Genomic DNA, 60,514 nt, shown 5'->3' on the forward strand with positions numbered 1-60,514 from the left:
CAATTCACGACATAGCCGACCGAGCCACCGCGCGCTCATTTATACAGCTTAAAATGTTTAAATATTAATCATGTGTGCCTATATTTACCAACTTATTTGTATAAATTGAACTTTATACAAAAACTCATGATACAATCATTGATTGTCTCAATCATTGTTCCGCATGTCAACAAACTTTGATATTTTTTACTGTTTTCGCTCTCATGCCATCTGATATTTCGGAGTTTGTTGACATGCGGAACCCACCGACAGTTAGTACAGGTTGACGCTAGCGCTACCCGACCATGCGGCGTTACCACGACCTACGTAACTTAACTGCTGGCAGCATTTGCGGAATACACCCTAAAAGCATCACGTAGTGTCGAATTGTGTCGTGGGTGTCAATGTGCACATTGTTGGCCAAACCCATTCGAAGGACGACGATGTCGCTGTCACTGAAGAAGCTGCAAAAACGGGCTCACGCCAAGTCGCCCGAGGACCCGGATAACAACAAGCCGACCAAAAAGAAGTTCAGTCGCTTCGAAGGCCTCACCGAGCAGGAGATCATGGAGAAGGAGAGCACGCTCAGCGACATCCTGGACCACGAGCTGGATCTCGTGTTCGTGGGCATCAACCCGAGCCTGATGGCAGCCTACACCGGCAGGTACTACGCCGGTCCGGGCAATCACTTTTACAAGTTGCTGTGTGAGTCGGGGCTGGTGTCCAAGCCGGTGAGTTACGAGAACGACAAGGACCTGCTGGAGTACGGGATCGGCCTGACGAACATCGTGGCTCGGGCGACGAGGTCCTCGGCGGACCTCACGAGATTGGAACTGAAGAAGGGCGCCGCGGCTGTGCACGACAAGCTCAAGAAGTTCAAGCCTAAGGTGGCTGTCTTCAATGGCAAGTGCATCTACGAGGAGTTCGCGGACAAGTACGACAAGTCGAGCTTTCGCTTTGGCCTTCAGCCCCACCGGGTGGGAGACACTGTGCTCTGGGTCGTGCCCTCCAGTAGCGCCAGGTGCGCCAACTTTCCGAGGATGCAGGACAAATTGCACTTTTATACGTCCCTGAAGAGGTATCTGGCCCACTTGAAAGGCGAGCTGCCGGAGGTAGTGGATCCCGAGGAGTTTCGCTTCGATGGGAAGTGTAAGCAAGCCATTCCTAGTACCTCCAAGATGTGGAGGCGCAAAGGTATATCCGCCTTTGCCAATGGTGGTAGGGTCGTGAATAAAGAGACCTTTTCTATGGACACTTCAGATGAAAGTCTGTGCATTCCACGGACGAATGAATTCATAGTGAAGAATGTCAAAAAAGAGAGCGAAGATTCTGGTGTTTCTGTGTCTCAGAGCAGCGAAGAAGTGTCACAGGATAGCGAGAGCGACATTGTCAGGCAAGAACCATCACTGGGCAGTGACATTAGCCAAGAGCTGTTTCAAGAGAATGGAGCTGAAAGCAGCATTAGCAATAGTAAGGAACAGAGTGATTCCAAACTAAAGAAGAAGCAACAAAGTAGCAGGAAATTGAGCAGGAGTGTATTGCCCGGTAGAACAGCTGCTAGTGTATTGGGCAAAGAGAGAAACGAGACCATTGACTTTATGTCTTTGATAAAACAGCGATTGAGCAACAAAGAAGAAGTGATGAAGAACAACGAAGATGATTGCGATAATGAATCCTCTTCGAAGCCTGGAGCTGGTGTCAAGGGATTGAAGTATCAGAATCTTTGTTCGGATAAATTGAAACGTGGGTTCAAAGTGAAATATAAGTGATCAATTAGAGAGTTTCATTGTTATTTAAGTGTTGTTGCAAGATTTTATTTTTTTACAAAAGAAAAAACAAACATTAACGTTATATAACTTGTTGCGTATTGAAAGTTTTGCAGTGTTTTGTTAATTAGCATGAACATATTTTTGTACAAAAAAAAGCATATTACAAATCACAATTTAATGTATATTTTTAACAAGTAATAGAATATTAAGAAATATAACAATATCTATATTTGAGCTTTCAATTCCATAATTTTCCCTGTGATTACCGTTACGTCTGTCACTTATTGAAGATCTAATAATAAACAAAAACTCATAACACGCAGTACAGAAGTGGGAAAACGGCGTGACCAATAGTAAAGCGAGCACGTGTGTTGGTATACATATATACACGCGGCGGCTTATCCTTTCTCCCCCTCTCTCTTATATATACACAATTAACACAATGGGTGGTGTTATACACACACACTGCAGTTTCAGCATTGAGCGCAACTGAGCAACTATCCAGTCACTCTCTGTTAATTTTCGGGCTCGTACGATACGATTCGGATCGTTGGATTGGATGGGAAGATTGGCAAGTTAGTGAGTCAGTACGAAACGAACGTGGGACGGTCAGACGCGGTCTTTGTATCAGGTAGTTGATGAATTGTTTTGCCGCTTTTTATTGACGCAACGCTTTTAGTGTACTGTGTAAAAAGTGCATTTGTTCATTATTTTGTGTCTTTGGTGTTGGTGTGTTACAGACTCGAGAAAAAAGGGAAACCGGCAAGAATAAATTTAAAAAGTAGTGACAAAAATCTACAGGTGGCCAAGTGAGTATATCATGTGTATAATATGTATACAAAAGTGTTGGTTAGTGGTGGGCGGCCGTTTTCCTCCGTGCGCGTTAAATGTACGTTTAAAATTGTAATTGTTGTATGGGCGTAGTGCGTAATTATCTTTTTTTTTTTTTTTTCTTTAACAAATGTGAGTAGCGTAAGAAAAAGAGATCTTTTTGAAGCTCCAGTCTTCTCTCGACGTGAGTGGGTGAGTCACAGATAGACAGGGAGCGTCATTGTACAGATTAATAAATCTGTTGCGTGAGCGTACGTAACTGTGTAATGTATGCATATGTGTGTACGTCATTTTTTTATTATGTAGGAGGAGTTAACACATCAACAGTTATGCAGAGCAGACTGCACTGCTGCATCATTAAACCTATATATACATTACGTCTGTCAAATATAATTCTGATGTCGCCGGTATAGTCGTTCTCTATAGAGATTTACTTTACCCAACAAATTAGTCGTTTAATATGGTTTTTAAACGTATAAGTACATAATGCAAGTATAATTTGTAGGTGTATCAAACTAACACTGATTTAAATTGGCGATATATAGGTATACAGTCTGCGGACACGTGCTATTTTTAATTCGATTGGTTGGTACGAGTGTGAGTGACAAATAACATTGTTTTATGTATAAAATAGAACTATCGATGATTTTTTTTTTAATAATACGCGATTAGCTTCAATCGTTTTTTTTTTTTTGGTTTGTCACTCGTAAAAAAGTTGTGAAAACAAATTTTAAAAATTCCAATGTTCATTTGTATAAGGCGATAAATTATAAAAGAAAAAGACAAGAATAAAATTTATGCTGTACAAAACGTTTTAAGGTAAGTCGGGAAAAATATGTATTGTTCGATTAAAATACCTGTAGTAACTATACACACTTTTTTTTTTTTTAATATTCAAAATATAACTTGTGATTTATGTTAAAAATGTGTAAAAATTTTTAAAATGTGATAAGACCTACCACGTACTAATTATGTATACTATAATTTTAAAAAAATCGTTTAAAAACGTTACCAAAGAAAAATTTCCAATGCATGGTAATTATAAATTTTGAAAGAGTTGTTAGGTTCCAATTAAATCAATAATTATCGTTTAATTATTATTGTTAAGGTATATGTCTCGCTGTCCAGGAAAAACATTCATTTTCTAACATAGTTTTAAGGCAACGTGTATGTTAATCTTAGAGCACAAAATTAGCGGCAGCATAACCTATGGTTATTCTCAAATAAATAATTAAAGCATTGCTAAAAATCTCACGACTATCCCTCTTATATAATAGGTACACTTCCTGTGGAAAAGGTTCACGTTAGTTGTAAAAAAAAAAAAAAAAAACATCGCAGATTTCACTTTCACTTTGCGCCACGAATGTCTGAGAAGAAACATAACTTACTTTCCTTTACGTAAGAACTAGGGAGAAACTAAGACTTGTAACAAGTACAAGCGCATGAGTAAGTAATTCAGGGTACGGCTTAAATCATGTATGTATGTACATCATCGCTAAAAATAGGTTGTTTTTTTTTTTTTAAGTTTATATCACACCATCATTATAGAAACATTTCGAACTTTACTGTAATTCATTAATGTTACTTTATATACAACTTGGGTATTTTGTGTTGTATAAATAGCTATGACGAGTAAAGTAAACGATGATTTTAACGTTTTCAACTGAAAAAATATCCGGGACAAATGTAAGAAAAACATAAATACAATAACGTCATCCGCAAAGTCTCATTGTTGTGTTGTATAATACATCGAACTTTATTTCTCTTCCACTCGTATGGTTCTTCAATAAAATAGCGTAGAATTTCAAAAACTTTTTTTTTCTCCACTTGACCGCGATTTAAAGTCTATCCTCTCGGTGCGTACATATATATATATATTTTTTTTTTTTTCGTAAGACAGCTACATTATTGCGGTCACTTGACTTGCAGATTTTTCGGACAGTCGCTTGCCAAAATAGGCTCATTTTCTTGTTTGGCGTGTGAAAAAAGATTTCGAATAATCGAACGAACAAAATAAGAAATTGACAGACTCGGTAGCTTGAGGTTCAAAAATCACGACTTATTGGGAGTTTTGTGGTGCGTTACTTTCTTTTTGCGTTCGTTTTTAATTTTCAACTTGTATTGGAATAATGCATGTTTTTAATGTTTATTCCATTGAGTCGTAAAATGTTACGGAGTATTATTAAAGTGACTGGCTTTGTATGCGTTGTTTTCGATAAAATTTGTAATTTTAATGAATAAAATAATTTTCACACGAAACAAATCAATCATTCGGAGTATGGATTAAAAAAAAAATTTACTCTGTGAATTCATGCCAACCGTATTCTTAAAACTGTAACGTGCCAGTGCTTGCTGCGCACACCAGGTCAATCGTAAAAAGCGAGTTAGATGTAAAAATTAATTAGTCCATGGCAAGAGTCTTCGTAATTTTTGAGTCCACAATCAAAAGACGAGTAGTTTTAATGTCCGCGTTGCGTTTTCTTCGAAGTAATCGCTGTCGTCGTCTGATAAATTTCGTAATCCTATCCTACATAAGGCGGTAAAAATAAACACAATTGGGTATACAAATCAATTTTTAAATAAAATCTGAAGTAAACACAATTGGGCAAACAAATCAATTTTTAAGTAAAATTACACACCAAGTGCAAAAATCTTTTTCCCTGAATAGGTGTAAAAAAAAAAAAAGAGAAAAAAAAACCACTCGATGCATTTGAAATTCTAATTGCACAATTTTCGTATTCACCTCGTACAGCTAATACCGATTACATAATTAGTTAGTCTTCTTTGTACATAGCGCGTCTCGAATGTAAAAATAGTTAATTCAGTTCTTTATGGACTGCAGTACTTTTTGAAAAAAGAAATAAAATTAAAAAATTAGTAAGAAAAACATAAACTTAAGTGCCAATCAGTGTACTGACACACTTTAAAATACTTTATGACCCTTAGCTAAATTTCAAGGATGAAAGATAGTTATAAGCGCATGGAGGAAGATTATTGTCAGTCTTGCGTATAATATTATGTGCACTTTTATAATTTCTCTCTGATCACGAGTAATATGTTACGCACCAAGTGTGCAGAGACAGCGATATCACTAGCACGTGTTGATAAAAATACACCCTAATACTTTTTGACTTTCGGCTATTGCTGCATTTCCTTGTAAGAAAATAATAAAAAAATCAATCGAAACGAGTACCTATTTTTTAACCAAACCAATAATAATCCGATTAGAAATCAATGACAAATGGTATATACATCACCACTAAACTTTTGTTATCCTATTATCATCTCACCTCTTTTGTGCCAGTATATACAGCGGACAGTTATGCAGTGACCGTCATAAGGTCAACATTGGACTCTTGCGATCTGCGGTCAAGAATTGAAACGTAGTAGTATTGCATTGCAGGTGCAAGAGTATTACAAATTTTGCAAAGAAAAGCAGTTGTAAGAGCGCGTATATCGTATTGGTGACATATTTTATAACAATGAGCTTCGTACTTAAAAAAATCGAAAGTTCGAGTCTGTGGAAACGCGAATCGGGATATAGAATGATTGCTATAAGTGCTGTAAGTAAGTGTACATGTAGTAACGATGGTGGTGGTATAGTTTTTCTTGTAGTGAATATTGAACGGGTAAATCATGATAATAGTAATTATTAAAGTCTGGCGCAGAAAGGCTTTATGATGGTGTGTCGGTATATAATATATAGAGTCTGATCATTAAATTGCTTATATATGATGTATACTCGGGAAAGGCTATAACAAATTTATGTTTAACGGCTAGGTATGCATTTTTTATATCAAAAACCGCGACGATTCGTGATTTTTTTCTACATCTATATATTATATTGCGTGTGCGTACTATAATTGATGGTTATTATGTTTAAAAATGTACGAAGAAAATTATAAAAAATGATTGCCCTGGTAATACGATTTGAATCGTTGATAAACAAAAAGTTAAGGACTTGATTGACTATCATTTACTTACGTCTACGCTTATTAAAAAAAAAAAAAAGTTTAGAATTAAAAGAAAATGAACTACTATGAAACTGTGTATTAGAAAAAGCAATTAAGGCTTTGTATACTTGTTTGTTAAATTGAATGGATTTACATGGCTTGTCTGGCTGTATGTGCAATCACAACTAAGATAAAAGCTTGGCAACTTAAAAAAAAAAAAAATGACGAAAAGCACTTTGGGTGTTTTTTAAAAATAATATATGGACAACAACGAATATACCACTGAAGATTATCCTGTCACGGTATTTCTGTGCTTAATGTAGATCACACGTTCTTCTGCTATTAACATAATTTAATAGTAATCTTAAAAGTGCAAAGTGCGACCAAGTGAGAAATGGTTTATAATTTTATTGTACAGATTTTTTTTTTACATAAAAATAAATCATGGAGGAAGGTTACCCGTTCATTTCCTTGATAAAAAATAGTAATTTTGAGACATTGGTGTGTACATAAATAACTTGTTATAGTTTTTTGTAAGTAAGTGTATTCTTCAATAGTTTTTTTATGAGAATTCAACGAAAACAGAAAACAAAGATATTGATTTATTTAAATAACAGTTGAGAGTATATATTTTTATAAATATTTTAAGGAAAAACTAGTTCTTCAGTTGAATCGATCAATTGCTTCATCATAGCTTACCTATAGTGATGCAGCGCTTAAAAATCCTTCAACGACCGACCGTACCAACGTCGAGATTTTTTTTTTTTTTTTTTTTTCAATCCTGAATAATTGTGTATAGAATTTACATTATGTAAATTCAATACGTAAATACGGAAAAAGTGCGATATATTATCCCGATGGCACAAATACATTTATTTTTACACAATATATTTTCTTGTATATACATTATGTACATATAAGAAAGATCCACGTTTTAACACGCAACACGTATTTTAATTGACTATTAGGAATTAAATAGTAATTGAGCACGAGCATTAAATTTGTTGAATCTTGTAATTGCTTAAAATAATGTTTTTGCACTTAATTTATCTTTATTATTAAGAGTATGTTTTTTTTATTTTTTTTATTTTTGTTTTTTTTTTGTTTAATGATGCATTTTAATTGAAAAAATGAAAATTTCAAATGAAGTTTTTTTTTTCCCCATTTCAATTTTTTTGTTCGAGAGCAGAAAATATCCGTCACAAATTACCGGTCTACCTTACGTAAACAAAATAAATTGGTCAAATGGCAGTATAGTTCTCTCCTAGTGACCATCAAGTGCATTTCAATTTCTTGCAAATGCAGTCAAGGTTAATAGTTTGGCCATTTGTTTGGTGAGCCAATGGTGATGCTGACATGGCGACTTTTATTGTGTTAGTGGAGCGCCTACTTATGGAGACAATCTAAAAGTCGCTATGTCATAACGCGCAATTTTCTCCACGTATTTTACTCCATTTGATTTCTGGATCGATTGAAATTCCTTGGTTAAGTTCCTTTTGATATGTCATTGGAGCCGATCTAATATTACTTTGTTGGGATATTCTGTTAAACCGTAACTGGAAAGAAGCAGATGTATGTGCTCGTGAGTAGTGTCGCATTGAGCATTGCCACTTTCTTTTGATGTGCATGTGTAAATAGTCACTCTTACTGTGAGATACAATTTTTCGAGTTACGTTTCTCGCCGAATCAATTGGTTAAGTGGATAATAGTGACCAATTGTGGGAAAGATTTGGCAGAGAAACTTTGCAAGCTCAATAATTGTCACATACATTATGAGCTTATCATTTCGCTCGAAAGTTATTACTATTGTAGGGAAGTCTTTGGTCTCACAACACAACAGTAGGAAAGGAAATCAGTAAGCATTTTAAATTATTTTACCAAAGACTGAATACAAGTCGTTTGGAGTATAATTATTAGGTAAATGGTGGGTTACTCCAGTTTAACTGCAGGATAGACATTACTTACTTGCAGAAAATTGGCTTTACGCAATATTATATGCTTGAAAAATACAAGTTTACTTCAAAAATAGCCAATGCACTTTTGTGTTAAACTACTACTATGTTTGCATTATGATTTGATGATTATGAACCGTGAAAACGTTTAATCTTAGGCAAAAAGAGAGTGCCCATTACTGTCTTCGTGAACGAGTTTACTGTGCAATCAACTGTATTGCTACGTCTTTTTGCCACACCTCTCGTATATGTACACACTTTATGCATATAGGTGGGACCAGCGATTCGCGTATCGCGGCATCAGACACTGATAACGCCTAACGATGCTTTACGTATAGTTGAATAGTTGAAGTTTTTATTTACGAATTGTCTGAATAGTTTGGTGTATTCATTGCTCGTCCCGTGGCGTATAGTCTCGTAAAAGTCACGATTTTTCTCTCTCCGTATAAGCAAAAAATGATGATGAATTCGGTGTTTTCAGGATGCTCGGGATATCGTGCAATAGCCTGGGCGTAGCCTTGTTCCTGCTCGCAATGATGATCTGCGCGGTGAGCGAAGTCGCGAGGTATTACACGAAGCACTTCGTCTTTGTCGTTATGAGCGCTATATGGGCAACGTGGCCAATTCCACTGATGTTCTTCAGGATACGAGACTGGCGTAACGCACTGTACGTTTTCAATATGATATGACATTTACATTCATGTATAGGTATGTGACAGATTTTTTTTTTTTCGTATCTCACAGGATACCCGCTTGGGGGGCTAGATTCGTCGCGAAATTGATTGGCATCAATTACCAAATACGTGGCAAGGAAAACATTGTGCAGAACAGCGGTGCCGTCGTCATGATCAATCATCAGAGCAATCTTGACCTCTGTGGTGAGTTCGTACCCTTTTATTGTTTGATCAAAAAAAAATTACGACTTTTTGTGCATCTTTGATTAAACATATAGTAATTATATTTTAAAGTGGATATAAGTAATGTTTTGTTGCAAGCTGCACCAAATTTTACAAAAAGAATACTTATGCTTATAAGATAATAAAAAAATTTGTAAACCTATATGAGAAAAAAAAAACTTTAGAGATAATTTAGTGGCACATGCGGGTTTCTTGCCCCTTTTTTCACCCCCAATTTTCTATCGATGCAATAAAATATAACACGAGCCTATGTACCCGGTGATTCAGTATTGGCAGAATTGTGGCCGGTTCTCGAGAATTGCACCGTGATATCGAAAAAGCAGGTGCTCTACTTCGGCACCTTCGGCCTGGCGAGCTGGCTCTGGGGCACGATATTCATCGATCGCGTCAAAAAGGAAGAGGCTCAGAACACGGTCAACTCAACGGCGGACATTATTCGCGCGCGAAAGGTCAGTCCATCCAACGATCGGTCTGTGGTGAAAATTTTCCAAAATATCTCTTTCGGCTCCTTTCCACAATTAAATCGTGTGCCTACAGGCGAAAGTGTTGCTCTACTCGGAAGGCAAAAGGCACGGCGGCTCGGCTCTGCTGCCCTTTAAAAAGGGTGGCTTTCACGTGGCCATCGACTCGCAGACGCCCATCCAGCCGGTCGTTGTTTCGAGGTACTACTTCATCAACGCCAAGTCGAAAAAGTTCGACTCAGGTGAGTTTTCGGGCCATTACAGCCCACCCACAGCTACATGTGTCCGATTAACGTATTTCCCCACGAGTCCATATGTTTATACGGGCTCTTCGTTATCTCTTATCCGTCACTTTTCCGCTCAAAAGTGCGACGTAACTTTGAATTGATTGCGCAGGCACGAGCTTCATCACGATACTCCCGGCAATACCGACCGAAGGCCTGACAAAGGCCGATTTGCCGAGATTGGTCGAGGAGACGTACGCGGTCATGAACAAGGTGTACCAGGAGTCGACCCAGGAAGCGTTGTCTCGGCACATGGACAGTCTCAAGCTCGATTGACTTTTCCCCTCCCAAGTGCACATCATCGAGACAACGGCTGGTCTCTCTCTCTCTGTTATTAAAAGATGCATAGGAGTCAATGTTTGGCCAATAAGCTCAGTGGTGCCTTGTAACAGTTGTAACGCATGACTCGTGTGACGTGCGAGTGATCGGTGAGACTACATGACTGTGTGCATGTAGTATGCGCGTGTCTGTGTTTGGATGAATTTTAAGTATAGGTTTTTTTCCGATCGAACATCACTTGAGTACGACGAGGTTGAAGCACCACAATTTTGCAAAAATAATTTTTTTTTTTCGGGATGACAAGAAGGTGATTTTGAGTACGGTAGAGTCGCGTTGCGAGTGTTTTGATTGGTTTGTTGGGTAACTGTTTTGAATGTCACTGAGTGATGGTTGTTGCAGTTGGAAGAAACGATGTTGGTTTAATGATTGGGAAAAAAATAAAAATACAGAGTACGTGTGTAAGTGATGTCTTTTTAAAATTTTACCAAGGTTTTTTTAAAAAATAAATTAAATGATTAGTTTTATATTTTGCAAGCGAGACAAAATAATTTTATTGATACATGCCGATAGAATATATTTTATAAAATAAGCATCAACATTGAAATTTAAAAAATGGTTTTCAAGTTTTACTGCTTTGCGAATATAAATAATTCATCCCGTATAAAAAATGAAGTATTGTTTGATAGTAAAGATACGCAAATCTGCACTAGTTTATAGGATTGATATGCCTTAAGAGAAGGTGGTATTGGTTGTGCTTATTACTGTTAAGGTATAAATACTTTTCAAGCTCTGAAAAACTGCTTTGAAACTATCATTAAAACACTACTTTTTAAAGGGTTAAAAAAAAAAAAAAAGAAGAAGAAGAGTAGAAACATAAGACCTTTACTTAAATGTGATATTAGGGACAGATAAATGTGCATTTCATACATACTACGTTAATTCTTTAACAAATGGTTAAACATTGTAGTCGATCCAAGGTCGGGTATACTTTTTTCAACGTTATATTAATTTTAAAAGGTAGTGATGAGTAAGACCAAACTACTACAAATTTTTATAAACTGACGAATGTTACGAGTAATACACTTGTAGATAAATAAACGAAGTATGGCTCATTATAATATTTATAGAATGTGTACTACATACACTTGTTGTTTCATTTATTATTTATAACCACATTAATAATGTGCCACGATTAAGTGACAACAACTCAGAGCTGTAGTTTTTACAAATGTTTTTCCTGGATCTATTAATAATTTACGTTTTTTACAAACTTTTAATAATTTTTACAAATTGATTTGTCTGAAAATTTTATCGAAATTTTTTGGCAAAGAAAATTATAGTGTAATGTAATATAAACCTGTGTCGTACTTTCCAAGTGTCCTTATATCACTTGCTGGTTTACGTGTAGCAAAATCTTTAAATTTTTACGTAATTCAGAAGACTTGCGTTACTTTTATAACAAAAGAACTGTACCAAAATTATACTTTCGTACTTTACAGCTTTAAAATATACTCAAGTGCTTCATTATTTAATAGAAAAATTCGACTTGAATTTAAAAATGTTTGATATCGAAAGAAAATTATTTGTACTGTTAAACTGTAATTATAATGTAAGTAAAAATTCTGCTTGTAAAAAATTATTTTAATAATAAATTTTCTTTGAAAAAATACGAATCTATACCAAGAGCTACTTTAAGTGATGGTTGAAAATTGTACTACTTTGAAAATACATAAGTTTTTCGGCAAAATCTAAACCAGAAGTCCATAGTATAACTTTTTAAGACCATCATTTAAATAGTCTCAGTTATTAAAAATAATTACTTGTATATTCACAAACAATCCAATTTTATTTATTTTACAATTTTTTATTTTTTTTTTATTTTTTTTTTCAGACTCAACAATTTTCTTTTTTACGTAACACAAAAATCATCGGAGGCTCTTTGGTGACGATTGCTTTTTTAATTTTGAAAATACTTTTGGATCCGATTTTTTTGCAACAATTCTGGCACTTTTTCTCAATTTTCATTTTGTCATTCTTTGAATTTTTCTTGCAATCAACATTTTCAAAGGTTCCACTGGTCGACGGAAAACCTCCGCGTTTTTGGCATTTACTCGAAACCTCCCCGCATTCATCCATCGTATTAAAATTTACCATACATTGTTTATCTTTGCAACTTTTGTCGTTTCTCCTGTCGATTTTCTCATCCTTGCGATCCAAACTTTTCATCGTCGTCGTTCTCCTCGTATCATTGAGCGCATCGCAATTGTCTTTTCTCAGGTAAGGACAGTTTTTGGCGCACTTGCTTTTCGACTTGGTTAATTTTCCATCATTGCCATCTGTGAGATTTTTGGCACATTTGCTTTTCGATGGTTTCGCATCGGCCACTTTGCCGTCGACACCAACCGATTCGATCTCGTTTGCGCTGCGCGTACACCGGTGTTTCGCGTTAAACCTATCGTCAGTCTGCACGGCGCGGGTTTTCACACGGCAAATCAATTCGAGCGAATCAACAATCCCATTCGCGCGAATTTCCGGGTGACGCGAGGGTTTTTCGATTTTTTTCTAAAGTAAAAACATTATCGTCATGGCGTTTGTCGAGTTACGTATAAGGTAATATCTCTTGTTATACCTGTTTATCGATGAACGCGTCATTAGTACCGGTTTTCACTTGAAAATGATCGGACCACCGGTGCTTGCGTCGCTCCTTTTTATTACTTAGATCGGTTCTCGAGTCGCGATCTACCGCATCGCGTTTAGGAGCCGATTCTGGTCGCGGATTGCTCTTATTGTTACTTTTCACTTTGGGCTTGTCGATCGTCGACGTTACTTTTTCGCTCGTTTCATCATTTTTGTGGAATAACTTGAGTTTCTTGAAAGTATCCGATTTCGAATCACCATCCGGTTCTCTAATGTATTTATCGCTGTGATTTTTCGATTTCAAAGATTCGATCTCCTTTTGCAGTTGCTGAACTTTTTTCGCAAGGGCTTCGACTTGATCGATGACTTTGGTAAACGCCTGGTTATCTTGACGATTTTGCGAGGTTGACATTGCAGAGTAAAAATTTTCCTTGTTTTCATCACATGCTTTTTTGTTGCAAGTATTATTAATTTTTGACGGTGATTTTTTTTTAGTTCAAAGAAAAAACATGTAGTGGCTACGGTGTCATGTTAATTGAATTTTGATTCGGCACAAACGTCATTCGAGGTTAATATAATTGTTGTTACACACACATGTGTTAAACACCATCGTTTGGGGATGGAAGGACAAGGGGTAAAACCGCATAAGAACAAAGTTTTTATTAAATAAAGCTTTATTGAGCTCATCGCAGCTCCATAATAGGTAAAATACACAAGTCATTTCGCAGTCGGAATCGTCTAGCGTAACATTGAGACTGGCAAACGAACGTTGTACTTACAAAAGAGACAAAAAAATCAGGGGGATGATGAGGGCGCACAAGTAGAGAGATAGTGGATCGGAAAACATGGGAAACTTGTCCATTTGTTCCTATACAGCACGCGTACCATTATTCATAATACTTATATTGATATATGTACAAAATTTAGAGTTTTCTCGGCCTTTGCGTTTCATCAGCAGCGAAAATTAATGCCATCTCATTGAGTTTGCTGGCCAAAACTTCCACTTTCGCTCGAATTCCTTTTCTTTTGGCACAAGAAACTTGCATACACTCCTACAAGCTTAAGTTATTCATCTTTCTCTTGTGAAATAAAAGAAAATGAAAACACAAACGGAGAGAAACGTGCGTTTTTTTTCTTACACACTATTAACAGTGTAAAAATATCACACGTGCAGCATGAACAGCGTTAAAGAGAACAAAAAAAATAATAATAATAAATTTCAACTTTGCACGCTGGCTCGATCGATTTTTTGTATCTATACATAGATCGTTTGTTTGGGGCCAAACTTCACATTTAGTAGGTGTTTTATTATCAGTAGATTGAATATTCTATTTATCGAAGATTTCGTGAATGAGATGGTTAATAAAAAAAAGAAGTGATTAAAATGTGACGTTTTCAACAGAAATATTCAATTTACATTCGATTGGGTGTTATTAGACAATGGTAGAGATTGAATCTCAAACAAGAGATATTTTTTCTTCAAGATCTAAAATACTACCACTTGTGCTGTTGATCAAATCTTTGATCGTTTGCTTTGTTGGTGATTTATTTTATTATTACAACGTGGATTGTCATGTAGTAACAATATCAAGTATAATAATAGTAATATTAATAATAATAGTAGAGTAAAAATGAGTAAAAACTGAGTAAAAATATGGTACAATAGCGATAAAAAATAACTATAAATTATTTACATGTATGGCTGCGTGAATCGTTGAAGTGTGATTTTTTTTTTTTTTTTTTAATATTGCAATTAAATCAAACCGTGAATGGCAACGAACCAATGTAGCCGTGGGAAAAAATCATTTAATAATTTTTATTTGTATTTCGTGAGCAACATTTTTTTACTTGGTCCAGTTACAACTGTCTTACCTATAATACTGTCGCTGTCAAAAGTCCCAGTTTGTATTTGTTAACATTACACAAAAATAGTTTAATAACAATTATATACATTGATAGTCAGACACATACAATATCAACAACTACATGCAAAATTCTTTTACGATAGGAATGTGACACTGGACTCGTAGTATACACGTATAATGCAAATATTTTTTCCATCAAGTGAAAATGATTGCACCACAAATAATCAAAGACGAACAAATTTTCAGTAAATGATTTAATTTTAAACAACCACACTGTTCGCCATTTCATGTATTTTTCTCCTTTTACTATCAAGTATAACTTATTTTTTTACTCGTACGTAACAGGACATTGATCAAAAATCAATTTTTTACAAAATAGTTCATGAAATTATATGGATTTATACAATTTTTTTCACTGCAATACCACAAATTATACTGCATTGACTGTTTTTATTCGTTGAAATGTTTTATAACAAAAATCGCCTTTTTTTTGCATACAATTTACACAACAATCATAATATCATTAGAAATTAAGAATATCAGCTTAATCGTAAAAAAGACAATATCTCTGAAAATAAATCAATACATTTGATCATGTAAATTAATTTTCACGTACCACATTGTCACCTTTACGATCAATAAAGTATTTTCAACTTCTTACTCGAAATAAAAGTCACTACGTTTTCGTGTAGCACACAAGAGATGAGTCCTTAACGCTTCTCTCAAAAGCGTATAGCCTAAATCTGTGAATAATTGGTAAGTATGCAATGAAACCATACGCGACGAAAGGATTATTTCATCCTTCTTGCTGTTGAGTTGACGAGTCGTCGAGAAAAAAAAAAAAAGTGTAGCAACAACGACAGATATTATTACACCAAACGGAAAAATAAGCACATTTGGTTCTGTGATTGTTATCGATACGATTGTTCCTCTCGTATTTAATTAGTCCGTGCGACGGACACAGCCTTTACATCACCGTCTCGGTTTGGTAGCTGACAGACATTGTATCTTCGTTGCTGGTCATTTGGATCCTATTTTATTTTATTTATTTTTTTTTTTTTTCTAAACTCCACGGCACCTTTTAAAGATAAATGGCTCTAGTCGAATGATCAACGATAATACGCTCAATTCAGTCGTCCGGATGCTGGTCTGTCTGGTATTCGTGGCGGAACATTTGGGACGACACGTCTGTAAACAGATGGACGTTTTAAAGAAATTTATTTGCGACGAATCTAGATGAATTGGCTTAATTACTGGTGGCCAATTTATGTATTTTCTACAATAAGGATTAGCTGAGTAATTGAAGCATACGTATGAAGAAAAAAATTATTGCAAGAGCATCACTGAATGCAGAATTGGACATTCAACTACGAAATGTAACAAAAAAAGAAACGAATAACGTAAGAATCATCGATACATCAAAATTAAATGATAAAAAAATTATACTTCTACTCAATTCTGAACGAAAGATTTCTATGAATAAAAATCAAGTGACTTTAGGTATTATTTAGCTAAAAAGAAATTATACATCTACAATATTAACTAAAAGTAAACATCAATAAATGTATTTTATCTTACTCACTTTCCAACTCTGCAGAATAGTAATTCAATGCAATCGATCTCGTGATTAAATATATTATAGCATGTGAAAAGTTATGATTAGTTTCAAGCGAAGTTAATTAAATTAAAATTATTGTAACACAAAAGGCATGCTGGATTTAATACAGAAAAATGTTCACACACCGCCTGTTGTCCCGTGGACTTAAATAAAAATAAAAAACATTTCGCAGTTTTAATATAATAATAAATTGGTTGTGAAGCAGTAGGTCAAAGGCAAAATATGGTAATTCCAAAAAAAAATCAGCAAACGGAGAGCATGTTAATATACAAACAAATAATAGTATTAACGAAACAGGGATATTAACAAAATTAACAGAGCTACATTTTTGAGCAGTACATAAACAAATTTCAGAGAGGATCGTCGGGATACGATATTTGAGGTAAAGAAGAAAATACAGAACGCGAGCACACATTTCGCAAATATTCGCAGGATATTATACCACGAATTTCATAGTTCAAAATTACAATTAAAAATAATCATCAAGTATTGATCAAAGATGAAGTATCACCAAGTGCGGAAATGCGTACCCGCCCGTTCTAGTCGGTCTTTGTCGTTAATCATAATCATTCATATAATCTATGATAACATGTTATTTCCTATATACACATTTATATTGCAATAAAACAGTGTGTTTGCATGTCGTGTAGGAGTGTCTTGATGTACCTGATATATCTCTCATTTCTCGCATATACACATCGTTGCTACAATTACTTATATGATTACAACGTGAAAGTCGTTGATTTGCTCGTGAATGAATTCATTTGCTGTTTTTTTTTTTTTTTTTTTTTTTTTTTTTTTTTTTTATTTATAATCAACTAGGTATCTCTGGTTATTACGAATTTTTTGAAGCCTTCCTGAATGTTACTCTGGATAATGAAAAAAAAAAAAAAAAAAAAAAAATTTATTGCACAATTTATATAATATAAGTGTCGAATTATTGTATTTAATCATTTCTTTTCTGTTTAAAAATAACCGGGATAAAAGTCAACAACGAACCGACAGTATAAATTTAATAACAAGTTTAATGTTACGAGCGTCAGTAACACTTCGATTGATTTTAACGATGAATTCGGGTCGAAACATGATTAGTTAAATGATGTGCAACTAAAATTTCCATTTTTATTTTATTCATATGTATATTTTTTTAACAACCATAATTATTGGATTTTTCAGATGAATTCAAGTCTTGGATATTTTGTTGTTTTCGAGCTTAAAATTATCGCAAACATACACAATCGAGTACCACAACTTGTGGTACTCGATTACACTTAAGTCAACGTGTGTTATGCATTAAATGTTAGCATAATTTTCAACTAGGGTTCTCTTACAATAACGTTTTTTGGTTTAGATGGAAGCATTGTAATGTTTAAATTTTTTTTTCTCGCGAGCCCTTTTTTATTTAATGTAGATGAAATCTCTTTACCTTCAAATATAATATATAATATGTATCTTCTCTTTTATTTTTTTCATCCAATAATTGTAATGATTTTGCTTATCTCATCAGGTTATTTATTGGTGCACTTTTTCCCCCACTTTTTTTTTAATATCTTATTTTCACACGCAATATTAATATCATTAAATTTCTGATATATGCATATATGAATAAACACATACAAAAACGTTATCGTCGATAAAACGACGAACAATAATGTATACCGAACTAAACGATTTTAATACTCAAACATTTCAAGAGTGATTCAATGGAAAAAAATACATCATCAATTAAAAAATATAAGGGCGAAAAATGAAAAATCTACATTAAAATGTGAAATAAGTTATTCAATGCAAATGAGAACTATCACGAACTTGACGAACAATATTTATACGTACATGCATGCATATATTAACTGTGAATCAATCAAATTCGAAAACCGTATCGCTACAAAGAAAAAATCCACACTAATACGTGAAGAAACGCAATCATACGTAATATACTTTTTATTAAACATGGTTAACACATTTTTTTTTTTTCTTAATTTGTAAATTTTTTCTCAGCGACTGCGGTGGCAAATGCGCAAGACTATATTTTAGACATAACGACTACTTGCTTCGTTTTTTGTTTAATTAACTCTGGTGTGACATGTCATTATTGACATTATTTAACCCTATCTACGCTATATCACATCCTATATCTGAGCACGGCTTATTTTATTACATTTTTGTTTCGTAGTGTCTTCATGGATTATCTGTTTTTGTAAGTGTGTAAGTGTGTAAGATTGTTTTTTGAAAACGGAAAAAATCTCCCATAACAATGATCATCTTATCATATATATGTATATTTGTTTATGTATAATATGTATATTATATATAGCATCAAAACGGGGTTTTGTTTATTTAATCTCTCTTACGAGTATGCATAATCATAAATGCAAATATTTACGGGGCAGACAATTGAATGAATGAGTGAGAGGTAAGGGAGAAAAGGGGGAAACACGCTTACCATAACAATATATTATTTATACGGGACACTTTACAGCTATACACGTCTCTTGAGCTTTCAACAACACCGAACGCGCAGTCTCTCTCTTTTCTTTGTTTTTCCACGTATCCTACTTACTCGGCTTTCAAATGTGCCATTTTCCGAGCAGCATGACAATTCTTTGAGTTACAATTCTGTCTGTCATCAAGCTCTATTTTTCATCATCAAGAACGTACTTTTTAGATTCGGAGTCTTTGCTTTTGCGAGTTGAGAATACACGATCAAATCTCAAAAAAAAAAAAAAATAAAAAAAAATACAATACAACAAACGCAATACACTAAAGGACGTTGTGTGACAACAGAGTAATTTACGTTCATATAATATATATATATATATATGTTTATGTATTTTATATATCAGTATATATATATAAGTTCATTCGTCACTTTGATATTGCACATTTATAAGACACATATTCATATATGTATACATGTGCACACGCGTGCGTCTGTCTGTAAATACCTTTGTGTAAGTGCATGTATGTGCATCAAAAAGCTGGAATGGAACTTGGAATAAAATATCTTTTTCAAGGCAAGAATTTCCGGCGCAGCTGTCCTGTTTCATCTGAGATAATCGACCCGCGATATTTTATTTCACCACTACCATATAATAATAATAATCATTTCTTTCTCTCTTTTCTCTTTAATAATACAATAGAGTTTTATGCGGTGGAACAAGCACACGCGTACATTAAGAATTCACCACCACCAATATCATTAGTTATCCGCTCTGGTTTGGGCAATTGTGCCCAAAGAGCGAGCTTTATTGGAGTGTATGTTTACTACGACCCACACAGTATTTCACATCATTTACGATGGCTTCATGTAACAACACGCCAACGAGCAAAGCGCGATTTTAATTTGATTTTATAACGAGGCTTCTCTTTTATAGGCCCTTGAAAAGAAAGCCATATATACGTGAAAATACGGACGATTTGCTGTTTTGTGATTTAAAATGTTACGAAATGAAAATGAAAATTTTGAAATGACAAAACAGCTGGATATGGATTCCGTGTTGTCTTCATAAAACTACGCATTGCATTGGGATTCTGCAAGTCATCAAATTCATAATAAATCCTCATTTTCCTCGATCAGCTAATAATTGACTTTTCTTCGAAAGCAAGGATGTGTTTTACTTTAATTAACTTCAAAATGTACATGTAATTAAATAAAACACATTGTTTTTATAAATAAACTACTTAGTCTTGGATGTGACTCCAAAAAAATCAAGAAGCCCCATTTTTTAAACTATGTACCGTGAAAAAAAGATTACATTTTTTTCACCAATAAAAACAAAAACAATAATTTCAATATCGTGATACAATACAATTTCATGCAGAAGAATAGGTTCGAACTTAGAGATTGTAGTTAAAAAAATTAATTGATTCCCATAAAAAGTTACAGAAGGTTAATACTGATGAATTATTATTGTTATTTCAACGTTACTACGAATCATAGCAAAATTTTTTACAACTTGATAATTGCAAACATTCTTGACAAAAAAAAAAAAAAAAACATCATTCACTTTGTTTATGTGCACTTTGTAAGCCCTCAATAATTAGTAATTGAATTAATTTACTCAATCGTATGAATCTAAAACTACTTTTTTGTTACCACATTACATGTACAGAAGAAGATTAATACATATAAGAGTCTTTATTTACTTTTATACGATTGATCGAGTCAGTTGATTAACGATCGATCGGAAGTTTTATAAAATTTCCATGCATTGAAAATAGTTGATTAACTGCAGTTGCAAATCAATTGAGAATCATGACTTAATAATATTCGGGAAAAATAAATTTAATTTGTTTATTAAACAACTGACTCGAATCGTTTGTCCTAACAAGCTTATTCTCAATCATAACAATAATTATTATGTTAGTTATTTCCCTCGACAAATTAATATCGTCGAAAAATCACCTCTACCGGGTTAGTACATCTGTCGATCGACTCAAATGCAATAGTCATGTTATCACTACGTATACCAGAGCAAAAGAAAAAAGAAAATTTCATGTTGAATTAAAAGGACAGATCCAAGTAAACAAATTATTTTACAAGTTAGGTATTATGCGTATACATATCTGTGTATACGCAATGTCGCTAAATTATAGGCAATAAAATATTAAAATATCGTAAGATTTACAACTTCATCTTGAAAGCGTCCATCAGCTCGTTCACAGCTGCATTGGCAGCGGCTTGTGTCGCTGCCTGCGTCACCCTTTGCTGGATTCCCTGGACGCCACCGCGACTAAAGACACGCGCACGTCATTGATTTTGTTTTTTAATTAACTTTATTTTAGGCTCACATAAATTTTTTTAAATTATTTCTCCTTATTTACTTTATTAAATCGGTTGAAAGATAAATTAATACGAGTATGTACTTATATATACTATTTGCCCCACATGTGTGGAGACAGCAGCACAGTATTGATTTCTTGAATGACAATGAACGAGTCCAAGTTTTTCGATAAAGGGCATCATTTGGACTGACTGTGTCTAAGGATTTTTTCATATTCATTTATTGGTTTTTCTGGTTAACCAATGAACAGCGTAATTTTAAAAGTTTTGGTTTATTTATTGATTCAATGCGACATAATTATATCATCATCCATTCAAGAATTCAGTTCTCTGCTAATAAGCAGTACCTATATACCGAAGTAAATATACCGAAGAAAAAGGTTGATATAAATTTACCAATAATTATAATGTTTAAAAAAAAATTAAAATTATTTTCTATAAAGCTCTAACCTGCTGATTTTCAACCTGTTTGAAAGAATGTTTGTACATATATTTTTTTTTCCTTACTATATTCACAATTTGTCAAAAAAATAAATATCATTAGCTTCACATTCGCGCAATATTTATACAGTACACATGTATATAGAACCTCAGTAGTTTATAATCAAGCACAAACCAATCTGATGGCAGTTTGTAATTTTTTAGAAATACAAATGTACGTCCGCAACTCCATCGGAATACTCGTAATGTTCATTTATTTCATTATTCTTATCATTTAAAAAAATATGCAGGCACCGACACGTCTTTTTTTATATACTGTACACGTGATCGACCGATACACTTGTTAATTCGGATGATGTCATGATTCGGTTGCGAGAGAACAAATGGAAAAACGCAACACACGAAAAATGAATAATCACAATGAATGGGGTTTGATGCTTCGGCATTTAAATTATCTGTTTTTTAATAAACGCAGCCACTTTTAACGCACAACACAGTGCCGATTTGGCGCCGCAACCTTTATTTAAAGCGTATGTCATGCGTGTTATAAGTACAATAATTTGCATTGTTGTGCTTCGGAGAGTGAAAAAAATATTTGCCTGCTAGTTTAACCGCAACCATAAGACCCAGCCTTTTGAAAAATGTTTTATCTACGCTTTCAAAAAGGTGTAAAGTAATTTTTTTTTTGTCTCTTTGGATGCTGTTAAAAAAATTAATCTCAAATGAAATGTCATGCTGTCGAAAAGACGTTAAATCTCTGCGATGCGATGCACAATCTCTGTTTTCGTATTTTCAATTATTATGTACATGGTGTCATATACAAGGTACACATCGAGGTACATATTTTTTTCTTTTTTCTTTTTCTTTTATTATATCATGGATCGTAACAATAATTATCTGGCTTAATTTACAGTTTGAGAAAAACTATGCTTTCTCGATAATAATTATTCTCTCTTTGCCCCTCGTAACGAATAAATATATATGTACTGCAAATCGATCAGGACAATCATGACATGTGTAAGAAGTGTCTCATTTTGTTCATAATATTTAAGTACCTAACGAAAAACGATACTATCAGAATAATGCAAACTTGAGGGTGTGCGATTCTCTGAATGATACAGACATTGAAAGCTTGGCGTTTGTCCTTTAGGCTAAAAGCTACGCACTCGTGTTAGATAGCCAAGTAAGCTAGGAGAATTTTAGGCTAAAAAGTATTATATTCAAAAAATGCATGATATGGTATAGCCGTACATAGACAAGATTCGCCGTATCATGAGAATAACAGGCAATTTTGATGCAATAAAGTGTTTTAAAAAATTACGATTATTGGCCCTCTGGAAATGCTCCATTGATAACAGTATGTAAGTTAAAGATGTTCAATGAATTTTAGTCTGCACGTGCATGAGTAAAAATTGTACTTTGAAAATTATTATTAGTTTTACGAGATAATAATATCGGACATCCATGATAATTTTTGCAACAAAAAATTTTATTCGCTCAAGTAACGGACTCGTTAAAAAGTAGATATGTGTGTCAATCGTTGCAGAGCCGCACACCCTGACATTAACAATTAATTCATGATGTCACTTATTTATACTTTATATAATAAGTATTGTATGCGGACAAAGAATACCACTTTTTGCGTGGAAAATGTTTTTTTTTTTTTTTTTCTGTTTCATGTATCAATTTGTTTTATCAACTAGATGCAACGGTTAAATATGGATTAGTAGCAATAAGGTGTGTTAGTGCGTAGACTTATTGTCGGCGCCTGCAATAAAAATTCAAGTTAGCACCAAAGCCTTACATCTTATGAGGAACTCAAACACCAGAAATAAGTTAAGGTTGTATTGAAGGAAAACAAAACTTTCGTCACAACTAATTGCAACACAAGGTGGTGAGTAATTTTAAAAATTTTCATAATCAGTGCTCATATTTTTATTATTTATTAGAAGACAAGTATATTGCATAGTAATGAAAGTTTAGTGATCAACCATTACTTTCTTAAAATTATTAAGTGTTAAATTCTAGTTAATTTGATTTTAATACGCCGGAGATCTGTTGATCATTATATATCTAATGGAAGCTTTGAGTTAATCTACTTGGGCTCTGGTTGGATCTAAGAAAATTGTAATTAAACTGCTCATGCCATGGCAAAGCAGTATTTGATGCTTATCGGAAAATGATTGGCTTATGCGTCATTATAAACCGGTACATTCATTAGTCATTGGACACAATTTTTTTTTTCAATCTTAAATATATTAATTACTGGAGCCCTTTGAATGAATATATTTAATTCTTTTTTAGCTTAAAAATTAACTCGCTTTCTCTTGATCATTTCAAAAATTCTTATTAATAATTACTGTTTAATTGTAAGTAAAATAATTAAAAGTAAGATACGAGAGAATACAATATTATTGCAAATAAAAATTTTTGAATAATCTGAAAGTGATCAAAAGAAATTGCGTTTCCTCGCATAATTTTAAGAAGATAATGGATTCAATTTAAGTTAGTGATTAACGTTAACAAAAAATTATTCCCTTGAACGAGAAAAATTCAGAAACACAAAAAAAATGAAAAATGGCTGGTTATCACAGCAACGAGATAAATTTTTACTTACGATGGGATGAGAGGAGGTGGAAGGCCACCACCAGGGGCACCTCGGCCAGGAGGTGGGCCACCGGGTCCGGGCCTGTTGGGAATGGCAGGAGCCGGCCTGCCGGTGCTTGGAGGTGGTGGTGGTACTCGAGAACCACCTGACGGTGGTCCACCAGTGTTCCTTGGTCTGCTACCTGGACCACCCGGCGATGGTGGTGATAGTCTGTTCAACAGAAAAGTTAAACACCGTAGGGGTTGAGTGGTTGTTTGAACTTTTACTTGTTGGAATACACTTGACCAAAATATTTATTTCATGATTTCGTTGTGTAAAACGTAAAGTTACTGTCAATATTTTTGTTCAAGAATATCCAAACGTCAATGGGTAGTACTTAGTTGTTTTTTTTATGAGTGCACGATGAGTCACTTTACTTTGTGGTCGTTGTAAATATTCAGTGAGTTAGTATTTTATTTGAAAATATTTTAAAGATTGAAAATTCACTCATGCAAAAGGAGAAAAAAAAGAATTTTTAGAATTAATAAATTAATAGTCTTTTAAAAGCTAGCCACAAAATATAATGTTGCAAAACTGTGAGAAAAACAAATGCGTGTGATCGTTGATTGAAATAAATACGAGGAAATCTTACCCAAGACTGTGGCGGTGAACGCACAGTAAAGCAGAGAGAAGGAGATAGAGAAAAAACGTGTACAAATAGAAAATTAGTTCAAAAAATACGAAAAAAACGATAAATCGTTAATATTGAAAAAAAAAAAAAAAAAAAAAAAAAGAACAAAAGTTACCTTGGGTTTTCGCCCGATGCGAGCCAATCATTCTTGACAGGCGGTGGTACGGGTGTCGTGACTGTAGCCATCGACACGTCCCCGATGATTTGGAGGGCCTCCTTGCACGCGTGGTACATGCGCAGCATCTCCTCGCGCTTTATTGCTTCCTCGGGCGACTCTTCCATCATGGACGACTGGTAAAGAAAAAAATAAAAATAGTGGGAGGCGTTATTCAGCGGGAGATGAAAATCAAGTAGTTTCCAATAGTTGAGGAGTCATCAGAATAATTACCTGATCTCCGCTAGCATACAAATGTGCCAAGAGCTCGCCATTGATGAAATCTTTGGCATTGTTGATTACCAAGTGCATAATGGTTTTCGGTACGAGATCTCGACAGGTTTTCGTGACGATTTTCATATAGGAGTCGACCAAGTTACGAATCGTCTCAACTTGTCTCTCCAGCTGGGGGTCCATTGATTGCTGAGTTTCACCGCCTCCCTAAATTCCGCGAAACATTTGGTTTGTTGTTTTTTATCGAATCATAATGTTTTTTACCATAAAAAAATTGTGCACAGTTTTAACCAATCATGTTTTTCTCGTTTTTTGGTGACTACAACACTGATTTAGTTTATTTGATATTTTAACTCAAGTTTGAGAATTTAATCAGCAAAATTTTATTGAAAAACGAACTTGACACACACACACACAAAACACTAATAACATGCAGCGTTGAATTCATAATAAATGCGTTTTTTTCTATATATAAACGGATTCTGATTGATATATAAGAATTTGCCATTGCAATACCTTTTTATGCGATGATAGGCCGCTCTGAAGTGGAAAAAAATGTTATCATACTTTAGAATTGATATCTTAAAGTTCAAGCTTTGAATAAATTTTTGTTTGTTTCAAGCTTATGGTGAAAATAGAATTGTTTGTGTGGCTACTTGTGAAAACACCAATAAAGTACTTTGAAAAGTTAATCTAGTCTATTAATAAAATTTTGTAAAACAGCGTTACTTAGCAAAACAAAATTGCACATTTCCTACTTTGAGAGTGGATTTTCGATTTTTACTAGATGATTTTCAAGAGAAATTTTTAATTGCTAAGTTTATTTTTACTTATCAAATTTATGAATCCATCAACTAGCTTGTGACTTCAATGCAGACATCATTAATTTCAATAGATTAGTATCCCATAAGTAGCCAATGTTAAAAATCCTTTAAAAATGAACATTTTTGCAATAATAAATGATTTTTCCCACTTCAGAACAGTATTGATAGTTTTTAAAGTTTTAATTTGCGGTAAAAAATTCTTCATACTGCATTGATAATAAAATAAAAATCATGCAAGTTAGAAAGAACAAAAAAATAAAAATTTCATGATTAGTTAACCATAGAATACGGTAAACACTCTAATTTTTAACTCTAAAATCTATAAAAATCGAATCACTCAATGTAATACACTATTACTAGCAGTAATTATTAGCTTAGTGAGTGGCTGAACAGCGAAAAATTCATGATTACGAAAAATAACAGCTTTAAGTTTAAAAATGTTCTGTATTATGAATGTAAAAACTGTGTTTAGTATAACAGTATATACAAAATGTACGAAAAATACGTGTTTTACGTGCTAAGAAAGACTGAGGTGTCTGATGTTGCAAAGTGTACATGTCACAAGTGCGTTTTGAAACATATTCAAAACGATAGAATTTTACGAACCTCATATCCTTCCTTTAGTCGATACGAGTTAAGGGGAAAAATGAGTTTAGGATTAAAAAATTGTTAAATAGTATTTCAACTCTATTGCAAAAGTTTTTTTATCAATAAATCATAAAGTTTATTCGTTTCGTAACAAACTAAACTATCGTTTGATTATTGTTAGATTAAGCGTACACTCTATTATTTTTTCTCGCCAATAGACAATGTAAATTTTAATTACTTTAACTATTTTCAAACTCAGCAACGGGTCCTATAAATAAATATTTACATAAATTACTTTTCGATGACTGTATTTTATGGGACTAGATGTTACAGTATTGGGTCAACAAATACAACTTTTTAATTCATTTATCAAACAACGTGGTACCGATAATCAATTAAAACTTAATTATTCCGTTTGCTCGTTTAAAACAAGTAAAGGTAAAACTCACCTCGCCGTCTCCATTGGCCTGTTCGGTCTGTTTTTCCGGATAGACACCAGCGCGCAAGAACGACGCCTTCCACGAGTCCACGTCGTCCTGAGTCTCGCAGCTCAACTCGAGCTGCTTGTAATCTTTGTACACGTTCCTGCCCTCGGGGTTGAAAAGGGCAAACAAATGACGGCGCGACATGAAGCCTTGCTCGAGATCGCGCAGCTTCAGGTTGTCCAGTGGCAACATGTACTTCTTTTCTCGCTCCTGCGATCGACAATACCAATAAAATAATTAAATAAATACCACTGATATCGATAAAAAAAAATAGGTGATCACAAAATAGGGTGCGCAAGACTCTACCTCCTCGTCCTTGAACCAAGAAATGCTCTCGGAGGTGAGGACGAACCAGTAGTCCCGGGAACCTCCTTTCATTATACCGAGATTGTGTATGCACATGTAGCCCTTGCGTATGACCTGATTGCCCAGGGTGTGGCGTCCAGTCTTTACTGAGTTCTCCGAAGATTGCTGGGCGCTGCAACAGAAAGCAACATTACGTTGTGAAATCGGGGGTCTGCTCTGTTGTTCGTTTTTCTTTTTCTTGCAAAGAAAGTCAAGAATAAAATCAAACCAAATCAATAAATCGAGACAAAAATAGTAGAGATAAGAAAATTATAAAAATAAATAAATTAAAAAAAAAAGTGGCTTGGATAATTGGTATTATCTTATATAAATATTATTGTAAAAAAAAAAGAAGCAATAATAGCGATGAAATTTATAGTAATTTGTAATAATAATAAAAAATAAATAAAATAGAGAGACTGTGCGCAACTGTCCTAATCATACTGTCATTGATATCAGAACAGTTTTTATGAAGAGCATTTGCGGACTATAGAAAAAAAATTGTATATCACTTATTTAATTTATTTAATCGTAAAAAAAAAAAAAAAGAAGAAGAAAAAAAATAAATGATACATAATATAACGATTATTAGAATCTCATGACTAAAAAACAAAATAAACTCGGTTAAAAACTGTATTATTGAAAAGCCGTTAAAAATTTCTCAAATTTCATACTTGATTTCTTAATGTTTATTTATTATTTGTTCATGTGTAGATTGGTTATTGTTGTACTATTGTTTTTAAAATGTAAAAGAGCAAAAAGCTAGCAACAAAGAGTTAGTTATCTTTTGCGTTTGGGGTTATTTCATTATTTACGATCATATGCAGTTAAATATTTTTCAGCTCACAAAACGAAAGGTGTTACGGTTTTTTTTTTTTTTTTTTTTTTTGTAATTTACAAGTTTTTTTTTTTTTTTTTTTTAATGTTAATTTGCCATGTGTAATTGGATAATATTAACAAGAACATAAAAAATCGAGTTGTCACTAAGAAGCAGTTTTTGTGTTGATAGTGTAACTAGAGGATAACTACTCTATGCAGTTATGCAGCCATGCTTTTTAATCAAGTGGAAGTCGTATTTGCTGCCCTCGTCTATAATTACAGTATAATTATTGTGGTCTTGTTTTTTCAAAAAAATTGGGAGCAAAATTTTCAACAAGGTGCTTCGTGCTATTGTACAAATTTAATTTTTAAATTTAAAGATCAATCTATTTTTTGGACGATCTAAATATAAAAACTGGAGAATAATTTTACATCGTTAAATGACATGAGACGTAGAGTACATTTTTTAATAGCTTTGAATTAATTGTAATTTTTACATCAAATATTGCTAAAAATTCGTGAATGAGGTTCAACGAGAAGATTTATGTTACAAAATTATGAGAACAAGTTAGACAAGGACTCGTGAATACCATATCCTCTTTTCGGTCCGTCAAAAGCTGTAAAATTATACATCACAAAACGTATAAAGAGTCTTAAAAAATTACAATATTTTTTCCAATTTTGTAATTTTTTGCATTACAAAATTTGTAATAATACTTTAATAATAATTAATACGGGAAAATGATCATGGACTTTGTTAACCACAGTAAAGTTTGTATCAGTCAGCCGAAAATGAAATCGAATCAGAAAAAAACTATACTGGATAGCAAATCTGACAGTTTGATTTCGAGTCATGGATGGACCCATAACGCAGATATTTGAAACAAGCTTTATTATTTTTAACGGCTTTTCAAAAAATTGAGGATTAATATTGAGTAAAATGTCAAATGCAGCTAGCATGTCTTTAATAAAATTTCAAAAATAATGTTTAAATATCTTTCAAGTTTCTGAAAAATATAGATAAAGATAAATTTACACATCTATACTTAGTGTGTAGATGCCAATATTGTACATAAGCTTATATTTAATTAAATTTTTAGTATTTATTAAATAATAAAAAATGCAATCGACAGAAAGTATTAATTCAAAAGTAGTACATTTTTTCATAGAACGTAGTAAGTGAAACAAATTTGTTTAAAGATATTTTCTAGCTAACGTACGTACAACCTTTCGTTAAGTCACTCCAAATAATGTTTAATAAAAAATTATAAACCATAAACATTTATCTATAATAATCAATGATTATAAAAATAATTAAACATTACTGTATCATTTACAGCTTTTAACTTCTCTTGAGTTAAAAAAAAAACTAAAAAAAATTTTTTTATTTACACTTAAACAAATTACATGATTCAAGCTGCATTCATACAGAAAAAACACAGTGCACAACCAAAACAAATTTTCAATTCGGTTATACTGATAAATTAATAAATACATTGACTCTTTGAATATCATTTTTATAAAACTCAAGAAAATACTAAATCAACTAAATTCAATACGATGGGATAATAAATGAAATAATATGAGCAAACTTTACTTCAACATTAATTTCTTACGCAAAACATAAAATTAACTTTCGTTTCAAAGATTTGAAATAAATGTTGCCTAAAAAAAAAAAACTATAAATTAACATATTATATAGAAATTAAATAATTAAAAAATAAAAACATAAATTAGTAAATGTAAGAAAAACGAAATTACTAAATTACAGTATTGATTATAGGTAAAGTATGTATGCAAGAAACAAAAAAAGGGGGCCAAAATTAAAGTAAAAAAAGAAAAGAAAGAATTGCAATGAAAAATTTTCGACTTTTGATGCATGTTTAATCGGCTCTCTTACCTTGCATTATGGCTACTGGCTGCCGCGCTGCCGGTGTAATTAAATCATTGTTTTTATTTGTGAAGTACAACATGGGCAATGAAAATAGAAAGATTGACATGATAAAGTGAGACAAATGGTTAGTGAAACACGGTGAAATGTTACAAATTTTTTTTTCAATATTTTTTCCATTATCAAGCAAAAGAAGTATTGGCAATGTTGAAAGTTCTCAGAAAAAGAAAACTCAGGTTCTTCTATATCAATCTACTGTATGTATTGTACGTTACAATTAACCCTATTTTTTTTTTTTTTTTTTTTTTTTTTTTTTTTAATTATCGTTTTGATGAATCCAATTTTACAATTTAATAAAAAGCACATTAAGCTTCTCTTTCTGAACTTACAAGTTATAACATATTCTTAAAATTTTCATTATATGCATACGACTATGAGAATAAGTCGATTAGTTATCGACTTTTAAAAACTTTGTTGTAATTGCTGTCATAAAAAAAAATATTAAAATTTAATATTTAAAAAAAAATAAAATTGTTGTAATACAGTATTAATTTAATAATCCAAATGCAATTGAGAGAGTACTTAAAGTTTAAACAATTTTTTTTACAGTCGGTAACTAAAAATTGACTTTCTCAACACCTTAATCAATCTAGGTAAATTTTACTATAATTTATCTTAACAGATTAAAATTAACAAGTAGCTCAATAAAATTTCTACGTCAATAATGAGTATGTACTTAAAAAAAAGAGTGAATTCATTGCTAATGAGAAGCGAACCAATACTAGAGATAAGTGCAATCTAAATGTGCTGTTATACGAAAAAAAAGGAAAAGAATTAAGAATTATGGTGAGGTCAAAGATGATCAAGCAAAGTGGCCTCAGCAAGGCATGCATCGTTTTAATCATAAAAGGATATTTGAAAAAAGTGCAAGGTATAGTTGCCACTAAGCTGAATATGTATACAAGTCTAATGTGTGCATTTCGTTGAGGAACCAGAATTCAACAACATTTATTATGATCGTTCTTTTTTTTCTTTCTTTGCTCTATTTTTAATTTATACAACCATTCTACGCAGCGTTATCTTCCGAGAAGAAGAAATTCTTAAGTTTTTTTTTTTCTTTCTTTTCGAATAAAAATAAGATTGGCATTGATAAAGCCCTAGAAACCTATATGAATATTAGCTTTTTATCGCGCAATGTAATAAAAAAAAATTAAACTAACTTTGATTGTTTTAAGGTAATGCAAATAAAATATGATAAACTACGTTCAATAATTTTCTTCTACTTTCCTGTGTGCGAATTAAACTGAGTGTGTTGGTGTGTGGTTATCGCAGATGTAATTACGAATGTAACAAAAGCGGTTTGTTGTTATGTGCATGGCTACTTTGTTTGGAAAAATAATGTAAATATATAAAAATTTTTTTTTTATGTATATATCCTTAATTATATAATTATCTTTAATTAATCAGTCGTTGTCTTACTTTGCGAAGCCAATAAAATCTTCGTGATTTGTGTTCATGTACGCGAGCTCACAGTCAACTAGTAAAACCAGTTGTTCCTTGCACATCTGTTCTCGATTTCTGATGTGAGAAGTGATAATACTATCTGTTGTTTCTCGTAATCTAGGATACCGTGACATCTGCAACATGAATTATAACGGAAACGTTGAGTTACACATTTTTATGACAACGTAGAAAAGTGTTTCGAAATAGTGTTATAAAGATGTTACGCCTACCTGATCTGTACATATCCGCACAACATTGCTAAGTTCTTGTATGACTAGATCCACACATTTAAGACTAGGCTCTTTCAGCCTGTTAATTTGTTTTTTGACAATAGCTTCGAAAGCCATGTCTGGAGTGAAAAGACCGACTCTAATACCTGAAATCAGAAAATAATGCATGTTATACCGCAGTAAGTATACATTTTTAAACATGTACTTCGGAAAACCAACCATGAATGTTTCTAATGGCAAAAGCAATTTCTCGGCGCAGTTCTTTTTCGTCAAACTCCATTTTGACGATTTCGAAGGGAAACCGCTCGTGAAATAGTCGGTTGATCTTGGCACCACCACTCAGTTCCATGGTGTTGATCTGAGCGGAACCGGAGCCCTCGATGGTCCTCTCAAAGTCTGTCTGCAGCTGCTGAATCATCCTTAAAAAAGTTTTTCTTTTTAATTGCGTGAAAAAAAGGCACCAGTTTCATCAGCATTGAGTCTATGGGTAGAGAGTCATGAAAATCGTTGAAAAAAAAATTTTAATCTAATTATTTTTGTACTATATGGAGTTAAATTTCATCAGAGCTCGAATGTTACATGTATGATATTTTATTAACAATTCGTCAACATGTTTAGTAAAAACTGAAACTCTGCATTTACATGACTGGTAGTTCCGCCAACAAACATAATTAATTGGACTGTTTTTACTAAGCAAATGTACACCCAAAGCATGCACAGATTCAAACAAGAGAAAAGTAAAAAATAAAAATAAAAAAAATAAAAACGGTTCAGACTGTTATTACGCATAAGATGAGCACACAGCTTGGTTAATAAGAGGCACCCAAAGTGACATAAATTTTTACGTAAATACGTACAGATACATTTGAATTGATCTGAAAAATAAACAAAAAAAATTGTCTAAAATTTCAGGACCTTCCACCCATAAAGCAGTAATCTAAAAAAGAAACAGAATTTGATTTCTTAGTGCTACGACAGATCATTCAAATTGACTTTGAAATGATCTATTTTCTTGGCATTGTTCTTCATTTAATTTGTAGATAATTGAAGCAAAAATATCAACAACAGACCGCGTAGGTATGTAATAAATAAGTTCGATAAAAGTAAAAAACAACAACTGCAATATTGAAAGCCCGTTTAGCAATTATTACTACTTTTCTAAGAAGGGTTCTTGTAAAACTCGGGCGACAGACTTACTGTAACATGGCCTTGGTTTTGATGGCAGGATCATCCGGCCTGAAGTGTTTGTACTGCTCGACTTCTTTTTCCATGGCGAGTTTTTGCTTTTGCAACCTGTCGCGCAGTGCCGGCAATGTATCTCGGATGTGATTCGTCAGCTGCTGATTGAGCACTCGCTGCAAGTACGGGGTGCCCAGTCTGTCCGCTATATGCCGATACGAGGGGTGGCTGGACAAATCAAAAGAACAAAGGCACATGACATGATGATGACTCGAAAGAAACTTGGTTTTCAAGCAAATTGGCACACACCTCAAGAAGAATTTACGCTCAGCTGCCAGGGCTGCCTTGATATCTTTGCGGCCCTCGATATCCTTTTGACTCCTGTTGACGACGCCGATGTAGCCTCGTCGCAGGGGCAGCAATTTGTTCTCCAAAATATCGCGGGCATCGGTGCCATCGTCCATAAGATCCAGCTTAGTAATGACACCGATCGTACGTACACCTGCAACACGTTAATTTAAAAAAATCAGTTTACACGCGAGTGTTGGCGTAAGTTTAGCGAGAGCTCGACAATCACCTTGAGGATCCACCTCCTTGGCAAGTTTGAGGGCGTCGCTGTTGGCCAAATCTGTGTTGGCCGGCGTGACCGCGAGTATGAGGCAGTTCTCGCGCCTGATGAACTGGAAAATCATCATTTTTATCTGCTCCTCTATGTCGGCCGGCTGATCGCCGATCGGCACTTTCGTCAAACCGGGCAGATCTATCAGTGTCAGGTTCAACACTGCAAACAAACAAACGCACGTCACGAGCTTGCATAATGTAACATTAAAATCAGTACCTATACATGTTAACTTGATTGAGAATTGTTTTTTTTTTTTTTTTTTTTCTCTCTTTCAAGAAGGAAAACGATGAGTATCTTACCGTTGGGCGAGTAAACTCTCAAGTTGATGGGAACGTTGGAGATGCCTTTGTTGCTGCCGGTTATGCGGTCCGTTTCCCCCTCAATTTCTTTTCGTATCTCTTCAAAGTCCACGAACTTTTTTCCTTTGCAGTGCAAAAACTCGCCGCATTCTGCGTTAACAACAAAAGATAATACTTATTAACAAACGTCACGACACGAGCACAAAATACATGTATACAGTCGACTGTGCGCTATTCATTGATACAACGAGGTTTAAACTAATGTATGTTGAAAAACGTATTGTGTTTTAGTTACATCATCGTTTTATGAATCACAAAACGCACTAGATCATAACTCGACGTCAAATCTAGCTGGGGCTTGATAAATATTTCAAAGGCAAACCCCAGGCATTGTTTGTTTGGAAATTATATTAAAACATATGCTCAAATGACATTGATGCTAACTAAAGCGAACCGTCGACCAGTTCATTGTTTTGTCGGCAATTTTAATTAAAGTAGAAACACTGTAAGTGGGGATCGGTACAACGATGCATATAAAATAATTTTCCCTCTTGGACGTTGCACTGCACCGGCACTGCAATACTTTCCTTATCGCGCATTGCGACGTTTTGCCCGCGTGTATTGCCCTTCAAGTCTTATCTTTGACAAATTCGACTAGCGAAACATTAAGCGAGCGTTAAAAAACACCGCACTCGAGCAGAAGAAGTACCGTAAAAAAAAAAAGGGTACCTATACACCCCGTTTTACTTTACCGATCATTCGAGCGCGCGTCAACGAAAGCGAGATCCGCGACGTGACGGGAAGGAAGTACAGCGCGAAGGTCACGTAGACTCGCGTATACTTGATATCGGTAATTCGAAAAAATTTCTTTGGCCTTCGTCATGGACGTCAACGTGTTACGTATAGGTATAAATTATTAGGCAGAGATCGCAGACTTCGATGGCAATGAACTCGATTTCCTCCTTATCGTTTGCACATATATATGCATGCGATTAGTAAGTATGAAGTATATTCGCCAGTATATATTCGCGCCATCAGGAGAAAGAGAGAGTGAGAGCAGGAAACCACGCGCTCGATAACGGGCGCATATTGTAACGGACGCATGTATACAAATGCGCTTTGCCGGCGACGATGATGATGATGATGATGCCCGTTTTTTGCTGCTGCTTATCGCCGCCCAGGCGCGTCGTTGGAGGAGGATACCACGCGTGTGTGTATACTTTTGCGCTTTTGTTTTCTCTTTCACTTTGCTACTTTTCCGCTCGTACTTTTGATTAAAAGTCAGAGCGTTAGAGGGGGAAACTCGAGCGATTCTACAATACAATTGTTCGGCAATGCCTTTGATGTTTCTTTTTTTCCTCACTATGGTTAAAATGAGTATCTTTGGTAAAAATATTTTTTTTTTTCGCAATTTCAAAAACTGAAGGGGTTCAACGAAGATTTGGCGGTGATAGCGATTTTCCTCATTCGCGTTATGATAGCTTGACTAATGATCTGCAAAAAACTAAAATTTTATTCAACGAGGAACTGAACTGCAAAAAATTGCATGTACAATCCGAGTAACAGCGATGCGGGCGATCGGTGACAATGAAATCGGTTTTCTTTTTTTATTGCCGGTACCATGAAAGCCAGTTAACGATCAACCATCGCAATATACGCCAACAGAAGAAATTCGACAAATCCTGTACAGTTGGATGTCATCATTACCCCGTGAAACTATAACCGTCGCAAAAATCCCGGTACAATAGCGCACAATATAATATTATACGGGTGTGGAAAAGGTAGGCCAAACTTTCATCGAAAAAAGGTAAAAATAAAAAAAAAAATCACCTACATAGTATCATATGCAACGGAGGAAAAAAGTCTATGGTCGCCCTGGTGGCCTAGTTTTTCCCTCCCTCCCTCTCTCTCTCTCGGTACAACGACTATATACCTCGTGCATGTTTAACGAAGACGGAGGAGGGAGCAAAAATACCCGACCAGAAATCGTTATGGCGAAGCCCACTTTTCACCATCGCCATTATCATATTTATCTTTTCTTTCCTTTCGCGAAAAAAAAGGAAGAAAGTTCTTCACGCCGCCGTGAACTTTATATGCTCTTTTCGCTGGTGTTGCGCGCGCTTGGGCTATTATCTCATCCCCCCCCCCCTACCCCGCATTTCAGGTCTTGTCTGTCTTCATTTTCCGACAGCCTTTCTTTTTACAGTATAGCACTGCAATATACACCTATACATCTGTAGCTTATTCCCCCCCCCACTTTCCCGGTCTTTTCCTTCGTATCGAAGTGGAGTGGCATCGAGAGGCCAAGAATCGATAAGGGGGTGCCAGCCGCACGTGCACGTATATATATTTGTACTTTTGCTTACATTGTACATATACGCCCCCGCGGGTGGTGCTGTACTCGTATACTCACTTACTTACTCGTTTGTAAGAAAAGGAGTTCATCGCGTGCGATACACTGTATAATATGTAAGGGACACGTGTTTGATTATATTCATATGTGGATGGATAGATGGACACGGTGGAGTAGCTTAATAACCTTGTGGGCGTGTAACGCGCAGTGACGCAAAGTTCGTGGCGCTGGACCGGAAATGATTCGTTCGAGTTGCAAGTAATTAAAGAGTTTCAAACTCAACTGGCCCCTGCGACGAAGCGTGACCGGTTCGTATTTGGAAGGGGTTTTTTTTTTTTTTTTTCATGCACATTTGTATAGGTACCTACGTGGAATATTTACTCTCTATTGATTTTTCGCTTCCCGAGTTGATTGTGTTTGCAGTGCGGTTGTCATTTGGTTCATTTTCATGATTTATCTAGCTATCGGTATTTTTTGTTTTTTTTTTTCCCCCAAATAATTGATGTATATGTTAAAAAAAATCGATGAATGAATCGGTACGTACACGCGGATTCAGAGCACAGCGGGTAAGAATTTTGTCACGCCTTCCTTATTAATCAGCGAATAAATATACATATATACGCGCGCGGTTTTATCGTTATCCGTACAACAGTACGGTTTTCATGTGCCAAACAAAGCTGACGCGCCACCAATACGCATATTATTATTGCGGAGTACTTACAATTTTTCTTATTGAGATTTGGTAAGTACCAACGTATACGTAAAAGCTTGTCATTTGTCAATGAAAACGACTCTTAGCAGAGGACGAAATGATGTCGATCTCAAGAAGAAGAAAAAAAAAAAAAAAGTATCGCTCGATTGCGAGTACGTGAGGCGATTCCCGGGGCTGCTTATGTACATACGTTTTTCACCAGTAGCGCGTCGTCGTCATCTTCACACAAGTATATACGATCCTCCTTCGCGTCGACGCTATACGCATCAAAAGTCTCGACAGCCCATCAACTATTAAATATAGCAATCACTTATACGTAAACCAGTGTGTCCATGTAATAATGTACCATGACGCGTGCACGTGTCAATAACGCATTATCCAGCTGTACAAGTATACAATGGAATGAATATAGCATCACCTGCTGCGAGAAAAAAAAAACCCCTCCTCGATCGAGCGACACGACGACGAGCGCATGGGATCCACAGGGTCAATGGGAGATTAACCCGGGCCGGAGTGTGCAACGACGCACCGTTTTGTACACAAGAGTGGGTTTATGCGTGTCCCGATTATCGTGGAATCATCGATGATTCAAAGAAGTAATTTCATAGAAGGACGAATCGTTTCGTTTATCGTTGCTTGCTCATTGTCATAATGGCCATATACGTACAACGGGATTGGCGCGATTTATCGTTGTATCGAAATGATGGATCAGAAAAAAAAGTAAAAACCAAACGAAACAATAACAATTTGTACAAATTTTTTTTGGGATGGTCCATTTGGACGTTGTTTTTTTTCATGGACCCACAGCTCGTGAAGTAAAAAAAGAAAAAAAAGAAATCGGATAACATTTCCCTCGAAGGGGCCATTCTTTGAAATACATATATCCCCTTGTACACGTGTAAGTGACAACATTATCATTGCCCTCCTCCCTCTGCCACCTGTTCTGTGCGCGTACGCCCATATACGTTACCATCCATATCGGATAGTGATGTACGCGCGCGTATTTGACAGGTTTCTCCGATGGCGCTCATCGTGTCGCTCGTTCTAATCTGTCCATCCGTCCATCAATCTGAAACACGTATACCTGTACGTGCTCGCGAGCGATGGGTCGTCTCCATCGGCTGACAGAGCATCGAAAGAGGGAAAAGGAAGAAGAAGGTGAACACTTTTTAACCCCCCCCCCCTGTAATTGTATACATGTATGTATAAACTCACGGACCAACCTGCACCCACCCACTTGAGAAGGGAGCACCCTGTGGGTACATATATATAAATACATTCGCGTGTCGGTCGTCCACGCGCGCGCGCGTTTCCGCGACGTGCAATGTGTGGGTGGAGGTACGAGGGTGGGAGGGTTGGGCGCGCGCTTATTGACCCGCGACGGCGCACGGGCGCCTTGTACTGGAAATTCAGTGTTATGAAACGAAAGGACCCTGAATTCTCGCTTTGGGAGCTACCCCCTGCTGCTGCTGGGGATTTTATTTTCTTTCTTTCTTTCTTTCTTTCTTTTTGCAGGGAAGGGAGCCGTGCTTTTGATGAAATTTTTATAGCGCGTTTTGACGAAATCTTGTTTGTATGGAGTAAACCTGCGAATCATCCGGACTGGCATTAAACGCTGGAGTTGAGCATGCAATGTCAAAGAAATGATGCATGTATTTTTTATAAATATTATATGTTAGACGCTGTGCCAAAATGTAAAATTGTATACTTTAAAAAAACGGTAATTGGAAAAAAAAGATGATTTTTTTGTTGAAAATAAGGTAATAATATCGATTGTTTGGAGATTTTCGTGAGCTCAAGGCTTTTTTGACCTAGTCAAGTTCAAGTTGGGTCATCGAGTTGTTCCATATTTTGATGGCACTCGAGAGTCGCGCTCAGCTTTCAGGTGTACACGTAATCTTGCCAAAAAATCTATCGTACACGGTACGGGAGTAATCGATAGTGAAAGAAAAAAAAAAAGAAAAAAAAAAGGAAAAACAAATTGCAAAAGTTTTAATTGTTCCATCATAACAACAATGGCGTGCCGGTATTTTTAGCAATTGTCACTGCGCCATGTTTACCTCGAAACACAAAGGACGATAAAAATTAAAAGACAAATCGCTTTGGAAAAAAGTCCCGTTCTTTGGTTGCACACGCAGAGGAGGCGGCACCACCCCGAAAATGACGTACATATACAATGTATATATACGCAGAGATGAGCAAAATCATCGTGATCAAAGGGGGCAAGTTCATTTTTATCTTGGGTGTACAATGGATGGTCTTTTTTAGCGCACGGAAAAGATCGTCACAGCCACGACAATAATGACAACAACGCGGAGGAGAGACGGACACGCAGTCCGTTGGTACGAGGAGGGGAGGAGGGACCTTGCGATGATGCTGGGATGGAAAAAATAAAAGGGAGTTTGGAGCTCGATCGTCATGGACGGCGCACGCTCGTGGCCAATCAACGAGTGAATCAGCACTGCGGAGCGCCAGTAAAACTGTCGAGCGATTGTTCTTCCATTGTCAAAGGTACATGCACGCAGGGACAGGTGAACGATGATTTCGCGAGATTCCTTTTGCTTCCTTTCATCTCGTTTCGCAGTCACGTGTCCACCACCGTTATGTTTTCCTTTTCGAAATGTCGCGAGTGCGAATGCAGAAAATTAATTACCGGTCGTGCTGTTGATGAGCTGCAGGATGAGCGGTCTTCTGGTGACGATGCCCGACCCTCGTGGCAAGAAATCCCTGAAAGATAAACAAACGAAACGTCAATCAAGGACAGAAAATTGATCATTAAACGAGTGTAGTTGCTTGAAAAAAAATAAATAAATAAATAAAAACTCGTGCATGATTCCAACGTTTTATCGTCGTAGTGGTGCGAAATGCGTGAGATGATGACGAACTCCAATGGCACCGGAGACTCTCAACCGGTAATTTGTGTCACGGAATCGACACACCGGAGTTTTATATGTACATGGACTGACGTCAGTCGTTTCGGAAAGAGCAAATTTTTTCTTTTCCCCCCCTGTTACATTGCTTTTTCCGAACTTCTTTTTTTGTTTTTTTTTCCGTATAAATGTTTTGCGGTTGAAAAAAAAAAAAAGCTATGCATTCCCTAGTATGGAAACGCTCAGAGAGGCGTTCGACTCGTCGCATTCCTCGCCGAGTGCGAACTCTAAATATACAACAACGACGAAACGGGAGATCTTCGAGGATGATAGCGGGAAAACAATGAGCGCACTTGGAGGAAGAAGCTCAGGTGCACTTTGTGTGAGGAATTATCCTTGATGCTCCCATTGGATGGATCGACCGGTCGTCGTCGAAAGGAAGAAGAAGAAAAAAAAATCTCGAAAATCAGCGGAAACGGACGCTGCTGGTGCGTAAGCTTCGGCAGCGTGATTAATCATGGTATCTCGCTAGAGAAAATGAAAAAAAAAAAAAAAAAAAAAGCATCAAATGAGCCTTCATTAAAGCTTAGCTCACTGCTGGATTTGAAAAACACGATGTGTACATCCAGCAACAAGACGATATTCTATTTTCATCAATTACTTTTACAACTGATGTGACTGAAGAAAAATATTTATCAACAATTAAGCGCCAAATTTTTGGAGAGTTAAATCAAATTAAAATTAGTTGGTTTTTTTAAGGGGGAGGAAATTTCCACTGTATTTATTATTATTTTTTTTCTTTACATCAAAAGCAAATAGTCTCCAAGATTACTGTTATTAAAATTCGTTGAATATCATGTTAACTTGCAACACATGATCTCAATAATGAGTGCTTAAATAAAAACTCTAGCTTGAAATGAGTGCATGAAATTGAAGCTTAGATAATAGGTATAGAGGAACACAGGAGCTAAAGGAGGTAGTGTGCTGTAGAGCATAGGTTAATTTCTGGAATTCAGGTCAGTTAAAAAACACCAAACCATCATCTAGTTGCCATAAAAATAATCATTTCAGCCCTGCCAGCGTGTACATGTGGAGAGAAAAAAAAGGATGCCTCACATGAATGACACCTCATTAACTTGCATTTGATACCTGGGATAAGATACTGCAATCAATTGCTGTCATTTACTGCTACTGGCTCCTCTCTCTCCCTCCCCCTTTTTTGTGTTAAATTTAACTGAACCAGGGCATTGTTCTTTGTTATGATCATATTTTAATTAAAATCACAAAAGGTAAACAGCTAAACTGTACAGCAAATGAATAATTTAATTATTTTCACTACTGGTCAACAGTTTGGATAATTGATTTTCACATTTGTTTTATTTCAGCGATAAAGTAGGTGCAAAAAATGTCTTATAATATAAAAAAAAAAAAATTGTTGAATTATATTTCTTTCTCACAAAGACTGTGAAAGATCATTGACTGACCTGGTTAACTATAAAGGAGCACTATAGAAGATTGACACAATAAGTTTAGTAATAAAGAACTGCAAGTATTGCAGAAATTAACTGATGCATGATTATTTTGAATTTTAACAAGTTTAAAGCAATGCAATAAAGGTATAATGTGCTGTTTTAAAAGTCTCCCTACTTAGACACACATGAATGAATTACTTGTCAAAATAACATGACTATACTATATAGTGTGGCAAAAAATAAAGCTCTTGATTATATTGTATCACCCTAAAGAACAAATAAATAAAATTAAAAGAACAAAATGTCAGCAACTGATTGTAATAATCTTATCAGACAAGAGTACTTAGCAAGTTAATGTGTTATTCTTTAAACACAGACATTGTTCTGAACAGTTTTTTTTTTCAAGTACAATTACTTTTATTATAAATAAAAATGTCATTGATAAGTATTAACAGAACTTTCTTTGATTGCTTTTAAAAACATTAAATTTACGCATGTTCGAAAAAAGTTAGTTAAAATCGAATATCACGAATATTACAATACTGAGTCATTAAAAATGTTTGAATTTTTTTTATTTAACCTTATTCTTATTATAATCCATAAGAATTGCTGAATTAAGTTGAACCACAGATGATTCATGAATGTTTTCTTCACGTAACATCAATAACTTTTTAATCGCATGCCATGTTAAACAAATAATATTGATTCGTAAAAAAAAAAGTTTGATTAACATAAATACTCTGAAATCCATTACATCAATCAAGATAAGGATATTTTGCCAGTCACATGCTATTACTGTTTATAATTTATGCAACCTATACAGGTACTGAAAAATCAATACTTGAAAAAAATCTAACAGGATTACAACTACCAAGAACAAAATTGTCTGGTAATATTCATGTTGTTGCTCATCCATGTTAACCCTTAGTTTGCATACTTTGCAGACACCAAAATAAAAAAAAAATAAAAAAAAAAAAAACATCAAACACTCCTTAACAAGTGCAAGGTATTGATCAAGTCAACCCTATTTCCACACTCCTCCTTAGCCAGTGGCTTCTTTCTCTGCATTGAATTATCATTGTTCAAACCTCATCCATCTCAGACTACAACACAGGTAAAACTTGAACCCTCTCTTTGTCGCCCTTAAATCACCCTCATCCCTTTCATCATTAGGGGAAAGCCATGAGCTCCACAAAAAAGGATGCCCACAAGCTGATGTTCGTTGTAGAGGCATTACGTACGGAGCAGCAGAAGCTCGAACACAAACGACGACGACGACGACGACAACGACGATACCAATAACGGTCGCGTGTGCGTATATGTGCGCGCGCGCGCACTGACACACCTCCGACCAAAGAGAGAAAGAGCGACCAGGACGGCGAGAAGGAGGGTAGGAAAGTCATCCAAGTTGATCAACCACGAGGTGATATGGCAGTACCATGGGATACATTCTTACAACTTACTTTCCAACGAAGTTCTCGAGTACGGATGACTTGCCAGCCGACTGGCCACCGACGACGGCGATCTGCGGCAGGTCGAGCTGCATCGTGACCCCGAGCTGGGTGAAGGCATCCTGGAGCTTGTTTACGATCGGGATCAGTTGCTCCATGCCCGTATTCCCCGCCATGTTGACCGACCCACTGGGTGATGCTCACGGCGCAGGCGGCGGTTCTACTGCTGCTGCAACTGCAGCTCGCCTCACCTCTCTCTCTCGGCTACTGGTGGTGGTGGTGCAGGCGGTGGAGAGCGCCCGTGAGCGCCCGCCTCCTTCCTCCCTGTTTATCTCCTCGGAGCTGTGGTCCAACTTTGTTTTTTTTTCCCTACGTTACCCCTTTACTATGCGTATTCAATATGTTGTTGTTTGTTGGTGTTACATGCAAAAACAATGAGGTATCCCGCACTCGCAACCGATTATTTTCATACGAGAGTCTGACCCAAGAGATCGCACACCTACGGGGCCAGCAGCCAGCCAACTACTGTTGTACACAACGACGACCAACGCTGACTAAGTTTTAAACACACTCTCTTTACGGAAAATCGGAGCAAGAAGAAAGAAAGAGATAGAGCATGCGCTCTGCTCTCTCTCACTCTCTTAGTCTCTTGTGATGTGTATACTCATCAGTTAGATCAGTCTTTACTTTTACTCGCGTGGTTACACACATGCGGGTATTGTCCACCAGCAGAGCTCTCGCTCACCCAGTCTTAACCTCAGCTATTATACGGTACAATCATAGCCCAGTCAAAGGATGGATCATGATGCATGGCAGGATGGCACCCCTTTACTTTACTACACATTTATATTCCCATGTATAAATGTGTTTCGAGTCTCCCGCCGTTCTGCCGACCTCATCGGTTTGCAGACGCCCTTAAAGGTGCATTTTCATGACGGTTCGGCCGCTACATAAGGTTCATTCGATTATCCGTTTGGGTTACTTCAGGTTGACTCTGCCTTACTCTGCCCACTACAAAATATAGATACATAACACACATTTACGTGAGCATGTACATGGAGTCCCTCTCGGAGTTCGGAGTTATCAACAGTTGACTGTCAACTTGAACGCATATTCAAATTGACCGCGTCTTGGCGTCTTACATATATTTATATCCATAAGGAAAGTGCCCATAGACATATAAGAAAAATAGACTGCTCGTTCTTATGTATACGGCGCTGAAGCACAAGTAGAAGAAGACACAACATCGAACGTTGGTATCTATCTCTCTTGCACATTCCCACCTTTGCACACGTGCGAGAGAGACAGATGTCCACGTTCGATGTTGTGTCTCTTTCTACTTATGCTTTAGCACCGTACATAAGAACGAGCTGTCTCGTTATTTTTCTTATATGTCTATGAATATATAATTCTCTGGAGCCGTACCATATAACTTTTTTTCACTTCGCGGGCCTATGTTGTAACATAGACTGATGTACAGAAAAATAGTTACATGGTACGGCCCCTGCCAATCTTGAAAAACTGAAGAAATCAGTACACAAATGCAATGTGCACGCACGTGCTGAACGAGCAGCAACTACGTAAAAAAAATAAACTAGGAATGTTCCGACAGGCGTTATAGAACTAGGAATGCGGTCGGACGCACAAGCCATTTGGGAACGAACTTCTGCCGTTTGTCTTCTTTTTGCAAATATTTTGAAATGAAAGATGTGGGGAAAGGGTAGGGTATAAAATATAAATATTTGTACAATTTAGTATTACGTAATGTGTAATAATGCAAATGTATAGAGAAAGACAGGAAAGACAAAATTTTGAATCAAAAACGAAAGTTTATTTAAACGCTAACGGGGACTCCCCTTAATTCTCATTCTGAGAGAATTTAAATAGGTGTTAGTTTGTTAAAACAGGGCAGAGGCCGTTTCACGATAAACTTTAAATAACTGCAGTATTTTATTCCCTTATTGTATAAGTTTAACTTGCAATCTCATTTGAAACGCAATTTATAATTCAAAACTCATCAGTTGACTGTTGATCACCAAAAAAAATAAAAACAAACAAACGGTCGTATCGATGATTACTATTCAATACCGCGATTGTCTATCCAAATAAAAGTGGTTTTAATGCGTTGAACGAATGCGATTTCTTACAGGAATCTTCACTTATATAACGGAAAGACAGGCACATTTCCTATTAACCTTGTTCGCCAAAATTGAATTTCTATGTTGTCCGAGGGTGGAGAACGGGATCGTTAAGAATTTAAAAGCAGTCCAAACGCGTGCGTCAACCACTTCCATTCATACCCATGTATGTATATGTACGACCTGTAATAAGTAACGTTAAAGAGTTAAAGTGCGGGTGTATGTTGCCGCTCGATCGATAATCTAAGCGTGTGCGCACTATATACTTAGCAGATAGGTATTTCCCTCTTCTCTGATGATGTATATAGTACAAAGTACAAAAGTCGTTGTATATTATACTAGTATGTCATGACCTACTTATTTAGCTAGCCAAGTTGTGAACGTACCTATACTCTGTGTACCTATGTTGCCCATGCAATCTGTATACGACACACAGTACACAACACATGATTTTCCAATAACCAGCAATCGAAATAATTTAATTTTAAGGGAGAATGACAAGCAGTCGAAATCGACCGTTTGTACCGAAATCTGGGAGCCACGGGTGCGTTTGAATATTTCAGTCACAATGGTGAACTTGCAAGCTCGAAACGAGTTAGTCCGCATGCGATTGTCATTATTGATGATAACGTTTGATTTGGCGCAAATGAGTCCAAAAAAAAAAAAAAAAAAAAATTAATAAAAAGTACAAAAGTACGCAGAAAAAAAGGCAAAATAACTGACCCACGATCAACGTAAGAAAACATTTATATTTAAAAAAAAAAAAAACATAAGGGGAGTACAAAAATATGCAATCACATAAGCGTCGTCGTTGTGATCCAGTCGATTCTTTGGAAAACTTTTTCCCTTTAAAAAAAAAAAAAAAAAAAATGTACAACAGCTTTTTATAAAACTCTTCAAACTTTAACAACGGCTTTGCCAAAATTCTCGCCCTTCATCATTCCATGAAAGGCCCGGAACATGTTCTCGAATCCTTCGGTCACAGTTTCCTTGTACTTTAATTTTCCCTCGCGGATCCATTGCATGTTCCTCTCGATACCCTCGAACCAGCGATCGTTCCAGCGCGACACAACGAAACCTTCCATCCTCAATTGCTTGAACACAAAGGCTGGCTGAAGAATCCTCGTTTTGGGCAATTGCGCGTCATTGTACGAGCAAATGCTCCCGCAAATCGATACTCTACCGAAGCGCCGCATCTGGTAAATCACTGCGGTGGAAATGTCGCCTCCGACCTGTTGCGAAAAGTATATTTCTACGTGTAATGTTTGCGTAAACGAAAAAAAAAAAAAAAAAAAAAAAATACATACGTTATCGAAGTAACAGTCTATACCATCAGCCGCGGCTTCTTTCAAAGCTGCGGCGACGTTCTGTTTTTTGTAGTTGATAGCATTGTCGAAGCCCAACTCGTCGACGAGCCACTTGCATTTGCTATCCGAACCTGCTATCCCGATGGTCTTGAGTCCGTGAATTTTGGCTATTTGGCCAACGTGAGAGCCTACCGCGCCGGCGGCTCCACTGATCACCAAAGTTTCACCGGCTTTTGGTTTGCAAACGTCCATCAAACCAAAGTACGCTGTGTTTCTGGGTAAAAGTTGTAAACGCGTTTGTATAAATTAATATGGAACGAAAAAAAAAAGTATATCATTATTCTTTATACCCCGTCATTCCCAAGACTCCTAGTCCTAGGGAAGGCGACAGTTCGCCAATATCCGGCAAAAGGTAGGGTTTCTCTATCGAAAACTGTTCCTTGGGTGGTGGTAAGTTCGGATTCAGCACCGTGTGACTCCTCCAGCCCATGTAGCCCACGATTCTCTTGCCAACCGGGTAATCTGGATTTTTCGATTCCAATATCTTTGCCACCTGACCACCGATCATTGTACTGCCCAATGGCAGACCGAGTGTGTAGACGCGCATGTATGGGTCCACAGAGAGGTATTCGGCTTCAACGAGGATATCTGCGATCGGTTTTTGCAAAGGATGTATAACTCTTCATATTTTTACAAGTAAACTTTTCTTTGTGCATCGATCAAGTTATTTTTATTAGCTGTTAACTGGACACGCATTGAAAATGTGTAAAATCGTTTTATCATACGCGTTAAAACTGATCAGTTTGAAGATTATTTATTCATTTTTTTTTAATTCCTTATTCTTTGGGAATTTATTTGTAAACGGAAAGCTATATATACTTATAACGATTTACATATAACGTGTGTAAGAATGCATATTGAAATGTTATGAAATATAGATGGCTAAGAAGGATTTTTAAAAAAAGAACAACAGTTTTGTACGAACCACCATCTTTGAGAGGAGGCAATTGTTCCTCGACAAGCCTTAAATCGGTTGGTTTAGGTTGATCGGCAAAGTGCTTGGTATATACATACTTTTTCGCGACCGTAGCCAACGTTCGATTTCGCTGAATGGACAAGGATTGCTGAGATAACAGCGAGATACATTTTTTTAAAGAACTGGCCATCGAACACTCAATTAGTTGTGTTTTTACACAACACAGCACGGATAATTTGTTTGAAACGACTGCGCCTGTTGTAAATGGCGAACATACACTGAAAGTCACTTTTAACAAACAAAACTTTCAAGTAAACTCGATAAATCTACTTATGAAATACAGATAATCAACACGTACGGTATACTATGTACAAGAGATTAGGTTAGTATTCTATACTACAGTGTAAGTGTGTTGTATATATGTGTGAGAAAAAAGTCATTCACGAATGTGGATCGCGATATGAAAAGATTTGTGGAAGCTTCCACTCATTTCGCAAATTAAAAAATCTGTTCTTCGATTGGAAGAGTCAATTATTAAAGGTGAGCTCGCATTGCAATCGCAACAGCGAGTTCTAAAACTCTCGGAACTTGGCGATCCAAACGCAGCTTTCCATGAGACAGTAAAAGAAACTGTGTGTTTGTCTCTCTGTCGGGGGAAAATTTATTGAAGTGAAATCGGCATTTTCCGTTATTATTATACATTCATAGGATAGAGATGGTACCTTTTTTCGTCCGGACTATTTTCAATACAAAAAAGTTGGCTCCGATTAGCTCTTGAACCAACATTGGAGGTCACACGTTCCAAATCGCGGCGGCAAGTGACTTTTTATCGTTAGTTCCTCTATTTGCCAATTTCGAATTGCAGCGCTACTCGTATCTACAGCTCGTGTGTGTACGTACACAGATACGCGTAAGTATGTAGATGAACAGTGCAGTGTTTGCCGTCGTGCGAGGGTGGTACGAGCGAAAACCTCGTAATCGCCGTCTCATCGGGCCCGTGTTCTTTTAACCTCGCAATAACGACCACGAAAACAATAATAGTATAAGATAGTACACGCGCAACACCATTATCATCGTCATTATCGTTCTCGTAATATCGTGATTATCACCATGTCGGAGCTCGACAGGTGGATAGAAATCGCCAAGGAGTGCAAGTACCTGCCGGAACATGATCTTAAGGTCAGTTCGAACGTCCAGTCCAACTCATTTGTTTCTTTTTTTTTTTTCTTCCTCACGTTCTTTTCGATCGCCCGGTAAATCATACAAATACAGATAATAGAGATGTGTTTACATTGTATTAAATATATAAAAAATTGTAATTCCATGTCTACGTTTGTTCGTCCTCTTTTTTCGTTGGCTCCGAGCAGAAGTTGTGCGACATGGTGTCCGACATACTCCTGGAGGAGTCAAACGTCCAGCCCGTCTGTTCGCCCGTCACCGTATGCGGCGATATCCACGGCCAGGTATACATTTATTATTTAACCCTTTATCTCGACCTAACCTTCAAATACTCTCTCTCCCCGGGTAATCTTTATTATTTTCAATTTCGTCTTTCGACGCTGTGTTTTTTTTTTTTTTTTTTTTAAAGCACAAGTGAAAGTTAGATTTATTTGTTGCATGCAGCTTCTTTTCTTTGAATTTATTTGTATGCAATTGCAAAAAATGCGTGACGACGGTGCAGCGTTTAGAAGGGCAAATGCGTCCCTGCTGTGTGCCGTGCTACCTACCTACCTATTATCTATTTTTGCGTCCAGTCTCTCTCGGCGACGTATACATAAGTCGGCTCCTAATCTATTAAAAACTATACTTTACTTTCTTCTAACTCTACTGCTACTTTTTTTTTATGTGACATCGCGTTTTTTCAATTGATTGCATCTTGATACCTACTTAAATATTCATTTTTTCTTGTTGATCAGCTGACACACTTTCTAACACGCACAATCAGTTTTGATATATGCTTTTAAATTTTAAACGCGAGTCATTACACATGTATGTGTTTTAAAACATGGATGGTAAGTGCTAAGAGGGAATATGATTCTTTTTACAGTTCTATGATTTAGAAGAGCTTTTTCGTAATGGAGGACCTGTGCCTGAAACAAATTACATATTTATGGGAGATTTTGTAGACAGAGGTTATTATAGTTTAGAAACACTGACCCGTCTATTAACTTTAAAAGCCAAATGGTCTGATAGAATAGTACTACTTCGAGGAAACCATGAGTCGAGGCAAATCACACATGTATATGGATTTTATGGTAAGTTTTGACAGTACAACATTCAACAACTACATAAGGATATTCATATTGATTTTCTTTATTTTACAGATGAGTGTCTAAATAAATATGGAAATGCAAATGCATGGAAATATTGTTGTAAGGTTTTTGATCTACTTACAATTGCTGCCGTAAGTCAAACATATACTTGCATGATTATCAAATTTTAATGAAGTTATGATATAAAAATTCCTTGATGTCTATTCCCAGTTAATTGATGAACAAGTCCTATGTGTGCATGGAGGTTTATCACCACTTATTAAGACTTTAGATCAAATTAGAATAATTGATAGGAGACAAGAAATTCCACATAAAGGTTCGTTGTTAACTTTGCATGCCGTAAAAAGAAAATAAACATGCTGTAAAATCCAACTACATTATAATTTTTTAAATACACAGGTGCATTCTGTGATTTGGTCTGGTCAGACCCAGAAGATGTAAGAACGTGGACAGTTAGCCCTAGAGGAGCTGGTTGGCTGTTTGGGGCAAGCATAACACACTTATTCATGGAGATAAATGATCTTAAACTTATTTGCAGAGCCCACCAGCTAGTAAACGAAGGTAAGGCATTTTTTCATCATGCATGCATGTTAAAATATTTCTCTGCTATAATTAATTATAATTGTTAGTTGTAAGTTTACCATGAACCGCATAAAAACTCGAACATGCACGAACATGGATTTTGTGTTTTTCTCCCATTGGCTGCTAACCATACAATGAAATCACCATTATAATACCATCCCTAATGCCTATTATACCCAAGTTTACTTTTCACTGAATCATTGGTCACGCCTTTACTCATTTTCTGTTGCTCACGATTCCCAGCTTTTATTTCGCAACCAACCCGTCCTAAAAAAAATCGTATTAAGAAACGTGATCAGTGAAATAACAACAAAAACAATCGAATTGTCCGCCAACAGGCTACAGGTACATGTTCGATGACAAGCTGGTGACGGTGTGGTCGGCGCCGAACTATTGCTACCGATGCGGTAACGTGGCGAGCATACTACGCATCCAAAATGCCGACGAGCAGACCCCGGTAATATTTGAAGCGGTGCCAAATACCGAGCGGGTGATTCCACCCACGTTGACCACTCCCTACTTCTTGTGATTTAACTCCTCCCCGTTACTGCTGTTGCTGCTGCTATGCACTCATGCTGCTCACCAACTGGACGATTTAACGGGCTGGATAACTGTGCGAGGCTGTTTGCCGATAACGATGAGCCTACCCCTGATTATTATTACTACCGTAACTCGTCTTCTTTTACTTCACCCATACATCCCCCTTGTTCTTTCTTTCCTCCTCATCATCTCGTCTCTTTCTTTCGCTTTTATTTTCACTCGAGTGTCTTTATCTCGGCGCAAGAAGAGGGCGAAGGTACATACTTACGTGGCTTTCTCGCTGCACATCAACACGTACACCCACCTTTTGTAGATATTTTCGAAAGGAGAGAGAGAGAAATAGATTCTGGTGAGTTTTTTTTTTTTTTTTTTGTATAATAACGAAGTAAAAAGAGACTAAAGCAGTGTAAGTAGCTAATAATAAGTGCGTAGATACACGCACAACGCGACATAATTGAGTCGTTCAGCCTTTATTGTATCTTCTTTGGTGCATGGAAAGAGAAAGTGAGAAAGAGCAATGAGCTCTTAGTGGTCCACAGACGCTTTTGTTGTTTATTAACGTAAGAATTTTGCGCGGAGCACACACGCATACACGTACTCGCATCTATAAATTAAGAAAGGGAGTGACGAGAAGGCTCGGCCCTTTTTTTTTTGTTTTACTGAGCTTTTTTTCTTGGGTAAGGAGAATCCTGAAGTAGATGGGACGATGTTCTTGTGAAACGTAATATTTTTCATTGCAAACATTCCGAGGGACACTACGAATGAAGTCCTTGGAGGGGCGGATCGAGGTGGGCTTTATCTCGCTGCTGTTTCTCGTCGATCGTGGATTTTATTAGCGTGGAATTCAGGTTTTTTTTTTTAACGAATTACACGGCGAACTCGATGAAACCGAACACTATGAATGTAACTATATAAGTTGTATCGATAAGTGGTCTTCCCGAGTGCATGGAGCAGAAAGAAAACAAAGAACGTGACGTGTCCATGTTCCTTTTGTTTTTTCTGTTTTTTAATGTGTACTGTAATATAACGTGCAGCGTTACGCCCAATAATAATTGTTATTAAACGAAAAGGGAAGAAAACCATATACCTACCGATACTTTCCAAGCTGGATGAGATGAAAATGGACGAAATAATGTCTTTTCTGTACCCAATCCCTTATTTGACCCTAAAAGACTTGTATACGTATACGCTGTTGTTCGTTGCCACCTCATATGCTGTAACAAAGTTGCTAGTACCTATAAAATGACGCAGCTTTAATAGATTTAAAGGTTTCTGTGTGAAAAAAAATAGAAAAAGAAAAAAAAAGAAACAGTATTCTCGAAGAACTTTTGAAAAAAGTAAATAGGTACTGCAATATTTCGATAAAGCAGTCGTACATTAGCTTCAGTTCTCTTCTTTTGTTTCCGTGTGATGGTGCATTCTTTCCTCGCGAGATGAAGAAAAGGAAGAAGAAAAAAATCGGGCGAGTAGTATTCTCCGACCAAGAAAGAGCGAGAGAGAGATAAGAGTCTTACTCTGTGTGTTCGATAGCTCATAGCAGTAGCCAAAGTTCTCAAGTAGTAGTTGAATATATTATAGTGTAATGTGCGTATTTTAAATAATTTTACCATGGTATTTTTACGCAAGAATGAAGATTGAATGAAAAAAAAAAAAAGAAAAAAAAACTATTATAGTAAGTAACAAAATGAATTATAATCGATTGTTAAATAATTACTATGTTGCTCACCACTGTGGTATGTATATTCCCTTGTTTTGTTATTCGAATTTTTCATATGAATAAGATAAATGAAAAAAAAAAACAAAGAAAAAAAAAAAACAAGAACTCCGTGGAATCTGATGGTGATTATTATAAGGGAAATATTTTGTTTAGCTAAATGGTTTTGATCGAGGATAATGCAATTTTTCGATTTCAAACGCTTTTTTTTCTTTTATTTTTTATTTGTAAAGTATCATGAAAAACACGATATTATTATTTTATCGTAGGAACGGGGTTTAGATAGGGTTTGAGTCGAAATAGCTCTGTCAACGTCATATAACATAATTACCGCGTGTATATGATATGTTTGACGGTACTTGAATACAAAAAATATATACATATATAAGCTGCGGAATATAACTTTTACTTTCCTTGCATTATATTGTACAATTATACTTTTGAGTGACTTACTTAACGTTATATTCTTCTTTACACCCATTATTATATTTAAACGAACAAAATTTCAAATAATCAATGTTTCAACAGTACAAAGCGAGTGTTTTTAATTAAAAAAATAAAAAATTGTTTTAAACGAATAAAAGAGTGTTCATGATTATCGCATTAAAAAACGTATGTCCAATAATAAGAATTTTTTTTATTAATTGTATATTTGTTTGGATTTATATCGAATATTAATATTGTAAGTTATCAATAACATAATGTTCATTATTGAGTTTAAAAATATACATATATATATATATTTTTTCATTGCGTAGTTTACAAAAAAAAAAGAGTACGTTGAATTGAACTAATCAGTATTCGTGAAATTAGCATCACTGGATATACATTTATGTAATATTGAAATATCAGTTGCTATTTTGTTGAATTTATTAACAACTTTTACTTTTATATTTGCATGTACCTACAAAAAAAAAAATACGATGTGTAATAAAAACTGGATCTGTAAATAATTCTTGTAAAATAGGAAAACTTGGTAATATATTACACAAATGAACACAGTTTTGTTTTTCTAAATAAACTAGAAATAACTTTAATTATGCTAAGCGTTGTATTAAAAATTATCCAACACGAGTGATGACATTGTTTGCAATATTTTTAGAGACTTAACGATTAATTGTCGGTAAATTATTTGCCATACTTTTTAAACGATTTTTTGTTCTTAGCTGCTCAGCTATTACAATAAACAATTCATTCAGAGCTTATATATTTGAAGACAGTATGTAAATTATTTGAATTTAAATAACAATAAAAAATGACCGACTCATGAGCGAAAAATATTTAAGTAAAATACTCTGTGTAGATACTCTGTGTTCTCGCTCGATAGGAGAGAAATTGTGTTTTTTGAATTTTCAAAGTGAAAAAAAAAAACGAGAACTGAGAGACCCTTAGTAATGTGCCTCTAAATGAGTAAGCGTTAGTGTGTTTACATATTAATCTAATGTAACAGATAAATAAAAAAAAATAAAAAATAAAAAAACCAAGTATATCGATTTAAAGTTCAAGCCAGCGTTTTAATATAAATACAACGTAAATGCTGGGCTTACTTGTATGCAAAGTGTTTGCAAAATGATACAATAACCTGAATTCCGTCAACGCTAATTTCATGTGAACATTACGTAAACTAGAAATTTTTTCAAAAAACGTGAAAAATATTGCCATTAATTTTGATGTCATTTTATCAATAATTTTTGTTTTATTTTGGTACTTAAATACCAAAATGTTTCTGATTTTCTATGCCATTCATATGATAAATTATGATGTATTTTCTTATATTGTGATATTTAAACAATTATTAAAAATCTTCAAAAATAGTGGCAATAAAATGCTAATTTCATGAACTTGATCATTTTTTTAGGACAGTTTGAAAAAGTGAATAGTAATGATGTAATTGATTTTTTACTGTCAATTTGTGGACAAGGTAAACACTTAATCAAAAAACTTGAAACTTCATTAAAAAAACGAAAAAAATTAATACAGTGTTTAGATGATGGATTTTTTCATCAAGTTGATTTTAACTACAAACAAAAATTTTCCGTCGCCGGAGCTTGTGACAAAAAAATAAAACAACAAACGTGTCTTTAAAGTGCATCAAAATATTTTTTCTAACGAAATCAGTCTCATTATTTTGCCACTGAATGATTGGTTAATGAAGAAAATTCTAATTTTTATCCAAGATATACGATACTTTGATCTTTTTTATTCAAATGTTCCATCTGGGTTGGCACATTAGCAACTTGATACAATCTGTCAGGTTGACTGCTTGATTTTGGTAACATGTAATATTCTACGTACCGATCAATCGAGGCTGTTAAAATCCCAGTCGAGACTCTACTTAGGTCCTCTCTTATGATAAAAAGCGTGCATTTGTCAAATTATAACTATTTCTTTAGTTGGCCCCCTTTTTCTTGGGGACCTACAGTTGTTGGCAAAATCAGTTTTCCACCCGTCGTTTCCTTGGTATTCCAGGGTCTTTCTTTATCTAAAATACAACGTGAACCCCACTTGGATCAGTGCCTTCGAAAATTACGAGATGACGGTCTAGTAGAAAATAGTTTTTTGTATCGATGGACTTGTGAGATATGATTGTGTGATATTTTATGATTTGCGAAGACAAAAAATTTTTCATGTAAAGAAAAAAAAAAAAAATACTGATTATTGATTATTGTTCCTTTGAAGGTGTGTTAATTAATTAAATGTGCCATCATTATTGGTATTTGAAGTTTATTTTTTAAACCTACGTGTAAGAGCAGCTTTGACGAATGATGCAAAAAACGTAGACACCATAAAAATTAACGTATCATTTACACTACTGCTTATTGAGTGAGTATACCCACAAACAACCGTCCTGTTTTTTAAATTTTAAAGCAAATATATCAAAATGTTCATCATAAATACCTATTTATATATACACAGTGTACACGTGAATGCGCTAATGATGTATAGTCAATTGCATAATCCTATTGTAGTTAAATAAGTGATTTATCTTATTTCATAAAGTGTCAAAAAAAAAAAAAATATATAGTTGGGGATTACAGACGTCTATTTAATTTTATGTTACCTTCGACCGTGAAACGATCGGAGCGGTTAAACGAATGGTTTTAACTACAAGACAGATGATCAAGAAAAGCGAAGCGAATGAGTAAGATTATGCGAAACATTGGTAAAAACTTTGTAGTCTCATTTTCTCGCGGAAATGAAATAACTTGTATTAAAAGAACGTAAGCTATCGACGTTGCCTTATCTATCTCTTCTTCAGCATCCATATGTGCATTTATTAATGTGTTTCTCATAGTTGTAATAAAATAACTGTCATCTTCAACCAACTTTACTACTTTCTGTGTTGAAAATAAATTATTCGTACGTTTATACATAGGATACATCGAGTTTTGTCCCCTGCCCAAACTTTTTGATCTCAACAACAACTAAATCATCATTTTGCGAGATTTTAACAGCCTCGAGCTACAGTATATCATTAGTTTAAACAGACTATATAAATATAACGGTGAAGACACACGACGAGTTGACAGTGTTCAAATCCACTGGTAAATGAAAATTTTTTTGCTGTGAATTTTTTTTTTTTGTAATTTTTTAAATTAATTATATTTATTAACGTAAATTATAGTTTTATATTCATGTAAATAATTATTTTTTTCTACAAGTTTATAACTATCTGTTTAGCCGTAACGTAATGGATTAAAAAATGTTTTAGACCTTGGAATTTGCCAAAGTAGGTAGTCAATATGAGCACTTTATGATAAATACTTGACATTTTAACATATCTTTTTAAATATCAATTAAATAGATTATGAATCATTAGCTTTCTAAAAAACGTACATATCTCTTAAGTTATCTGTTTACTAAACTTTTTTATCAATTTAAATTACTTTAAATTACTTTTTTTTTTTTTTTTATTTTTTGTTAACTTATTACTGTATTCGAATTTTACAAGCACTTGCAAACGCAGGTATATCTGTGGATACGAAGTCTCAAGTCGTGAGTCGTGTCGCCTGTGTCAAAAATATAGAAAAAAATGCAAATAATGGAGGCCACCACCTGTGATCGCTTTTAAATTCGGAATCGACGTGTAAAAGCGCTTACGATAAAGTGTGAATTTTTAACTGTAAACATTGTATGAACTATAATGAAAATATTTTTTCAAACTATATCTATTTACGTAGTAATTGAAATCGTGCACACAACGACCTTCCAATTACATGTATGATACATATATATCATTGTAGTGACCTTATGAATGAAATTGTTAGAGTTTGTTTCGTCAAACGAGTGACTTAAATATAAGACAAAATTAATTACGATAAGTATTTATATAATTATTCTATTGTACTATAATTAAAATAGTAATTCAATGTATTATTTATGATATTATGAAGTCACGTGTTATCGAAACGTGTGAAAAAAGTATCAATAGGTAAAGGTGAAAAAATGCGAAAAAAATTTTTTACGAGCGATACAAGATTGTACGAATAGTAGCGTATTAAATTTGGTTAGTAGTGATAAATATAAACGCGATTAATTTTATTTTCTTCCCTTTTTGTCCTGTGTTTTTATTTGTCAATTACTGGCACTTGCATGCAAAAACTTGTGCGCAAAAGTTTGAATACTGAAATACGATCCTTTAACGGTCTTACCGAAAAACATCGTAAAACAATCATGCACCTTGAAAGTATAGGACTTGGTTATGTTAACATAATAAAACATCTGTAATAAAATGACGTAAAAAATATACCATTTGTTTGTTTTTGTCTTATTAACCGTCCTTCATTAAATTTTCATTCATTAAAATCCTAGAAATAAATATTTTAAATTATATGTATTTTGTAATACAATTATTATAAATTTGCGCCACTTGATAATAAATTACTAGTATTGGTACAAGTATAGAACATTTAAAAAGGCTAGAAATTTAATTTTAACATTATGCTAAAAGTATGGTATTAAATATAATGTGATAAATAGCTAAAAATGTGGGTAAAATAATATACACAATTTTTATTAATACTTAATCAGTTTATTTAATCGTAATATTATTTTTCGTCATGTATAATAATTCTATTTACTTCTTACTATCTATATATAATAATATATAGTGTATTTATGTTCATTATGTATAATATATTATATTATCTACATTTAAAATCCCTATTAAAGGCATCTCCAACCAGACTTCAAATTTACTTTTCATTTTTTTAAAATATTTTATTTATTCATAAAAATACAAGGGACTCACGCAACCAAACGACCCGGACACCACTTGCCTGATTTAATTTTTCATTTATTTTTTCAATTCGTGTATAAACATTACGGAGTTTTCGAAATGTATCTCATAATTACAAATCAGTGTGATCATGTATAAACGTATTCTATAGCGCAGTACTTGTTCGTAGTTTCGCTTTTCCGTTTTGCGAGGCAAAATACATTTCCTATTTCTAGGCTATCGATCTCTTCGTGTTGGATTAAAAAAAAAAAAAAAAAAAAAAATGTTAACTGCATTTCGTGAGGCTGATTCTTTTTCGTGAATTCAATTGCTACTTTTACTTTTAACACATGGTTTACTTCATTTGCATTTTCCGTATCAAATATAGCAAATATTTAAAATAGCATTTGAATTTCAACAATTTTATTAATCGTTTGTAATTTTTTTACTCAACTGTGAATCCACTAAAAGTAATCCATCACAAATTGTTTATACATTTATTAATTTTTATTTAGTGGAAAATTACCTTACTTTGTCATAAAATATTTTTTATATTATTTTGTTTCGAGTATGTGGTTTTAGATATACTTACATTATTTTTATAAATTGATGCTAACTTGGTATAATTTATATATAGTGATGCTAATGTGTCTAGATATGCACGTGGTGGATTACTTTTAGTTAATATTGATGAAAAAATGTTGTATACCTTTTTTTGTTTACAAAAGTACAGACGAATTTCACATTTAAACCCATGCATAATATTGCCGTACCTTAAATATTTAATTAAATAAATGGTACTTTTTTAATTTAAAAAGCTGTAAAAATTTAAAGAAAAAAAAAATCAGTGCAGGCATCCGTTCGTGACGACCAATCTTAATTACAAAAGTAATTTTTAAAGTTGAAAAGAAAATAAAATTTTTTTTTCTTCAAACGTAAATATATGGTAACTGACTCACTCATTGATAGAAGTATTGAAATCATTACACAGTGAAAAATTCGCTCCTCCTCGTCGAGCTCGTGCTTTTCTTTATCTCTTGCTTCCTTTACATTTAGCTAATTTTATTATAATAAATATTTTTATTCACCTGTCGTTTCTGGGTTGAATAATTTTCCCCTATTTTTCAATATTTTTTAGATTTAAATTTACATACAATCTTACGATAAATCTGTTTAATTTTCGTCAGTCGTTTTTATTTTAAAAATCATCCTTCGCTTCGCACGAAACTTGAATGTAAAAATAAATGCTTTCATATTATCTTGTTTTTTTTTTTTTTTTTTTTTTTTTTCACTACAATTTTTTTTGTGACAATAGATTAATATGATAGAAATTTTTCATCTTATGATAATTTTTTTTACGTAAAATAAGACTACGCCTCTGATAAAAACAATGCAAAAGTAAATTACAATAATAAAAACTAGCCCATAAATATATTTACATTTCGTTTTGCAATTAAATGTCTAATATAAATTTCTCCCTACAGATAACAATACAAATTAAAAACATCTTAGAAATAACGATAAAACGTTTAAATTGAAAAACTTGTGCCCCCAAAACAGGCGCACCTTATAGAAATATAGACTAGTACTTTCAAAAATCATTTCTTATCGTATTCTTACAAGATTATTCTTTTGCGCGTGTTATTTACAAAATTCAACCCACAAACGAGAGGTTCAAACTATAATGGTGTTTTACATGTGTACGTGTATATGTATCTGCATGTCACCTCGTATCTTGAGGAGATTTTTCACATTTTACAATTGTTTCTTTTGTTTCCTTACTGTAATCATTTATTTTTTTCAATAATATAGACTCTCACTCGCACTTAAATGTTAATGATTGGGCACGATAATACTCTCGGTAATAGTATAATGCCCCAAGTCTTGCTGATCCAACGCTTTAAGCCCTTGGTAACGAGCACACGGCCTCTTCCTCTGTGTCTCGAAAAGTTAGCGCAATATTGAAATTTTATTTAATTCAAGCTTACTCTACTTTAATTTTTCGTCAGTATTTTCTTTTATTTTCGACGGAAACAAAAATATTCTAAGTGGATGAAGATGGTGGATGAACGTGATGGTAGTGATAGTGAAGGTAGGAAAATATTTGTGTGAGCGTAAGCGTGATAGTTTAAGAAAAAGATCGTAAAAAAATATAAGTGGCAGTCATATTTATATTTTTTATTTTTATTCACGCTTCGCTGGGCTCTTTTTTTCATGCTCGTTTACTTTAATTTAGAATATACACTACTTTTACGACAATCAGTGCATGTATATGTACATACGGGTGAGTGTATGTCGAAATTGACAGAGTAGGTATGAATGATTAAAAAAGTTTTTTTTTTTAATTTTCACAACTTGAATGGTTTAGCGCAAATGTGATGAAATATTACAACACGATGTTATTTAAACAAATTTTAGTAGTAAATTATTACTTTCTTTGAAGTGCCATACCCTGACCTAAATGGTGTTTAATACCATTCGAAATTATTAACTTATTTTCAAGAAGAGTGAGAGGATATATTTTAATCCAATAGATAATTTGATAGTTTTTTTTCTAAAAATTTATGCATTCATTTAAGGGATAATAAAATCATAAAATTAATTTTGACGAACACATGTTGAGGTTAAAAATGAATTACAATGAGGTAAACGTAACTTTAAATAAAAATGAAAAAAATCTTACCTAAG

At 34.7% G+C, this 60,514-nt stretch overlaps 4 protein-coding genes across 19 annotated transcripts; 2 read left to right on the plus strand and 2 right to left on the minus strand.

Annotated features, from left to right (window-relative positions):
• The first annotated feature begins 329 nt into the window (after positions 1-329).
• Positions 330-10,717, plus strand: LOC106646671 (1-Acylglycerol-3-phosphate O-acyltransferase 2). Of its 4 annotated transcripts, XM_014362774.2 has the most exons (7): positions 2,246-2,379; positions 2,489-2,557; positions 8,966-9,151; positions 9,229-9,362; positions 9,669-9,850; positions 9,939-10,104; positions 10,259-10,717. In XM_014362774.2, exons 3-7 carry the CDS (start codon positions 8,967-8,969, stop codon positions 10,420-10,422), a joined length of 831 nt encoding a protein of 276 aa, XP_014218260.2. In that variant the 5' UTR covers positions 2,246-2,379; positions 2,489-2,557; position 8,966; the 3' UTR covers positions 10,423-10,717. The 4 variants fall into 4 exon arrangements, with proteins under 4 accessions (XP_089447460.1, XP_014218260.2, XP_089447464.1 ...); XM_089591334.1 differs by lacking the exons at positions 2,246-2,379; positions 2,489-2,557 and adding an exon at positions 330-643; XM_089591338.1 differs by having other exon boundaries at positions 2,246-2,557.
• A 3,007-nt stretch (positions 10,718-13,724) lies between these two features.
• Positions 13,725-43,621, minus strand: shi (dynamin-1 shibire). Of its 12 annotated transcripts, XM_014364012.2 has the most exons (20): positions 43,091-43,621; positions 39,939-40,012; positions 34,221-34,370; positions 33,877-34,080; positions 33,609-33,801; positions 33,318-33,527; positions 32,340-32,539; positions 32,121-32,266; positions 31,867-32,024; positions 30,397-30,423; positions 27,639-27,810; positions 27,297-27,542; positions 26,866-26,877; positions 25,952-25,975; positions 25,436-25,642; positions 25,163-25,338; positions 25,009-25,014; positions 24,387-24,587; positions 21,174-21,278; positions 13,725-16,115 (listed from the first exon to the last, which is right to left on the minus strand). In XM_014364012.2, the coding sequence occupies exons 1-20, from the start codon at positions 43,252-43,254 to the stop codon at positions 16,052-16,054; spliced, it is 2,739 nt and encodes a 912-aa protein (XP_014219498.2). In that variant the 5' UTR covers positions 43,255-43,621; the 3' UTR covers positions 13,725-16,051. The 12 variants fall into 12 exon arrangements, with proteins under 12 accessions (XP_014219498.2, XP_089448940.1, XP_023248240.2 ...); XM_089592814.1 differs by lacking the exon at positions 25,009-25,014 and having other exon boundaries at positions 21,177-21,278; XM_023392472.2 differs by lacking the exon at positions 25,009-25,014.
• A 2,374-nt stretch (positions 43,622-45,995) lies between these two features.
• On the minus strand, positions 45,996-47,856 carry LOC106646874 (prostaglandin reductase 1-like). Its single transcript, XM_014363046.2, has 4 exons — positions 47,509-47,856; positions 46,874-47,171; positions 46,524-46,797; positions 45,996-46,448 (listed from the first exon to the last, which is right to left on the minus strand). The coding sequence occupies exons 1-4, from the start codon at positions 47,687-47,689 to the stop codon at positions 46,113-46,115; spliced, it is 1,089 nt and encodes a 362-aa protein (XP_014218532.2). The 5' UTR covers positions 47,690-47,856; the 3' UTR covers positions 45,996-46,112.
• Positions 47,857-48,445: 589 nt separating this feature from the next.
• On the plus strand, positions 48,446-53,393 carry PpV (Protein phosphatase V). Of its 2 annotated transcripts, none has more exons than XM_014362396.2 (7): positions 48,446-48,678; positions 48,867-48,962; positions 49,547-49,754; positions 49,824-49,903; positions 49,983-50,088; positions 50,172-50,333; positions 50,693-53,393. In XM_014362396.2, exons 1-7 carry the CDS (start codon positions 48,610-48,612, stop codon positions 50,881-50,883), a joined length of 912 nt encoding a protein of 303 aa, XP_014217882.1. In that variant the 5' UTR covers positions 48,446-48,609; the 3' UTR covers positions 50,884-53,393. The 2 variants fall into 2 exon arrangements, with proteins under 2 accessions (XP_014217882.1, XP_089444712.1); XM_089588586.1 differs by having other exon boundaries at positions 48,550-48,747.
• The last annotated feature ends 7,121 nt before the right edge of the window (positions 53,394-60,514 follow it).

Source organism: Copidosoma floridanum, unplaced genomic scaffold (assembly GCF_036245765.1).
Source record: "Copidosoma floridanum isolate Cflo_tuat_1 unplaced genomic scaffold, Cflo_Japanese_pri ptg000001l, whole genome shotgun sequence".
Classification (NCBI taxonomy): Eukaryota; Metazoa; Arthropoda; class Insecta; order Hymenoptera; family Encyrtidae; genus Copidosoma; species Copidosoma floridanum.

Coding starts and splice junctions, on each gene's coding strand:
- LOC106646874 (XM_014363046.2), bottom strand. CDS start 47,689: ATGGCCAGTTCTTTAAAAAAATGTATCTCGCTGTTATCTCAGCAATCC. Junction 47,172..47,508: donor GCCTCCTCTCAAAGATGGTG/GTTCGTACAAAA, acceptor AACCGATCGCAG/ATATCCTCGTTGAAGCCGAA. Junction 46,798..46,873: donor GGAGTCTTGGGAATGACGGG/GTATAAAGAATA, acceptor ACTTTTACCCAG/AAACACAGCGTACTTTGGTT.
- LOC106646671 (XM_089591334.1), top strand. CDS start 384: ATGTGCACATTGTTGGCCAAACCCATTCGAAGGACGACGATGTCGCTG. Junction 644..8,965: donor ATGGCAGCCTACACCGGCAG/GTACTACGCCGG, acceptor CGGTGTTTTCAG/GATGCTCGGGATATCGTGCA. Junction 9,851..9,938: donor ACATTATTCGCGCGCGAAAG/GTCAGTCCATCC, acceptor GTGTGCCTACAG/GCGAAAGTGTTGCTCTACTC.
- shi (XM_014364012.2), bottom strand. CDS start 43,254: ATGGCGGGGAATACGGGCATGGAGCAACTGATCCCGATCGTAAACAAG. Junction 30,424..31,866: donor GATTTTATTGGCTTCGCAAA/GTAAGACAACGA, acceptor TTACACCGGCAG/CGCGGCAGCCAGTAGCCATA. Junction 27,543..27,638: donor CTTGGTTCAAGGACGAGGAG/GTAGAGTCTTGC, acceptor TGTCGATCGCAG/GAGCGAGAAAAGAAGTACAT.
- PpV (XM_089588586.1), top strand. CDS start 48,610: ATGTCGGAGCTCGACAGGTGGATAGAAATCGCCAAGGAGTGCAAGTAC. Junction 49,904..49,982: donor ATCTACTTACAATTGCTGCC/GTAAGTCAAACA, acceptor GTCTATTCCCAG/TTAATTGATGAACAAGTCCT. Junction 50,334..50,692: donor CCACCAGCTAGTAAACGAAG/GTAAGGCATTTT, acceptor GTCCGCCAACAG/GCTACAGGTACATGTTCGAT.